The sequence below is a fragment of the Belonocnema kinseyi genome, chromosome 10 (assembly GCF_010883055.1).
Source record: "Belonocnema kinseyi isolate 2016_QV_RU_SX_M_011 chromosome 10, B_treatae_v1, whole genome shotgun sequence".
Classification (NCBI taxonomy): Eukaryota; Metazoa; Arthropoda; class Insecta; order Hymenoptera; family Cynipidae; genus Belonocnema; species Belonocnema kinseyi.
In genome coordinates this window covers 12,704,975-12,766,524 of record NC_046666.1, presented here as the reverse complement: position 1 = coordinate 12,766,524, position 61,550 = coordinate 12,704,975, and the positions used below count along the sequence as shown (strand labels likewise).

The 61,550-nt window shown below is 28.9% G+C and overlaps 1 protein-coding gene across 1 annotated transcript; it reads right to left on the bottom strand.

Moving 5' to 3' along the window:
- Positions 1-20,984: 20,984 nt before the first annotated feature.
- Positions 20,985-27,840, bottom strand: LOC117181030 (mite allergen Der p 3-like). The gene is made up of 6 exons (XM_033373598.1): positions 27,745-27,840; positions 27,570-27,658; positions 24,091-24,232; positions 23,895-24,008; positions 23,590-23,742; positions 20,985-21,128 (listed from the first exon to the last, which is right to left on the bottom strand). Exons 1-6 carry the CDS (start codon positions 27,838-27,840, stop codon positions 20,985-20,987), a joined length of 738 nt encoding a protein of 245 aa, XP_033229489.1.
- Between the last annotated feature and the right edge of the window lie 33,710 nt (positions 27,841-61,550).

Here is a 61,550-nt window from a genome sequence, read left to right as displayed (position 1 = left end):
GCCAATTAGCACAAATGGTAAGTTCCGACAGTGCCTACAAGTGTGCCTACTGGCCGCTAGATGGCAATACCGGTTTCATATGTATACACCTGGTATAACATTTTGACCTGCCTCTTCCCCGACTAACAAAGATATCGCCGATCTAAGGCTACTTAGCGAATCAAACTTTGCTCCTTTCTCAAACACGCAAGAATGTCCTTGACTGAAAAATAAAAAGGATCGATAGATTTACGGTGGCAAAACACCCACCATTTCTTCAAGGCACAATCGTATTGTTTAATCGAGGACTCGCCTAATGAAGAAATTAAAATTTCTATTGATTCCGAAGGTGCTTCCCTCCGTTCAAAACTTTTCCAGATAGCACCGCGGCAACCAGGGTAAGCTTCTTCCACAAGGGGTGAGGGTCCCTATTTGGAGAAAATAGTAAATTAATATTTGAATTCAAAATAACGGGTTGTTTCACTAACATGGAAGAAAATAGAGAGAACCAAGCTTGAGATGGCCATTGTGGAATCACTAAAATCCCCCTCGCTCCCTAGTTTTTAATCTTCTGAAGAACTCTCAATATGATGGCACCTATCGTCATACTATCTGGATCTCTAAACAATCGTTTCGAAATATTTTTAATTAAAGGAGTATTTAGTCTCTGGTTCCAATCTACGGGATTCATGGTCTGCTTTAATATTATCCGTGGATTTAATATACGATGTGAACACCCAAATATTTCGATCCTCACACCAAGACCAAAGGAAGCGTGCAAGTTCATTAAGATTTTCAAATCGTATTCCGCCCATTCTATTAATATAAGAACTTGCAACCGTATTATCAATGCGTAATAAAATATTACAGCCTTTAAGATCTGAGGCAAAGCACTTCAAACCGAAAAAGCCGCCTTTAATTCCAGAATATGACTAGGTAATTTTCGCTCCTCTTAAATCCAAAAACGATGGGATCTAACTCCATAACAGGCAATGCCCCAACCTGTTAGCGAGGATCTGAAAAAATTTCGAGAGAATATTCCGCCGAAAGTATAGAGTTTGTTGCCTCGGAAGTATTTTTAAGCCACTACAGTAAATCGTGCCTTAGGTTTCTTGATAAAAACATCTTGCTGTCATAGTTATCACCCTTTTTCTCTAAGGCCAAAAATTTTTCGTGCTCCACAACTTTCATATGAGCCCAACTGAACTTGACAGCAGGACAGCAAGGAACTAAATATCCTAAAAATTCAGCAAAAATGCGAATCTTACACTCACTGGCATTCAGAAACTTTAGCGCTACTTGTTTAACTTTTTCTTTTTTATTAATGGGTAGCTCCACAATCATTTTAGTTGAGTCGAAAATAAATCCTAAAAATTTGAACACCGTACTTGGAGAAAATTTGCTTTTTTCCTTGTTAATAACGAATCCAAACTTCTACAAAGAATCACAAGCAAATCGAACTGCTTCCTTACACTCGCCGTAAGTATCTCCAAGAATCAAGAAATCATCTAAATAAACCACACAACGAATTTCCCAATTTCTCCAAAAAATTACCAAGGGTTTCAAAATTTTGGTAAAAACGAAAGGAGCCACGGAAAGTGCAAAAGGAAGACAATTAAATTCATATAAAGTATTGTTAAACTGAAATCTAAGGTATTTCCTGTCTGACTCTTTTATCGAAATCAAGTAGTAAGCATCTTTAAGGTCGATTGTGCTCATAAAACATTCTGGAGTTAATAATTTTGAAGCCATCTTCCAATCTTCTAATTTAAAATGTTCTGTTTGAATAACATCATTAAGTTTTTTCAAGTTCAAAATTAACCGAAAACCACCAGTAGATTTTGAAGCGAGAAAAATATCAGAAATAAATTGCCTATTAGACCATGAACATACTGAAACTGCTCCTTTCTCTTTTAGTTGGTCAATTATTTCTGCAACAATTTTAAACTCGGAATTTGACCACTTTCTCTCTGAAAACAAAACCCTCTGGAAAACCTGAGATTCGAAAGGAATTTTATAACCTTCTATCCAAGATAATATTATTTTATCCAAAGTTAATTGCTTCTAACTATGAATAAAATTAGCAAGTCTACCCGCTAGTTTACCTACATTCGCTAAGGACGCCTTTTCTGTGGATATTCCTGCTTCTGATTAGTCTTGCGACTGTAGTCCGGTTTCCGATTGTACTCCTGTCTCCGACGACTGTTCCCGTGGTTGCGCGATGATGGTGTCCTGTTCGACGTCGCTGTTTTGAACCCGCTCGACGTCGATGGCATCGAAAAATGAGATTTCTGACGGAGCGGGTTCCTCGAGTTTTTTGAATTATTAATCTGCGCTTTTGTTGTGAGTTTCAAAACGTTGTATGATTCGTCCATTAAGCTGCAAACTTTAATTGTTTCTTGTAAATTCTTTCCAAACAAGAACTCGTCAAAAGTCGAATTGCGTAATGTTTCCCTATAAGAAACATTCAGATTTGGTGAGATCAAATTCTTCCTTATATTGGACTGATCTTGATGAAGATCAGCTAGCAAACTCCCCACATCGCCAAGCAACTCTTCTAAGGGCAAATTAACATCTAATGCTTTCAGGAGCTCATTGAGACCTTTCCCCACAGCTGCCAGGGACGCTTTGAATTTGAGTTGCTTCTCCGAAATTCTATCGTCCCTCTTAATTACCGACTCAAGATTTATTTTAATTAATAAATCTTGAATTGCAGGATTCAATGTTGGAGGTTCGATGACCGAGCAGTTTGATGGAGGTGGATATTTAGCTACTAATTTTTCTAAATCCTTTTTAGGGAGACCTTGCTTCAAGATGTCACTCCAACGGCTCGCAGCTTGCTCTTGAATGGACTCTGACAAGTTTTTTTCTGAAATAATACGAGGTCCGATAGCTTTCAGCACGTCCTCCTTTAAAACAATTTCGTCCTCAGTTGCAGCTGTCGCTTGAGTTGCCGCTGAAGATGTAGCTGAGACTGCGTTTTCCAAAGCATCTGTTTGCTCTTGTTGAACTGTCAACAAATCTGTTGGAGCCAAAAAATCTAAGGGGCCTACATCAAGAGAGCGATCATTCCTGCGTTTAGGATCCTTTCTCTGATTGTCGGGTCCAGAAATAACTGAAGATGAATCAGACGAGTCATCGGATTTTGAAGAACTATACTCACCTGAAACATGACCTAGACGAGGGAGGTTAGGTTATAACCTGAAAAACAGCCTTTACGCACAAAAATTTTCTTATTAAGCAGGGAGTTGCAAGCCTCATTCGTTTGGGATTTAGGCATTTCATGGTAAAAGTAATAACTTAAACCAGAAGGAACTCTCCACAACAAATTCATTATAGAAATTGCTAGAAGTCATAACTTCTTTAGGAGATAAAAAAGGCTTCCGGCCCGTAATGTTAGGTTTTATAGTCATAACTATCTCTTACAGTTTAGAGCGTGAAGAGTAACCTCTGAGAACAATATGTAAGATTGTAAAAATTCGTATAGAAGACTCCTTGGACGGAGAAAAATAAGGATCTAAGGATCGTAACTCATCTGATGTTTGAAAACAAAACAAAAAACATAGGTTATCGGCACTTACTGCGCTTGCGATATTTCCTTTTATATTTCCGCTTAAATCCTTCTTCCAGAAATCGACGAAACTATCTTTTGAAACCGAAATCGTCGGATTCCGATGAATGATCTCTTTTTCTTTTCTTATAAACCATTTTCCAATTTTGGTTTGGATAAAACGTCAAAAAGTGTGTGAACTCTGATACACAAGAAAAAGAAGTGAGAATCTAATCGCAAGGGGGCGACTCCTAGGGCGTTGGCTGTGTACATTTTTTTTTTTAGCTTCAAACGTGAAGTAATTCTGGTATGAGAAAGAGATACTACCAATTGATCTTGAGGAAGTGGCGCGAAATACAATGCCTTTTAGCTCTTTACTTTTGAGATTCGAGTCCGGCATTGTTTTTCATTACTAATAGTTTGTCCACACTTTCATACAACTTTCTAAAGGTTAATTTAAATTGCTGGCATCTAATTTCTTAGATATTCACATTTTATGTGAATCTGACATTTGTCCAAAAAATGCTAAAGTTACCACTTTGCACTTTTTCGTCTCATTGTTTTCCATACGATATACAGGGTGGACACGCTGGGGCTTACATACATGGCGAGTTGAATGCTACCCGAGTTGCACAACAGCAGGGGAGAAGCCATTATACAGGGGTATTTTCATATTTCGCGCCTTCAAAGTTGCATTCGGATCGGCCATTCGGCCAAGTCCGTGCATCTTCGCATCAAGTTTATGATAGTTTCCATGGTTGCGTTCGAAACTTCAAACGGTTATGTTCAGATTCACCTGTTTGCCCTAATCGCTGTCAGTAAATGTAGGCAATGTTAATTTAAAGTTTACGCATGTAATATTTCATTCACTTTATTTAAAACAAATCTTGTCTATTTATAACATACCTTTTTTATGTAGTAAAAATAAGTGTTAAATACCATTCACTCTTCGCCCACTGGAAGCACAGAATATTATTACTATTTTATAGTGTTTGTCACTTAGCAGCCATTCTATAATGTTATTGGCACAGACAAAAAATGACGTTTACTTCTCAGTTCACATGTCTCACTTCATAATTAATTAAACACTTTCATTATTTGTAATTACTATATAACATAACCTATATTTTTTTGACACTTGTATCCGTTTGAAGTTTCGGACGCAAACATGGAAACTATCATAAACTTGATCCTAAGATGCATGGACTTCACCGAATGGCCGATCCGAATGAAACTTTAAAGACGCGAAATATGAAAATACTCCTGTGTAATGGCTTCTCCTCTGCTGTTGTGCAATTCGGGTAGCATTCAACTCGCCATGTATGTAAGCCCCAGCGTGTCCACCCTGTCTATAATGAATTAAAAATTGATGACGGTGTTCAAATATATACCGTGTCTAAATTCACTTCAACTAGGTGAACTTATAAAATATCAATCTATTACAATTTCTTTGTTAAAATATTAAACATTATTTGATTTAATCTAAAATTATACATTCAGAATCTACAGATGGTTCGTGGATTCCCGAGCATCAAGCAATTTCGTACGACTCGAGCAAATCTTAATCCGACTGAATAAATTGGGCGGATTATTACTGAACGTCTCTTTAATTAATTTTTTAGTTAAAAAGCATCACATATATGACTTGTGGTATTAACTATATGCCAATAAAATATACTGGAATACAATGATTCAATTTTCATTATAGTATCAGAACTTTTCTTTATGAATTTAGAACAAAAATTTGGGTATTTTTTGAAATAGAAAAAATTAAAATTTACTTGATAAATATTCATTACTACATATACAGAAATATTACATCAATCTACCTTTTCAATCAGTGAACGAAGAACAAAATTATTATTAAGGGCATGTGATACTTAGAGTTTCCCCGGCTTTTTTCCACAAAAATGAACATTTTTAAAAACTGAATTTGGAGATGTTATAAAATATCATAACGGACGTCCCCAGACTCTTCTTTGAGGGATAATAACAAAAAAATTTACTGTGCTAAATAAAAATTTTATGCATTATTTTGAGGTTACGTCGTCTTTCATTTCTGCCTTTCCGATAATCTAGAAATTATTTATGAAATAAACTGTTTTGATTGGTTGCTAACAATGTTAGTTCAGGGAGATTAGTTACTATGTTTATTTGTAAGTCTAAAGTTTTCAGCCAAAAATATTGTGTAGTTTGGAAGTAACGCTCGGGTGAGTTGTAACACACATAACCTCGAAATATACACGCACGTTGTTATCAATATCAAAAAAATTTTGATAAAAAAACACAAAAAAAGTGTGTGGGGACGTCCGTTAGCATGTTGGCTATCCTTTCCCAGATTTTGAAGGCAAAATATTTCTTATCCTAGGAAAAAAGCCGAGGGAATCAAACACTGAAAAAATCGATACTGTTTCCTAAGCGCTATGCAAATTAATCACATTTTGCTAAATTACAACTTTTTTAAATTAACCCACAAAAAAAGTATGTGGGGACGTCTGTTAGCATGTTCGCTATCATTTCCCAGATTTTGAAGGCAAAATATTTATCATTCTAGAAAAAAGCTAGAGGAACCTAAAACTGGTAAAATCGACAATTTTCTAAGTACTAGATGCCCTTAAGAATTGATTGAATATAGGGAATTTATAATCTACTAAATATTTCTTTTATTTAATAAAATGTAATTCTAGTTTTATTCTGTATTCGATACAAGTAATAAGATGGACAGATATACAATTTCTGTACATTTAATAATGATTATTTGTTAAGAATATTTGAATTGAAATTTTTGCTCTTTATAACAGCTCGTTTTACAAAGCATGCACATTAGAATTAGAAGTACTGAATAGAGAATCTACGAGAATCTAATAAGTATTTAATTAAGTCCGTTTTAAGACCTCCAAACATGCAAAAATGGAAAGTTGTGCATATTTTGAGTAGTTAAATAGTACTTGTATTATATTGAATAAATCCTCATCAGATCCTCCTTAAGTCTCCGAAGCTAGAGAATTTCAGAGAATAAAAAGAGGACTTATATTTCGACTCGGGCATAGGCCCAAAAAAAAGGTATCTGGACGAGACAAGTGACTAGGCTACCCTTATGGATTTGGAGCCGATGAATCCAAACCTGGCCTCAGAATTTCTCGTGTAAGTCTCAGTTTTTCCCTAGATGCAGAAAATAAGGAAAAACCTAGGGATAATTGGCAAGGTATTTTGAAAATACCAGTGTATGCGAAAATAAACACATCGATGTTATATTATTAAGTGTAACGACTTGTAAAGACTTACTTTGTGCACAGAACTTCTCTAGTGTGCCTTTAGTTTTCCCTAGTTTGGGTAATTCTAGGGAAATTTGAAGGTCTTTCCCAGATTATATAGATTTATACGGAAAAAATAACAAATACCTAATATCCTTTATAGTTTTGTGTGCGAAATCAGTTACTTATCCCATGCTGATAAGTTTTTTTTGGTGGCCCTCTGTGAACAGAAATTCCCTAGGCTTTTCTCTAAATTTTGCATCTAAAGAGAAAATGGAACATCCATGTGTCTATTTTGGCGTATACTGTTATTATTAAAATAACTTCCATAATATCCCTAGGTTTCCCCTATTTTATGCATCTAGGGGAAAACTGAGGCGTGTACGATGAATTCTGTGGACAGATTAGGATTCAGCGGCTTAAAATCCATAGGGGTAGCCCACTCACTTTTCTCGTGCAGACAACTTTTTTTGTGTGCGCCTGTGTTACTCTTTCGATTAGTAGTTTCAGTTTTGGTCGTCTTTCCGCTGAAAGTGGATAGCGTATGGCCCCGAGCCTGGATGTGCGGTTTCCCAGAGCACACCATGCTTCACACACCAACGAGTTTAACCCTATTATGTAGGTAATGTGTGTTTTTCGGTTGAAACAGTTGATCAAGTGGTCCTGATTAAAATTCTAAGTTTTCTATAAATGACAACCGTGCTTCCCGGAGATATTTTTGAAAAAATTTCAAAAAATCGTGTTTGCACAGACTGACCAGCTCCATTGCATTTCAGAGCAAAATGTTCAACACCAAAATTAAACATGAGGAAATTCTGCAAAAGCTGAGCGCAAGAGAAACCTTCTATCTTAAATAGGTGCCGAGGGATTGACATTCAAAGAACCCGGATTTTTTGGAAAAAAGAGGCGAGAAACACAGTTCTGAAGTTTATATTTGTACCCTGGCACCTGTTATTTTTAGAAAAAAAATCAAAAGTTAAATTTAAGCAGAGGTAATTTCGAGTTATTCCAAAAAAAATACAATGATCTAGCGCCAACAGGTCATAAGTTACAGCCTCAAAAAGTTGACCGCTTTTGACCTAATTTTCAGTGCGGATTACTCGTGTTCAGTTTTTTTCAAAATACTTCACTTATCCGTGAAGCTGCATTAGGGGTGCAAAAGAAAATGTTGCAGGCCAGGAAATTCTGCGTAAATCTAAAAAAAAAAATAATCTCATTTCATAAAAAGTTTGCAGAAAAAGTTCAAAAGAACAAATTATAGAGGTCTATATTCTGCGTAAAATAAAAAAAAACATACAAAGTACAAAAATACACTAACATTATCGATAAAACATATGAATTTTCAAAAAGAATAATGAATGTTTGAAAACAACAATAAATACATTTTCTACATAAGACTTTAACCTGAAAGATAATTTTTTAACCAAGAAGATAAATGTTCTAATAGTATAAAAGTTAAATTTTCTACAAAAGAAATGAATCTTCTACAAAAAAATTAGTTTTTAACAAATAAGTCCAATTTTCAAATTGCATAACATAGTTTATGCTACCTCTTCACCACTTAAATTGGTAACGAAGTTTATGGACAATCCCTTACAACTGTTTTTTCTGGCGCGACTTCATCCCACTCTTAAACTGTTAACGTTGTTTATGGACGGCCCGTTACCGACCTTAGTTTTGTGGCGCGACCGCCTCCCCCTTTAAATTGGTAACGAAGTTTATGGACAATCCCTTGCCAACTGTTTTTTCTGGCGCCACTTCATCCCACTCTTAAATTGGTAAAGTAATTTCTGGACAATCTCTTACAACTGTTTTTTCTGGCGCGGCTTCCTTCTACTCTTAAACTGTTAACGTTGTTTATGGACGGCCCGTTACCGACCTTAGTTTTGTGGCACGACCCCCTCCTCACATAAATTGGTTAAGAAGTTTATGGACAATCCCTTACCAACTTTTTTTTCTGGTGCGACTTCCTCCCACTCTTAAATTGGTAAAGCAGTTTATGGACAATCCCTTACAACTGTTTTTTCTAGCGCGACTTCCTTCTACTCTTAACTTGGTAACGTAGTTTATGGACGGCCTGTTACCAACCTTAGTTTTATGGCGCGAATCCCTCGCCACGCAAATTGGTAGGGTATTTTATAGGCAATCCCTTACCAACTCTTTTTTGTGACGCGACTTCCTCCTACTCTTAACTTGGTAACGTAGTTTATGGACGGCCTGTTTCCAATCTTAGTTTTGCAGCCCGACCCCCTCCCCACTTAAATTGGTAACGAAGTTTATGGACAATCCCTTACCAACTGTTTTTTTCTGGCGCGACTTCCTCCCACTCTTAAACTGGTAAAGTAGTTTATGGACGGCTCGTTACCAACCTTAGTTTTGTAGCGCGACCCCCTCCCCATTTAAATTGGTTACGTAGTTTATTGACGTCCCCTCACCAAGGATAGTTTTCTGTTGCGACTCCCTCTGCCTTTCAAATTGGTATCGTATTTTATTTATGGCCCCTTACCAACCTTAGACTATGGACGGCGTCTCAACATTAGTATTTTCTGGCGAAACCCCCTAGTTTTTAGTTGCTTATGTACCTTACGGGCGGTCCATTACCAACTGCATTTTTTGGCGCTGACCCTCTCCTTCAAATTGGTTATAAACTTTATGGACAGTTCTTTACCAACCGTAGTTTAAGGACCGTTCCTTATCAACTGTAGTTGATAGGAACCGCAGATTTTGGCGCGACCTCTTCCTACTTAAATTGGTTACGTCGTTTATCAAGGCCCCTTACCATCCGTCGTTTCTGGCGCAATCCCCTCCTCGTTTCAGTTATCACGTAGTTTATGACATGCGCTCTCCTAAATTGGTAACGTAGTTTATTGAAGACCCCTTACCGATCGTAGTTTATTGATTGCTCTTTACCAATTGTAGTTTTTATCGTGACCCCCGCCTCCTTGAAATTGCTCACGTAGTTTAATGACGGCCCCATACCATCTGTAGTTTTGTGGCGCGACCCCCTCTTTCTCTTTAATTGTTAACGTAGTTTACGGACTGCCCTTAGCAATTGTAGTTTCTGGCGCGACTCCTCCTTGGACTTTCTTGCCTAGTTTATGGGCAGCCCCTAAACTTATTCAATTTAAAAAATTCAAAATTAGGAATGGTTTGTTTATTCCTTACCATCCGAGAATCCTACAAGGCCAAAACCAACAATTAAACTGTCTATCATTGCTCAATTAGACGCTAATTTATTCTTAATATAATTTAAATACAATAAAATAAAAGTAAATAGTAATTTTTGAAATTATTTTTCTTAAAAAAAAAAAATTAAAGATGTAGTTGAAGCCTCCCCTCCCATTTTTCAATTTATTTTTGAAAAACTATGTAGCGTATATTGCGCGTCCCAGTGGGCACAAAATTCTGAAAGTCCCAAGAACGTCTTTGGGACGTTCCAAGAACGTCTTATGTCAGTCCAATTGACGTCTCTAAGACGTACAACGTCCTAAAGATGACTTAAAGACGTCTTAAAGACGTCTTAAAGACATGGACGTTCTCGGGACGTCTTTCGTACTGACATTAGACGTTTTAAGAGCATCCCTAGGTCGTCCAAAATACATGTTATAAAAGACGTCTTAGGGATGTCCCAAAGATATCTCTAGGACGTCCTTAATTTTTTTGCCCACTGGGGTATTTAATAGATGTGTGTGTGAGGATAAAAAAAATTCTTCCTTAATATGGTTTTATCAACGAATTATTTTAAAATATAAGCAGAAGTATGTATTGTTCGTTTGGAAATAATATCTCTGCAATAATATCACTTGAAAATTTTATTAGGTAATGAAATTTCTTATAAACTTTAAAAACAATTTATGTGAAAAAAATGTCTAGCAAGAGCATTTATAATGTTGAACAAATTTTTCAGGCCATAAACGTTGGAACTTTAGATTTATTTATATAATTGGTTTATAAAATAACAAATAGTATAAGGACAAATATTATTTACTAAAAATTACAGGCAACATCATTTGAACTGAATTAATAGAATAAAAGGTTTTATTTTAAATACCGAAACTGTGCATTTGTTGAGATAATTTTGTATACGATAATAAAAAAATATAAAATGACAAATATCCACTAATAAACATAACAGGTGACACAACTTGATGAGAATTAGGAGAATAAAATATTTCTTTCTCTGTATGAATGCTGTTCCTGTGCATTTGTTTATATAATTTATTTATAAAATTTAAAAAGTTACATTGAATGAAAACATTTTATGGTCACCTTGTTCGTAAAAGCAAATAAATTTTATGAAGAAATGTACTTTTTAAGCAAACCGTACATAATTTAGTGTATTTGTTAATATAATTTGTTTATAACAATTGTTTCACAAATGAAAAAAGTTTTTTCCTCTTCTGCAGGTATGTGCATCGAATCGAAGCGATGCGGGGTATATTCTCAAATTTTGTAGATATATTTTCGGGTAAAGTTGACCATCGGGGTAAAGTTGTTCAAATATAAATAAATCCTCTATTTATTTTTTCTCACGGAATTTTTGTTGCTTTAAATAACTGAGTTTTATACGATGAATACAAACATTTCCTAAATGTTGACAAATATTGAAAAATAACACTTTGATCCGCGAAAATTTTTAAATAATTAGAAAATTAATAAAAATGTAAACTCAGGCGAATATTAAAAAAAGCGAAATTGCCACTATTAGATATTTATGTTCATTGGGCACCAAGGGCCATAATTATAAATTATACGATTACATTTTTAGTCTAGAGATAATGCCTCAATTGATTGATTAATTTTACTGATTGAAGTTACCATATTGTGATGACAATTAGAAATAACAGACATGATATACTGTCGTCTATCGGATTAGTTTTAAGCCAGTGAGCTTCATTGAAGGTTTATTATTGATGTTCATTTGCACGATAAAAATACGAGAAAGTGATTTTGTTTATTTTTTATGGTTTTATTCGAATTTTACTACTTTTAAAACATTAAGATTCTGAAAATTATAATATCGTTCATACATTCTAATTAATTTCAATTGGTTACTTTTTGACCAAGATTTATTGGTAACTTTAGTGGCAACGAAGTTATTTGTGCAAATAAGTGTCAAATTAGTAACTCATCACTCATCACTCATCACTCATCACTCATCACTCATCACTCATCACTCATCGAACATCACTCATAACTCATCACACATTATTTATGTCTCATAATTCATCACTCACATTCATGACTCATAACTACTAACTTCTAACTCTTGAAGAGTATACTAATAAGAAACAATTTTTAACGTGGCCGTAGGCCAGGGGAAGCCTGTAAATTAGAAAAAATTCAAGGAATTTTCTTGTTCACGAAATGTCAGTGAAAAGTCAAGGATTAAGAAAAAAATGCAAGAGTCAGGAAATTTCTGTAAGAAATTGTAACTGTCAATACTAATTAGGCTGACGGGCGGTCACCTTTATTGACTTTCAGTAACTTTTTTTCTTATTTATAAATTTTCTTGAATTTTTTAAAAATCTTTTAGATTATTTAAAAAGATTCAAACTCTTTTTAAATCAATTTTAAATGGTTTGTAAGTATTTAGGTGTATTTTTGAAGATTCCAAGGAATTTAAAAAATAATCAAGAGATTGAAAAATTCGCAAAGATATATTGTCGAGTTTGGATATTTCGTAAGATTTCGATATTTTAAAAATATTTAAAGGTATCACAGCAGATTTAAAAGAATTTTAAAGAATTTTAAAGAATTGTGAAGAATTTTAAAGAATTTGAAGGATTTAGGATATTTTAAAAGATGCGAGGTAATTTTCAATTGCTATAATTAATTTGAAGGAATTTAAAAAAAATTTAAGATTAAGGCCTTTTTTGAAATACCACAGCATTTTCAAGAGTTATTAACAATTTTTGAGAATTTAAAAAAATTTCAAACGATTAAAAATATTGTAGAGTGATTTAAAATAGCAATTTCTAAGACTTTAAATATTTCAGGGTATTTTTAAAAATTCCAAGGAATCAGAAATTTTTTTTTAATTTCTAAGGATTTTCACCAATTCTGAAAGATTGGAAATATCTTACAAGGAAGGTACTCCAGGTGTCCCTCGCTGATTTGATTCTGCCTGATATATTTGCATTCGAGACAAAAATAAATTTGACTTGTTTCACTAAATAAAATTTTTTTTTTAATTTATGGGGGTGACTACATATGAATAAAAAAATTACGCGGGGGTTAACCACCCCTAACTATCAATGAAACAAAAAAATTATTTAAACAAATTCCATTTGTTCAAACAATTTAAAATTAATGAACTAATCTACTATTCCACTGATCTAATATCCCACTAGACTAGATAATGAAAATTAATTAACCAATGATAATAAATATTTCACTAGACTAATATTAATAATTTTAAGTAAAAAGACGAAAATACAGAAAATACAGTGTTCCCGTCACATTTTTTCAAAACCTAACAAAGTATTCTAAAAACTCAAAAAAGTAATTTATCCCCATGCATTGCATTATTTTTTTAAATTTATTTTTTTTTATAAAATTGTTTTTGAATACTTTCAAAATCTTAGAATCATTCTTTCCAACTATAATCGAATTTTTTAAAAATTGTTGTCATCTAGCAAAATTGAAAAATTTACTTTTAAAACTTCTGAATTTTACAAAATTTTAGGAAAGCGTTTAAAATCTGATACAACTCGTTTTCAAGAATCTGCATTGTGTTCTAATTTTTTTCGAAGATTTAATGAAAAAATTTTTTAATCCTTCAAATATCTTTAAAAAGGTTTTAATTTTTGATAAAATTTTTAAGAAATTCTGCAAAATTAAAGAAAAAATGCCTTCAAATCTTCCACATCCTTTTTTTTTATAATTTTACAAGACTTTCGGAATATTTTGCAATCTGTTCTTAACATTTTCTCAAAATAATTCAAAACCTCTAGATTGTTCTTTGATCATTTTAAAAATATTTTGGAATGTTTTGAAAATTTCTTCTAAAAATAAAAATCATAAATTTTTTTTCGAGAAATCTTTATGAAAATTTTTGTCATTCTCTAAAAAACTTTCAAAGCAATTAAAAAGTTTCTAAATATTTTGTTTGGTATTAAAAAAAAGTTGTACGTTTTGTTTTTAAATAAAATTATTTTCGTATCTTTTCAAAAATTGTAAATATCTTTCAGACGTATTCGAACTTTTTTCTAAATCATTTGTAATTTTGTAAAATTTTATTTTTAAGTCTTTTATATTTCACGCAGTTTTTGAAAATCGTTTAAAACTGATGAAAATTCTTCTTTAATATTCTTTTTAAATTAATTTGTTAAAATTGACAATAACATTACAAAGGATAAAAATAATTACAGAATTTAATTTTTAAATCTCAAAAAATCTACATTTTTAAAAGATTTTAAAAAATGTTTGAAAACTGTTTGAAAATGTTTAGAAGCGTTTTGATTTTTTTCTATTTTTTTGAAAAAATCCGAAAAAATTTAAAAAAATTACTTTCAAATCTTTCAGATTATTTTTCGATGATTTCGAAAATCTGATGCCATTTTTTAAAATCTCTTTTAATATTACTTAAAAATAAATTTTGTCAAATGAAAAAATTATTCAAAATTTTCCGCGAAATCTTAAGGAATTTTTTTATTCTCTTTACACCTTTAAAAATCTTTAAACACTTCTAAATGACAAAAACCTTTATCAATATTGTGAAAAGTTTTTAACACTCTTTCAAAATAAAGTAAAATTACTGGGTTGCATAAATAAAAAGTAAGTTTATTAAATAAATTAATATTTATTTTCAACCAAAAATGATACAGTTAAATTTTTAGTCACAAAATTTTTGTTTTAACCAAAAAACAATCGAATTTTCAGCAAAACAGATAAATTATTAACAAATTTTCAACCATATTGTTCAATTTTCGTTTTTGAAAATGATTATTAAAACTAAAAAAATAATAATGAACTATAAATGGAATAGTCACATTTTCAGACAACACATTTAATTTTCGACAAAATATTTTAATTATCGGCAGAAGAAATGAATTTCCAACCGAAAAATATACGTTTCTAACCAACAATGAAACAGTTACATTAAAAAATTTTAAAATAAATTTTGAATAACAAAAATCATTCGAATTTACTATAGAATAGTTCAATTTAAAAAAATTAAGTAAATGCACAAACAACTTCAATAATATTATATCAAAAAGATACATTTTTAACCGTATAGTTAAATTTTTAATTAAAAAGGATAATTTTTTAAACAAAAAATGCAATTCTTAGATTTCCAGTAAAAAAAAACTAATAAAAAATAAGTTTTAACAAAATATTTTTACTTTAACCAAACCAATTGAATTTCAAACGAAACGAAGATTTTTCAAACAAATAATTTCAAGCTGAAAAGACGAAACAAATTTTCCATAAAATAGGTAAATAGGAATTTTAACTCAAGAAAATATCAAACAAAAAAAAGGTATTTCAAGAAATTAGTTGCATTTTTATCAAAAGCACCATGAATTTCAACGAAAAATACTAATTTTCAAACAAGAAGAAAAATTTTCTGCCATAAAAACAAATTTCCATATAAAAAAAAACACTTTTTAACTGAAAATTGTAATTTATAATACAATTTTCAGTTAAAAGAACTAAGTTTAAATAAAAGAAAAAACGGTTTTTCAACCTAGCAAATGAATTTCAAACTAAAAAATATAAATGATCAGATAAAAAGATTAATTTTCTATCAAAGAAAATGAGTTTTCAACTAAAAGGAAAAATTGTCAAGCAAACACGAGAGCAATTTTCAGCAGAAATGTTCAATTTTCAGTCACCATGGTGTCGATAAAAAACGATTTCACTTCAATAGTCGACAAATATTTTTTTTATTAAATTCCCGATTATCGGAAATATGGACGGTCCCTTTTAATATGTGTAAAATAAAAAAGTGTCCAATTGGCACCTTTCAAATAATAAAAAATTCAATACGTTTTTTGTGCCCATAAATTATATACTTTTTTAATTTTAGCTGAAAATTCTTTTTTTTTTGTAAAAAAATTTTCTTCTAGCTTACAAATTGATATTTTGGTTAAAATTAATTTATTTAATGAAGATTAATTTTATTTGTTAAGAAAATGACTTTACTGTTGTTTACAAGTAATTTATCCAGTTGATAGTGTAACTATGACATTTTTGGTAGAAAATAAATTCTCTTTTTCAACTAAAAGTTCGTCTTTCTTATTGAAAATTTACATTTGTGGCAGAAATATAATTTTTCAGGTTAAAAATTTGAAAATTTGGTTTAAACTTCGTTTTTTTAATTATTACCTTTATCGCAAATGTTACTATAGCAATCTTGGTTCATTGTTTTTCGTTTAAAATACAATTTTTCAAGTTGTAAAGTTGTAAAGTCTTTTTGGTAGAAAATTATTTGTTTGAAAATTCGCTTTTTTGTTTAAAAATCAATTTTTTCGGCTTGAATGTAAATATTTGGTTAAAACTTCTTTTTTCATTATTTTTTTTTTTACTGAAAATGTAACAATTCCCTTTTTTGTTAAAAATTTGTGTTTTTTAATTGGAAATGTAACTATACGGTTAAACAATTATCTTTTTGATAGAATATTATTGTGTTTGTTTGTGCATTCACTTCTTTGTGAAAAATTCAAATGTTCTATTCTAAATTCTATTTTGGTTTAATACTCTTTTTGAATTCTAATATTAGTATATAAGGTTGAAAATTTAACAGTTTTGTTGAATTTTCATTATTTTTAAAAATCCATCTTTTTCAGTTGAAAATCCATCTTTTTTAGTAAAAATTATTATTCTCGTTTGAAAATAATCTACTTACGTTAAAAATTGTTTTTTATTTAAAAAATAAAAAATATTGTTGAAAATTTGTTGTTTTTTTGGTTGAAAAAAATTTGGTTTAAAATTATTTTTTGAAATAGATTCTTTAAAATTTTTGATTTTTGTTGTAGGTGGGCAATTAGTGATTTGAACATTAAATTATTTTTGTTCAAATTCTATGTTTTGCTTGAAAATGTAAATATTTTGTTTTCTTTTTCGGGGCAATATTGCTTTTTTTTTACTGAAAATGTAAATATTTAATTTTTTGTTAAAATTAATCATCTTTATTTAAAAATTCAACAATGTGGTTAAAAAATCATGTATTTTGTTGAAAATTAGTTTTTTTTCTACAGAACATTAGTATTTTTGTTCGTAAATTAATTTCTTTGTTGAAAATTCCACTATTTTGTTGTTGATTCGATTGTTTAAAAAAATTAAAGTTAATTGTTTTAACTAAAAATTTTAACTGTTCCATTTTTAGTTGAGAATAATTTCTTATTGCAAACTAATTTCTTTCTTTAAAAATCGAACAATTTCGTTGAAAATTCAATTTTTATTTAAAATTGTTAAAATTCCATTTTTTTTAACATTCATTTCTTTAGTTGAAAATTCATCGTCTTTGGTAGCAAATTATTCTTCTTGTTTAAAAATTCATTTCTTTGGCTGAAAATTCGTGCTTTTTTATCGGGTTGAAAATTAGTTTTTTTAACTGCAAATGAAAGTACAATTTAAAAATTTTCGTTAAAAATGTATTTATATTTGGCCCTGAAATCTTGTCTCCTATATATATTTACATGCAGTGAGATATTTTCTTTTTCGCGATAAGCCCAATGATTCTAAGGTAATTCGGGATTTCAAAACCGGAATAAATTTGAGGAGTAGCTAGATCGTCATTGGTGAAGTCGGGCCAGTTCGGGTTCGCGCTCGTGCATTTTCGGCTTTACACGGATCTGGTCTTCGATGCATGTACCGGAGCCGACTGACTCACCGACACGCTACGTTAGCATATGTTTCTCCCAGATGGGAAAGTGGTGGGGGCCGAAAAATCCCAATTTTGGAGACACTGCACCAGAGCACTAGTTTCTAGAAGAAGGAGACGTCCAATTAAGTGAGTCTAAGTTGAAAAATTTTGTAGAGCACCAGGAAAGAGAGGATTTGGTGAGTGTTAAAATTCACAATAAAATTATTTCAATGTGAAACCAAATTGTACAAAAGGGTTCTTCTAAAGAAGATATTGTCTCTATTTAAAAAAAGTATCCATAGCCTGAAAATTTTGAGGCAATTCATGTGCCAAAGCTAAACCCGGAAATTAAATTGCTAATATCAGATTTGAGTTTGTAAAAAAAAGTTCTCAAACAACAGCACAGGAAATATTGGAATGGCAATTTTCGGAGTTGACGCTGCTTTGACGACTATCTTTAATTTAAAGGGGAAGAAGGACGGTAATGTAGAGTCCTATTTTTGCGACGCAGGTAGAATTTTATCGGACTTGCATTACAGTATCTCTATTACCAGACGTTTCTTTATCACTCTGTTAGATAATAAACTGGTGAAGGATCTTGCTGAGGATCATCTTCCCACATCGTCGAAACTTTTGTTTGGAGAGGATTTTACTGCTAGAATAAAAGCTGCTAAGGAGGTAGAAGAATTGATTTAGAAGCTAGAGAAACCTTTTACATCAAACCAGGACAATAAATGTACTAAAGCGACTCAGAAGTTTCGACGAAGAAAGGCTCAACCGGTGCATCCAAATCGTGTCATGAAGCCTTCGTTAAACTTCGGGGGCCCGCCCAAGAGATTCGATAGGAATCTGACGGGACACCAGAAAGAGTAGAAATATAATCGACCTGAACAATTCCAGCAGCGACGCTAAGTATAAACATTTCGGTAGGCTTAGGTTTTTCGAAAGCTCTTGGAGAAAAGTAACGAATGATGAAATCGTTCTACAGTTTGTGAGGGGTTATCAATCCCCTTTTCATTTGAAGTAGTTCAAGATAAAAAACCTAATATTTCTAATTTTACAGGTACTGAATTTTGAGATTGCTTTGCTGCTGTTAAAGATCTTATAGACAAGGGTAGAGAATGCCAGAGAGAATGCCAACCATCCAAGCGACAGATTTGTTCCTACAATTTTCTAACTGATAAGGCAAATGGCAAAAAGCGATTTATTATGAATTTGTAGAAATTAAATAACTTTATTGATCCACCTCATTTTAAATTAGAGGATCATAAAATAGTTTAGCGCTCCTTGAGGCGAAACTGTTATATGGCCTCCATTAATTTAAAGGATGCTTATTTCTTAGTTCCTGTGGCAAAGAAATATAGGAAGTATTTACGGTTTCAATTTAACATGAAGCTGTATGAGTTTAATTGTTTACCTTTTGGTCGCTGAACTGCTCCATATGTTTTTACTAAACTAATCAAGCCCATTTTCCTATGTGTTTTGTATGTTACAGCATAAAAAGTTATGTAAATATTTCAATTAATGTTTTTTTCTAAATTGAAAAGTTATTATCAATTATTATCAGCGAGTCATCCTTTTATCATTTTCCACACTTTTCTTATTCCAAGACCAAGTGAGACATGTCAATGAACAATTGCAGAAATAAATAACACAAGTCACATTTTTATTCTAATTTAAAACTCCCGCCAAGAAGAGTACAACTTTACCGACAGTGCGCACGCTTCGTAGTACGATCAAGTACGGCTGAGCGATCAGCGCCAAACAGCTGTGAGTCCCACAACCGTGAAACTCCTTTCGGTGCCGGGAAAATCTTCAGAGTGCATTTTTAAAACCTCAAAATCGAATTATCATCGACCGCTAGTAAATTTTGCGTGTCTCATAGATTTCGCCATTTTTGTGCGCCCTGTTCTAACAGCCTTAAGGATGTACACTGCGTACAATTAATCTCAAAAGTTGCCTATCTTCAAAATGATTTCTAACCTTAACGAAAAATATCGATTATTAATTTCTGTAAATCTTGATAGAGGCTTCTGAGCACACGTCAGAAAAAAATAATTAAGGTTAAAATGGTTTATTTAACAGTAGTTATTCAAAGGCTTAGGTTTTCCTTTCTCTTGAGGGAAAAGTTACAATTTTTATTTAATCCTAGTGACCAAGGGCTCATTTTATTCTTCAAAGGATTTTCTAAATTTCTATTTGGGTTGCTTTTATTAAATAAAAAGTTATTAAGAAATCAAGCAGTTATTATTCTTTTAAACAATCATTATTTAAATTATAATTAACACCACCTAAATATAATTGTATATAATCCTTTTAAGAGTAAAATGAGGCCTTGATCATTAGGATTAGATAAAAATTGAAACTTTTCCCTTAGAAGAATGGAAAAACTAAACCTTGAAATAACTATTGTTAAATAAACAATTTTAACCCGTATTACTTTTTCTGAAGTGTACTTAGAATCATCCATAAAGATTTACTGAAATTAATAATAGATGATTTTTTTATCGATTTTATAAATCTTTTTAAAGGTAGGCAGCATTTGATATTGAATATACAGAGTGTACATCCTTGAGTGAAGTTCAACCGGGGTTATATGAGTCGTTTCGTTTAAATAAATCATTCCATCCCTCCCCGTATATTATTCTATAAAATTAACCTTAAAATTGCGAATTGACGCTTTAGAATTAATTACATAGGAAGCAGGTGGCGCCACCTCAATGGCTAAGCGCGCGAAAAGTCTTCTCTTTTAAAATTTAGCTTTAAAAACTGTGCTCAGAATGAACAGATGGATCTGACTACATTATAATCTATTCGAACAAAATGTCTCACATAATCCCGATTCAACTTCACTTAAGATGAGCTCGTTTAATAGGTTAATTTTCTACCAAAAAAGACGAATTTTTCTCAAATAATTGAATTTTTAACCAAAAACATGAATTTAATACCAAAAATTGAAGTTAAATTTTTCGGTTCAAGAATTAACTTTTTACTAAAAAAATTTAATTTCCAACCAAAGAGTTGAATTTTTAATTGAAGGAAATGCTTTCCAACTTAAATCAAGAAACTTTAACAAACAAAATTTTGCTTAACCAAAAACTTTAATTTTCAATCAAAAAAGATTAATTTCAAATTAATAAAAAAAATTTACTTTAGATTAAAAGTTAAATTAATTTTCACCCAAAAAATATCAATTTAAAACTGAATAGTTGAATTTTTAATTTTTGGTAGAAAGGTTAATGTTTAACTAAAATTATAGATCTTCTAGGAAAAAATTAATTTTTAACCAAATAGTTTCATTCACAATATAGGCTGGAATATAAATATTAAATAACGGATATTTTTATTTGTAAATAAATAAGAAACGCACATACAATGAATTTATAATTCAGATCGCATTTTCGTCGATCCAGTCCAAAAATTTAGATACTCTAGTATAGACAGTCGGATGATCAATTTCTGCACAACCTTTGGACCAGGAAACAAGACCAACAAGTTTTCCTTCCACAGTCAAAGGACCACCAGAGTCACCCTATGATTAAAGAAAATTAATTAATATTGTATGTTAATTGTATTGATAAATAAAATGGGAAAATTATATTTCAATAAGCTAAACGAGGAAAAGGAGAATAAGGTAAAAGAGGAAACGGAAGAGGAATAGAAGATGCACGAGTGGGAAGAGGAAGAGGTATAGTAAAAGGAAGAGAAAGAGGAAGAGGAAGAAGAGGAGGAGGAAGAGGAAGAAGAGGAGGAGGAGGGGTGGAGGAGGAAGGGGGCGAGAAAGGGGAAAGGAGAAGAAGAAAAAGGGGGAAATGAGGTAAAAGAAGAGAAGGAAGAGGCGGAGGAAGATGAAGAAAACTTGAACATATTTTCTGTGCATCAAAATTAATTTTAATTACCCAAAAAGAACATAAATAATTAGTTTAGGATTGATGCCAGTTGTTATAAAAATTATAAACAAATTATATTAACGAATGGAGGTGGAGGTCCAAAACATAAAAAAATGGTTTGTTAATTAAAAGGGAATTACAAATTTAGGTTTCTTTTTCGTTGGTATATATTGTTTTTCTCATAAAATAAGTTTCAAAGATATTTTAAATTGACTATAAATCGCACACACATTTATAATTACTGAATATTTCTTATTGTAAATAATAAAAATTATCAAAAATTTTTAAAATATGTGACAAACATACCATTTTTTTTACTGAAAAGTATTTCAGACAATCGAATAGTTATACCACATTTATCAAATGTTTCGCTAAATTTTCAATTCTCTTGTTACTAACAAATTATTGAAGAAATATATATCAACGTTGTTTTTCTTTTAAAACCAATTAGGAATATTTAATTAAGTGGTTGATAATTACAGAACATTTTTAACATTAAATACTTTTTATTTTTAACAACATATATAAATTGTAAACAAATAAAACTTATTTGTTTTATTACGTATTTATTAAGTATATCTTATTTGATTCTATGAGAAAAACAATTTTTAAATATTCAAAAAATGTGAAAATCAAAACGTATTTAATAATTTGTTAATGATAATAACACTTAAGAATCATTCATACATTTTCTTCATAAAAGATTAATAATAATCATAATAAATTAATAATAATAAATATTTAATAATTCTAAATTAATTTTTAATCGAGAGGTTTCTTTCTTCTAAGGAAGATGATTAATCTTTTACCAAGAAGTAATTATTTTTTCAACAAAATTACATTAATTTCCTAAAAACTATATGAATTTTAAAAACCAAAAAGTAAATATTATAAAAAAAATTGGAATAGTTGAATTTCCATAAAAAAAATTAAATTTGAATGAGAAAACGAATGTTTGACAAAACATTTGAGTTTTTTTACCAGACTATTTAATTTTTAAGAGAAAAAGATTAATTTTCAATAAAAATTTAAATATTTATTTAAATAGTTGAATTTGCAAACAAATAGTTAAATTTTCCATTAAACGAATTTATTTTTAACAAAGAATGATTCCTATTAAATTAGTTCAATTTTCAAGAAAAGTGATTAATTTTTCACTGAAATTATGAATTTTCAACCAAAAAATAAATTTTTAATGTAGAAGTTTAACGTTTAACTGAAAAGTTTAATTTTCTACCTGAGAAAAAGAATTCTCAACAAAAAATGTAAGAGTACTATTTCAACGAAAAAAATATTTTCATCTAAAATGAAAAAAAATGTTGCACCAAAAGCTAAAGCTTCTGCCAATAAAGATAAATTTTCTAACAAAATGGTTTTTTCAAACCAAAAAGTTGATATTTATACAAAACAATTGAAATTTTAAAAAAATTAATTTTTCAACCAAGAATATTAAATTTCTTCTAAAAAAGGCATCCTCGACAACAAAAATAACATTTTTAACCAAATAGTGGAAGTTTGAAAAAAAAGATCAAATTGTTAATAAAAAATGAAGTAGTTTAATTTTGGTTTAAAAAAGTTAATTTTCAATCAAAAAACCTAATTTAAAAAAAACGGTTTATTTTTTATCAAATACTTCAAATGTAAAAAAGTTCATTAAAAAAAAATAATGATAAAAAAAACAGTTAAAATAAAGAGCTAAATTTGCAATCTCAAGAGATTGATTGTCAACGAAAAATGTAACAGCTCATATTTGCATAAACAAATTTTGATTTCATATTAAAAACCAGTTGTATTTATTAAAAAAGTTGAATTTTCAACAAAATATTTGAATTCTCAACTCAAACAGATTAAATTTTAACGAAACTGTGGCACTTTTATTTAAAAAATTGATATTATACCAAAAAGGACAAATTTGTAACATAATACATACATTTTTTTAAATAATAATTGAATTTTCAACCAAAAGGATTCTTTTTTTTTAAAAAGACAACATATAAAAAAATTGGTTAATAATAATGTTGACTATGTAACCCCTCCCCCCTTTTTAGTCCCAATAGAAGAATTTGTTAATTAAACATTTAATAATAAATTAAAAAAACATACGTGACATGCTCCCTTCTTAACATCTGGATCGAATGCACAGATTTGAGAATCGTGAATCGAAAGATTTTCTTCTTTATATGCTTCTCTGCAAAATTCTTGACCGGAAATTACAAGATCCGCTCGTTGCAAATGATCAGGAGCATAACCGCCGAACTGTAAAAAAGGGTAATGAAAAAAATAATTTTGTAAATTTTTCTAAAACAATTTTGTCATTTGTATTGTTTTTAAAATTTCCTTTTCAGTTAAAAAGGTTGACAATATTATACTAAGTTTAGTGGAAAAAAAATTAAAATAAGTAAACTCACTTTAAGACTTCCCCAGCCAGAGACAACAGCTTTCTGATTTTCACTGATGATAAGATTAGATTTTGGAAGAAGAACGGTCTTGAGTTCATCACTGATCTTAAATGGGATTTTGACCTAAAAATAAAATTGTTAATAATTAACTAATCACAAAAATTGATTATCAAATACGAAATTTATTTTTATGAACCAATCTTACTTTTAAAAGAGCAATATCATTCTTCCAAGAATTCTTTGAATCGTATCCTTTGTGAACAATTATTCTTTCGATCTCCCGCTTTACTTTTGGCTCACTCAATTTTAATGTAGCAGCTACTACTTTTATATAATAAGGCTCTTGTCTGAAAGCAAAAAATTATAACATTTGAAATATAATTTTTTAAATTAATTTAAACTAACTGGTGTAACAGATTATTATAAATAATTATATTTGATATAATTAAATAATTTCTTAGTTATTAAAATGGCCCTTTAAATACTTCTATGAGTTAGTAAACAGAACTGCTTTACTTATTTAGTTAGATATAAATATAAACAATAATATAACAAGTAGTTAAATTTGTAACCAAAAAGTTGAATTTTCTACTAGAAAGAGAAATTTTTATTAAAAATAGTTTCATTTTTAACCAAATAGTTGAGTTTTACCCAAAAATTTGTTATTTAAACCAAGAATTAAAATTTTCTACAAAAAGATAAATTATCAAGAAATACATGAATGTTTATCCAGTACTTGAATTTTTAATTAAAAATACGAATTTTTAACCAAAAAAGAAATAGTAAGCTTTTCGATTAAAAAATTAATTTTTAACAAAATAGTTTAAATTTCTTATAATTACCCTAATTTTCAATGAAATGGTTTAATTTTTAATTAAATATTTAAATTTTAACAAAAAGTTAATTTGCAATCAAATAGCTAAAGTTTTAATCAAATTGTGGAATTTAAACAAAATGGCTAGATTTAAACCAAAATTTCAGTTTTTTAACCAAAAACATTAACTTTCTATAAAAAATATTAATTATGAACAAAATACATTAATTATTACCCAGTAACTTGAATTTTGAACTAAAAATGGAATATTTAAATTTTCATTTTTAAAAATTAGTAAAAAAAAATAATTTTACACAAAATAGGTGAATTTTTATATCATTAACCCAATTTTTAATGAAATAGTTTAATTTCTTACTAAATAGTTATATTTTAACAAAAATATACACTTTTAATAAAAAAAATTTGCAATTCAATATTTTAATTTTCTACCAAATTATTAAATCCTTAATCAATCCAAAATAATTAAAAATTAACAGTTGCGTTTTTCACTACAAAGATGAATTTTCTACCAAAAAGTTAAGTTTTCATCAAAATAGTTTCATTTTTACCTCAATTGTTAAACTGAAACTAAACAGTTTAATTTGAAAAAATGGTGTGTTTTAACCGAGTACTTGAAATTTCAAACAAAAAAATGAATTTTGAACCAAATAGTTGAATCTCTAACCAAAAAGATGAATTTTCTATTAGAAAGTTAATTTTTTATGAAAATAGTTTAAGTTTTAACTTAATAGACAAAAAGATTAATTTTCTACAGAAATTTGAATATTTATTTAAATAGTTGACTTTGTAAACAAATATTTAAGTTTTCCGTTGAAAGAGTTCATTTCTAACAAAGATAGATTCCTTTTAAATTAGTTCAATTTTCAAGGAAAGTGATTAATTTTTCACTAAAATAATGAATTTTCAACCAAAAAATAAATTTTCAAGGTAAAAGTTTAAGTTTTAACAGAAAAGTTGAATTTTCAACCCGAGAAAAAGAATTCTCAACAAAAATCAAAGAGTATTATTTCAACGAAGAAAATATTTTCATCTAACAGGAAAACATTTTTGAACCAGAAGCTAAAATTTCTGCCAATAGAGATACATTTTCAAAATAAAAAGCGAATTTTCAACAAGAGTTAAATTTTCAACCAAGTCAAATTTTTAAGTCAAGAAAGTTAATAAATTTCAAACAAAATGGTGATTTTTTAAACCAAAAAGTCGATATTTATACAAAAAAGATGAACTTAAAATAGTTTAAGTTTTAACTCTCTATAAAACAGTTTCTAATTTCCAACCGAAAAGCCTAATTTTTAACCGAAAAGTTGAATATAATCCAAACAGTTCAGTTAAAACAAAAAATTGAATCTTTTACCAAGAAGAATAATTTTCAATTTAAAAAAGACGAATTATGAACAAAATAAATAAATAATTATTTTTCATTATTCATTTATTATTTATTATTTATCATTAATATGTATTGACTTTATATTTATTATTATTATTAACTTAAAAACATGATTTTTTTCACCAAAAATGGAATATCTCAATTTCCATTTAAAAACAATTATTTTCAATGAAATGGTTTAATTTCTAACAAAATAGTTCGATTTTAACAAAAATATGTAGTTTTAATGAAAAAAGTTTATTTAAAGCCAAATAGCTTATTTTTCAATCAAATAGTTGTACGCGTAATAATGCGCAATAATGCGTAATAATGCGTAATAACGCATAATAACTCACAATGTTTCGTAATACTGCGTAATAACGCGTAATTTTCGGATAATGTGGAGTAGAATTTCACAAATTAAAAATATATAAAAATAAAACAAGAAATAAAAAAATAAAAATTCCACAAATGCTTGAAGAAATTATAAAATCACAAATGAAGAAAATAATTCTATTAGATACTAAACTTTAGTTTGCGATATCTCAGATCCATGTTAGTGCAAAGGTGGAATCACATCCAGAAATAAAATTAGGTCCAGAAATGGAATCCCATGCAGAATTGGGATCCTATCCGCAAACAGAATCACATGCAGAAATGGAATCGCATCCAGAAATGGAATCACATGCAGAAATGGAATCATATGCAGAAATGGACTTACATCCAGAAATGGAATCACATGCAGAAATGGAATCATATGCAGAAATGGAATCACATCCAGAAATGGAATCACATGCAGAAATGGAATCATGTGCAGAAATGGAATCACATCCAGAAATGGAATCACATCCAGAAATGGAATCACATCCAGAAATGGAATCACATGCAGAATTGGGATTCTATCCACAAATAGAATCACACGCTGAAATGGAATCAGGTCCAGAAATGGAATCAGGTCCAGAAATGGAATCACATTCAGAAATGGAATCACATGCAGAATTGGGATCCTATCCACAAACAGAATCACATGCAGAAATGGAATCGCATCCAGAAATGGAATCACATGCAGAAATGGAATAATATGCAGAAATGTAGTCACATCCAGAAATGGAATCACATGCAGAAATGCAATCATATGCAGAAATGGAATCACATGCAGAATTGGGATTCTATCCACAAATAGAATCACACGCAGAAATGGAATCAGGTCCAGAAATGGAATCACATTCGGAAATAGAATCACATGCAGAATTGGGATCCTATCCACAAACAGAATCACATGCAGAAATGGAATCGCATCCAGAAATGGAATCACATGCAGAAATGGAATCATATGCAGAAATGTAATCACATGCAGAAATGGAATCATATGCAGAAATGGAATCACATGCAGAAATGGAATCACATGCAGAAATGGAATCACATCCAGAAATGGAATCAGATCCATACTTAAAGGTTAAAAAATGTAATACAAATATCTTACCCTACAACACAATGGGCCGCAGTAATGACATAGTTTTCATTTAAAACTGAACCTCCACAGAAGTGGTAGCCGTATGTTTGAAGTGACACCTATTTGAAATAAATTTAATTTTCAGGATTTAATTTTCGAAAAATTAGATAATATTTTCGCATACAATGTAAAAGATTAAAAATACCTGATAGGGAATTTCTCCAGCTTTAGCATCTTCTCCATTAACGATTCGGGGTGATAGTGCATTCCATTGAAGAACTCGGGCTAGGAGTTCATTCATAAATAGAAATTTATTTAACTACATCAATTTTTAAAAAATTTGGTATTTGAAAGAAAAAATGGAAGTCATAATTTTCATAAAAAAATTAATTTAGAAAAAAATTCATTTTTTACGTTTTGAATTAAACCAAAAAAGACTAATTTTTAACTGAATACTTAAATTTACAACATAAAATGAAGAATGTCAACAAAAATTTTATTATTAACTCATATAGTTTAATTTTCTACCAAATTGTTGAATGTTAAAATCAAAAAGACCAATTTTCTACAAAACAGATTAATTTTCATACGGATAAAAAAAGGAATTTTCCACAAAACAATTACATTTTCAACCAAAAAGATGAATTTTAAAATAAAATAATTAATCTTTGACAACAACAATAAATATATTTTCAACACAAGAGTGAAACCTAAGAGATTATTTTTTACCAAAAATATGAATGTTCTTAAAATAGAAAAGTTAAATTTTCCCCAAAAGAAATGTATCTTCTACCAAAAAAATGGGGTTTTTAACAAATTAGTCCAACTTTCAACTTTCATAACGTTATTTCCAGAGGCTCCCTTCCCCGTCCCCCTGTTAACAATAAACATAGTTTATCAACGGCCCCTTACGAATCGTAGTTTCTAGAGTGACTTCCTCCCCCTCTTCAATGGGTAAAGTAGTTTCTGGGCGGCCCCTTACCAAACTTATTTTTTAGCGCGACTTACTTCACATCTTAACATTGTAATGTAGTTTATGGACAATCCCTCACCAAACGTAGTTCCTATCGCGACTCCCTCCCACTCATAAATTTGGTAACGTAGTTTATTGACGTTCCCTCACCAAGAGTAGTTTTGTGGCGCGACTCACTCCCTCTCTTGAATTGGAAACGCAATTAATGGACGGCCCCTCACCAACCGTAGTTTCTGGCGCGACTTTCTCCCCCTCTTAAATTTGTAACGTAGTTTATTGACGACTCCTTACCAAGCTTATTTTTTAGCGCGACTTAATTCCCATCTTAACATTGTAATGTAGTTTATGGACAATTCCTAACCTTCTTGTAGATGGAAGTCAATATTTCAGTCAATTCAGTAATTGACTGAAATTTTGACTTCCATCCACAAGAATATTATTACACCCTGGTCAACAACTTAACATCTAATGTAACAATCCCTTACTAAACGTAGTTTCTATCGCGACTCCCTCCCACTCATAAATTTGGTCACGTATTTTATTAACGTTCCCTCACAAAGAGTAGTTTTGTGGCGCGACTCACTCTCCCTCTTAAGTTGGAAACGTATTTAATGGACAACCCCTCACCAACCGTAGTTTCTGGCGCGACTTCCTCCCCCTCTTAAATTTGTAACGTAGTTTATTTACAAATCCTTATCAAGCTTATTTTTTAGCGCGACTTAATTCCCATCTTAACATTGTAATGTAGTTTATGGACAATTCCTCACCTTCTTGTAGATGGAAGTCAAAATTTCAGTCAATTCAGTAATTGACTGAAATTTTGATTTCCATCTACAAGAATATTATTACACCCTGGTCAATAACTTAACGTCTTATACAAAAATCCCTCACTAAACGTAGTTTCTATCGCGACTCTCTCCCACTATAAATTTGGTAACGTAGTTTATTGACGTTCCCTCACCAAGAGTAGTTTTGTGGCGCGACTCACTCCCCCTCTTGAATTGGAAACGCATTTAATGGACGGCCCCTCACCAAACGTAGTTTCTGGGGCGACTTCCTCCCCCTCTTAAATTTGTAACGTAGTTTATTAACGGCCCCTTACCAACCGCAGTTTATGGACCGCCCCTCACTAATCGTAGTTTCTGGCGAGATCCCTTCCTCCTTCAAATCTCTTGCGTAGTTCATGGATGGCCCCTTACCAACCGAATTTTTTTCGCGACCTCTTCCCCTCACAAATTGGTAACGTAGTTTCTAGACGGCCCCTAAACTTATTCAATTGAAAAAGTTTTTAATTGAGGAAAGTTTTGTTTATTACTTACCATTGGAGAAAGTCAGAAGGCCAAAACCAACAAATAAACTGACTATCATTGTGAAGAATTTTCTGGAGACTAGGTCGAATGCTAATCATGAAGACTAATTTATGATAAATGGATTGTGAAATATAGTATAAAGATTTAAATCAAGATTTGAAGTAGAGAAAAAGACAAATGTGTACTTTAATCGCACTTGATAGATCCGTTTTAAACTTTTTGATTCTAATCATGTTATTGGTAAGCGTAAGTAATATTTATCACTGACATTCTTAAATTCTAAGGTCTATCTATATCAGGTAATTATTACTACAAGAAAATCAAGATTTTTACCAAATTTAAAGTAAACTGTTGTGGTATTTTTTTTAAATTTTAAGTACTTCAAGTGTTTACAATGCAATTAATAAAAATATTTTTAACCAGGGCACAGTGCTCCAAAATAAATAAATGTAAAAAAGGGGTTCATAGCCTGATTAGAGGCTTATTTAGTCTTAACCCTTTCCGCCATACATTTTTCAGGGAAACGAGTTTTCATGAAAATTGGTACATAGTGGTTTTTGGGGTCGCTGATTACGAATCTGAACTCAGATTTTGAAAATTCAAAATGGAGGGTCCAATATGGCGGCTAACGTTTGGCATATTTTTTTATTTTTTCTGAAAATTGGTATACGGGGGTTTTTGGGAGCACTTATCACGAATCTGAACTTATATTTAGAAAATTCAGAATTGTGGATCCAATATGGCGACTTAAATTTAGAATATTTTTGGATTTTTTTTTATTTGTATGCTAATCACGCTAATCACGGATTCGAACTCAGATTTTTAAAATTAAAAATGGTGTATCCATCATAGCGGCCAAAATTTGGATTTTTTTTTGAAAATTGGTGTACAGGGGTTTTTGGATTATTACCAATTTTCTGAATTTCGAAAGTCTGATTTTAGATTCGTGATCAGCGACCCCGAAAACCTCTGTATACCAATTTTCAGAAAAAAATCCAAAAATATTCCAAGTTTCGAGCGCCATCTTGGATCCACTATTTTAAATTTCCAAAATCCGAGTTCATATTCGTCATCACTGATCCCAAAAATTCCTGTATACCAATTTTCAGATAAAATCCAAAAATATTCCCAATTTCAAGAGCCAAATTGGGTCCGCCATTTTGAATTTTCAAAATCTGTTATTTTTCAAAATCTGTTATTTTTCAAAATAATTAATTAAGTAGTTCAAGCCCCCCTCCCATTTTTCAAATTATTTAAATAAATATATGTAGCTTATATTGCGCGTGTGTAATAGATGTGGGTATGTGGATGAAAAAACTTTTTTTATCTGTAAATATTATTTTTTAAACGAATTGTTAAAAAAATAGGTAGAATTATTTATTGTGCATTTGGAAAGAATATTGCTGCAATGATATTACTTTCCAATGTTATTAAGTAATGAAATTCTTAATAAATTGCATAAAACAATTATGCAAACAAATGCCCAGTACGGGCATTTATAGTGATGAAAAAAATGTTTTTTATGCTATAAATACGGAAACTTTTGATTTGTTTATATAATTTGCTTATTAAATAACAAATGGTATATTGCCAATTTTTAATTACTACAAGTTCCAGGCAACATAATTTAAGAGGAGTTAAGAGGATAAACGATTTTTTTTCCTTAAAAATTCCGAAACTGTGCATTTGTTTATATAAATTTTTATACGATTATAAAAAAATATAAAATGAAAAATATCCACTAATAAACATAAAATGTGACAAAACTTGATGAGAATTAAGAGAATAAAATATTTCTTTCACTGTGTAAATGCTGTCTCTATGCATTTTTTTATAAAATTTATTTATAAAATTAAAAAATTAAATCGAATGACAAAATGTTATGATCAAGTATCACCTTGTGCGTAAAAGCAAGTAGTTTTAATGCAGAAATGTACCTTTAAAGCGAACAATCAATAATTTAATGTATTTGTTAATATAATTTGTTTATAACAATTGGTTGACAAATAACAAAGTTTTTCTCTTCCGCAGGCATGTAAATCAAATCGAAGCAAGAAATGTAAACTATCAAATTTGTAAGAAAATTAAAAAAGAAATTTGAAAAAATCGACATTTTCATAGCTACCTGCATTCAAATAAAAGTTTAATTAAATAGAAATTCAATAAGCTTCTCTTAAAAATCTATTTAAAATGTAAAACTTAATTATTCTCAAAAACAATATCGAAAATCAGTCAAGAATTGCGGTCCAAAAGTTATTTTAAACCTCGCTTTTTTATTTCAATAAAAAGCAATATTCGGGTGAAAGAAAATCAAAGTTGCCACTTTTAAAAATGTATGCACACTGGGAAGCAAGTTCAATAATTACGAATTATATAATTGCGTTTGTAGTCCAGATATAATCCCTCAATTTACTGATTAATTTTATTGATTGAAGTTATCATATTATGATAAGAATTTAAATTAATAGATATGATATACGGCCGTCTACCGGATTAGTTTAAAGCCAGTGAGGTACATTGTAGGTTTATTATTGATGTTTATCATTCACACGATAAAAATCCCTCAAAATTGATTTTGTTTATTTTGCACGATTTTAGTCGAACTGTACTACTTTGAAAGCATTAATATTGTGAAAATTATAATCTAGTTGATATATTCTAATTCATTTCAATTAGACACTTTTTGGCAAAGATTTTTTTGGTAAATTCGGTAGCAACGAATTTATTTTTGTGAGTAAGTGCCGAATTAGGAACTCATCACTCATCACTCATCACTCATCACTAATCACTAATCACTCATCACTCATCACTCATCACTCATCACTCATCACTCATCACTCATCACTCATCACTCATCACTCATCACTCATCACTCATCACTCATCACTCATCACTCATCACTCATCACTCATCACTCATCACTCATCACTCATCACTCACCACTCATCATTCATCAATTATCATTCATCGCTCATAACTACAAACTCCTAACTCTTAAAAGCTTTGCTAGACTCCACAATACCTTAATTAATGTTGTCAAGAATATCTATATATTCCAAATTAAAAGGATACTTTGACACCAACAAGAAACATCTTCTAACGTGGCCGCTGGCCAGGGAAAGTCTGTGAATTAGGGAAAATTCAGGGAATTTTATTGACTTTTGTAACTTTTTTCTTAATTCTGAATTTTTTTAAATACTTTTAAAATTTGAAGATTACAGCGTATTTTCAAAGCTTTCAAGGAATTTTAAAGCGCTTTTAAAGTTTCACGGGATTTGAAAGGGTTTCAAATATTTTAGTGAGCTTTAAAAGATTTTGAGGCATTTCAAGAGATTGAAAAATTCACAAAGATTTATTGTCGAATTTGGGTATTTCGCAGGATTTCTATTTCTATAATTTTTAAAAGAGCAATTTCGAAGAGTTTAAATATTTCAGGGGATTTTTAAAAATTCCAGGGAAGAAATTTTTTTTTTAACAATTTCCGACGATTTAAAATTTTTTTAAAGATTTGTAATATTTTATAGTATTATCAATGGATTCCAATAATTTGAAATATTATTTGAAAATTAAATTAAAAGAAATTTCGAAGGTCTTTGAAAAGTTGAAAAAAATTCCAAATAATTTACAAGTATCTTAAATATTTTAGGGTTTTTTTGAAAATTACAAGAAATCTTTCCAATCCTTAAACAATTTCTGGAGATTTTAAACGATTTTAGAGGATTTGAAAGAATCAGAAATTTTTCTCAGAATTTTAAAAGATTCAAAGAATTTCTCATTAAATTAAATAATTGAAAGGGATTTCAAAATATTTTAAGGTATTTGAAAAGATTCTGAAGTATTTTAAAGAAATTTAACAAAATTCAAGGGATTTCTAAAGATTTTAAGTATTTTAAGGGATTTACATATTTTAAAGAATTAATTCTAAATTCAAAGTTATTTTTTCTGATTTTTTTCTTGATTGGTTTTTCCCATTCAATTCTACTTAATTGAATGAATTATTTATTTTTGTTTCATTAAGTTTGAAGCTTTTTAAAAGTGCCTAAAATTCTAATGAATTTTTCCTGATTAAAAAAAAAAATTCTTTTGAATTCTCTGTTTTTTTCACTTAATTCTACTTAATTTACTGGATTTCTTCTTATTATTTGTTTTGTTTAGTTTTTATTGAATTAATTTTAAAGTCTCTGAATATTAGTTAAAAATTCTATTAATTTAGCCTCATATTTTAAAAATTCTTTTGAATTCTCTTGATTGTTCTTATTATACTCAATTATACTTAATTCGACGGACTTTTTATTTATTTTTCAAATAATTTTCGAGTCTTTTAGCGATACCTAGAATTCTTATTAATTTATCCTGATTTTGGAGAATAACAATTATTTTCCATTCTCTTGATTTTTTTTATTTCACTCAATTCTGATCAACTCAATGGATTTCTTCTTACTTTTTTGTTCAATTAATTTGGAAATCTTTAAAAAATATCTAAAATTCCTATTAATTTATCCTCATTTTTAAAATACTTTTGAATTCTCTTCATTTTTTTATTTCCCTTAATCCTACATAATTAAATTAATTTTTTAATTGTTGTCGAATTAATTTTAAGTTCTTTTAAAATTACCTTAAATTCCTATTAATTTATCCTGATTTTGAAAAAAAAATGTTATGAATCCTTTTGATTCTTTTTATTTCAATTAATTCTACTCAATTCAATGGAATTATTATTAATTTTATGTTTGTTTTCGTTTTTATGAAATTAATTTGGAAGTATTTTAAAATTACCTAAAATTTCTATTAATTTACCCTCAAATTTTGTAATTTTCTTGAATTCTCTTGATTCTTTTTATTTCAATGAATTTTATTTTTTTATTTTATTTCATTTTTACTTAATCTTTTTTAATACAATGGCTTCTTACTTTTTTTTTACTTTTTGTTTAATTAATTTGGAAGTCTTTTTAAATTAATTCATCCTCATTTTCAAAAATTATTTTAAATTATCTTGATTGTCTTTATTTCACTCAATTCTACTTAATTGAATGGATTTTTTAATTATTTGTTTATTTAATTTTAAAGTCTTTTGAAAGTACCTAAGATTCCTATTAATTTATCATTATTTCGAAAAAAAATATTCCGAATTCCCTTGATTCCTTTTATTTCAATTAATTATACTTAACTCAATGGATTTCTTCCTATTTTTTTTTGCTTTTTTTTCGTTTTTGTAAAATTAATTTCGAATTCTTTTAAAATTACCTAAAATTTTTATTAGTTTATCCACAATTTTTTAAAATTCTTTTGAATTCTCTTGGTTCTTTTAAATTTAATTAATTCTATTTAATTTTGTAATTTTGTCTCATTTTTTTGTTTAATTAATTTTGAAGTCTTTTAAATTTACCAAAAATTCTTATTAATTTATCCTGATTTGAACAAAAATTCTGTTGAATTCTCTTGATTTTCTTTAGTTCACTTAATTTGAATTAATTCAATGGTTTCTTTCTTAGTTTTTAAAGTTTTTTTCAATTGATTTTGAAATATTTCAAATTAATTTATTCTAGTTTTTTTTTATTCTTTTGCACTCTCCTGATCGTTTTTCTTTCACTCAATTGTACTTAACTGAATAAATTTTTTGTTAGATTGATTTTGAATTCTTTTAAAAGTACCTAACATTCCTATTAATTTATCCTGATTTTGAAAAAAAAAATTGATTCTCTTAATTCTTTTTATTTCAATTAATTCTACTTAATTCAATGGATTTCTGCTTAGTTTTTTGTTTCTTTTCGTTTTCGTAAAATTTATTTGGAAGTCTTTCAAAATTACCTAAAATTTCTTTTAATTTATCTTCAATTTTCTAAAATTCTTTTCAATTCCCTTGGTTTTTTTATGTTACTCAATTTCGCTTAATTCAATAGTTTCTTCATTAGTTTTTTAAAATTTTTGCTCAATTAATTTTCGAATATTTCAAATTAATTTATCCTCATTTTTAAAAATTCTTTTGAACTCAATTTTTCCTTTTTACTTCACTCAATTCTACTTAATTGACTGCATTTTTTGTTAAAGATTCCTATTAATTTATTCTGATTTTGAAAAAAAAAATTTTTCTTAATTCTGTTTATTCTAATTAATTCTTCTTAATTCAACGTTTTTTTGTTTTGTTTTCGTTTGATAAAATTTCGAAGGCTTTTAAATTCACCTAAAATTCCTATTCATTTATCCTGATTTGAAAAAAATTCTTTTGAATTCTCTTGATTTTTTATTTCACTCAATTTCACTTAATTCAATTGATTTCTTTCTTAATTTTTTTAAATTTTTGCTCAATTAATTTTCCAACCTTTCAAATTAATTTATTCTCATTTTTAAAAAATCTTTTGAACTCACTTGATCATTTTTATTTCACTCAATTCTACTTAATTGAATTGCATTTTTTGTTAAATTGATTTGGAATTCTTTTAAAAGTACCTAAGATTCCTATTAATTTATCCTGATTTTGAAAAAAAATTTAATTCTTTTTGTTTCAATTCATTCTACTTAATTCAATGGACTTCTTCTTACTTTTTGTTTGTGTAAAATTAAATTAAATTAATTTTTTTAATTATTTTGAATTCTCTTGCTTCTTTTTATTTCAATTTTTTCTACTTAATTGAATGGTTTTTCTATTTTTTTTGGTTTTTGTTTTAACTAATTTCGAAGTCTTTTAAATTTTCCTAAAATTCCTATTAATTTATCCTGATTTGAGCAAAAATTCTGTTGAATTCCCTTGATTTTTTTTTATTTCACTTAGTTTGAATTAATTCAATAGTTTCTTTCTTAGTTTTTAAAGTTTTTTTTCAATTGATTTTGAAATCTATCAAATAAATTTATCCTAATTTTTTAAAAATTCTTTTCAACTCTATTGATTGTTTTTATTTCACTTATTTCTACTTAATTAAATGAATTTTTTGTTAAATTAATTTTGAAGTATTTTAAAAGTACCTAAGATTGCTATTAATTTATCCTGATTTTGAAGAAAAAAATTATTTTGAATTCTCTTCATTATTTTTATTTCAATTAATTCTACTCAATTCAAAGGATTTCTTCTTATTTTTTGGTTTCTTTTTGTTTTTGTAAAATTAATTTGGAAGTTTATCAAAATTACCTCAAATTTCTATTAGTTTATCTTCAAATTTTTTTTATTCTTTTGAATTATCTTGATTCTTTTTATTTCAATTAATTTACTTAATGCAGTGGTTTCTTTCTTATTTTTTAAAAGTTTTTGTTTAGTTAATTTTGAAGTCTTTCAAATTAATTTATCCTCATATTTTTTTAATTCTTGCGAATTCTCTTGATTTTTTTTATTTCACTCAATTCTATTTAATTCAATGAATTTCTCCTCATTTTTGAAATAGTTTTTGTAAGAATAATTTTAAAGTCTTAAGATTATCTGAAATTCCTACTATTTCATCCTGATTTTCTAAGAAATTAATTTGACTTTTATTGGTTTTTTTTATTTCATTCAATTCTACTTAATTCAGTGCATTTTTTATTTTTGATTTTCTTTAGTTTTTATTCAGTTTACTTTAAAGTATTTTAAAATGACTAAAATTGTTTTCAACTTACTAAATTCAATGAATTTTTATCATTGTTTAAATTTGTTTTGAATTCTCTTGAATTTTTTAATTATTTGATTGGAATTTAAATGAATGTAATTGAATTCTTCTTGCTTCCCTTTAATTATTACAAATTCACAACGTTAACAAAATCATTTACATTCTTTGTATTTTTTTCTCAAATCCAATTCGTTTTTTGTATTGAACTTGAATTGTTTTGAAATCTTATGGATAATTATAAAATTATGGGTTGAAATAGGTCACTTTTTTACCTTTTTCAATAAAATTAGATTTTGACAGTCCTGAGATTATATAGTTTTAAATTTATAAATTTAAAATCGTTTTATTCTATTTACAAAATTTTCTTTATTAAAAATGTTACTAGATTAGAATTTTATTCTTTAAGTAATAGTCGTCAGGGAAAATGAAAAATTATAAAGTTTTGCAACTAAAATGATCAATTTTTAGCCAAACATGGAATAGATGATTCCTTGCTTAAAAAAATTAATTTACAAAAAAAAAGAATTTTTCTAAAGATAGTTAAATTATTAACCAAATAAATGCATTTTCAACAAACAAAAAGAACTTTTAACCAAGTAGGTATATTTTTAATAAAGAATAATATTGTTATATAAGAAAGATAATTTTTTAAAAATAAAAGAATTTTCAATTAAAATGAAGAATCTTCAACCAAAAATGGCAAAATTAAATTTTCAGTTAAATACCTAAGTTACAAAAAAAGAAGTTTCGTTGAATTAGATAAACTTTCAACAACTTTTTGCAAGTAAATTGGACAGTAGCAGCTCTGAGGAAAATAAGTAAGTAAAAAGATTAGAATTTTGTTCTTGAAACATTAATGGTCAGGGAAAATAAACAATTAGCTAGGGAAAAGTTGGGACATTTTAAAATGAAGTTCTTCGGCCTTTGTGGATTCAATAAAGTAAATTTATTGCTAATGAAAAATGAAAAATGTAATATGATACCAAGGATTGTGTCATATTTCGTTTATACTCCACTTTGTAATTAAACCAATTGAAACTTTTCGGATAGGTCGGAATTGTTTTCACCGGAACAGCAGTGCAACTTTCTGAACAAAAGGGTTTAAAAATATCACCGAAAATTAAAGTAGTTAATTCTACTTTAACACATTTGAAACTCTCATTGTTTAATCAAGATTTATGAAAACTGTGTAAGACAGAAATACACTTTAGAACAAATATATTCTGAGATATTGATATTTGACAAACTGGGTTCCTTTGTAGAGTCGCTGGGTTGAGATTCGAGAATCGGGACGAGAAGTCAGTGCGCGCTGATCGATCCGTCTCTAAAATGAATACACCCTTGCACTGAGAACACCTGCGTTCCAATGCAAACCTGCAATTGGCATCTCATTCAGGAAGCACTGGAATATCTTCAGTTTCCAATGCAGGAATAATTTTCAGAAGACTTTTAGAGTTATTCAAAGTTTTAAATTCAAACTTACTTACCCCGTCTGAGAAAATTTTCAGAGAAATCTTTCGATAAGTTTACTTAGAGTTCTTCAACTCGATAAGATAGACTTGTCGAGTTGGATACTTGAGAATTTTGTTCTGAGAATGAAGCTTCGAATGCATAATTTATTTCAAAAGATATGACTTTTCTTCGAAGAAGCTTAATTTTCTACCAAGAAGAATCATTTTCGCTGAGAAACACCTGCACTTTCATACTCATCTGTAATTGGCAGCTCTATCTACAAACCAGTGTAATATCCTTAATTTCCGTTTTAGGAATTATTGTAAGTACCCTTTTAGTCAGTTAATGTTTCAGCTTCGAAGTTCAACAATTCAGAATTTTGGTCTAAGAATAAAGCTTTGAATATATAATTATTTTCAAAAGAGATCATTTTTCTACCAAGAAGCTTAATCTTCTGGATTAAAGATAATTTTTACTTAAAGACACCTGCACTAACATACTCATCTGTAAATTGACGTCTCTATTCAGAAAGCACTAGAATATCTTCAATTTCCAATTTTAGAAGAATTTCTAGTAGACTTTCAGAGTTTGTCAAAGATTTACCTTTAAACTTACTTACTAGATCTGTAAAAATTAAAAAAAAAACATTCGAGAAAGTTTACTTAAAATTCTTCAACTGGATAAGGAAAACTTATCGACTTAAACAGTTGAGAATTTTCTTTTCAGAACTAAATTCAAACGCACAATTTACAACCGAAAAGAGATTTTTTCAATTAAAAAGCTTAGTTTTCTACCAAGAAGAATAATATTAGCTGAGAGACACCTGCACTCGCATACTTATCTGTAAATTAACATCTTTATTCAGAAATCACTGGAATATCTTCAATTTCAAAATCTGAAATAATCTTGAGTAGACTTCTAAAGTTTTTTTAAAGTTTCACATTTAAAGTTACTTACTAGATCTGTAAAAATTAAAAAAAAGACATTCGAGAAAGTTTACTTAAAATTCTTCAACTCGATAAGGAAAACTTATCGAGTTAAACAGCTAAGAATTTTCTTTTCAGAACAAAATTCAAAAGTATAATTCACAGCCGAGAAGAGATGTTTTCAATTGAAAAGCTTAGTTTTCTACCAAGGAGAATAATGTTCGCTGAGAGACACCTGCACTCGCATACTTATCTGTAAATTGACATCTCTATTCTGAAATCACTGGAAAATCTTCAATTTCAAAATCTGGAATAATTTTGAGTAGACTTCAAAAGTTTTTTTAAAGTTTCGTATTTGAACTTACTTATTAGATCTTCGAAAATTAAAAACAAATCATTCGAGAAAGTTTACTTAAAATTCTTCAAATCGATAAGAAAAACTTATATAGTTAAACAGTTGAGAATTTTCTTTTTAGAACACAATTCAAACGCATAATTCACAGCCGAGACAAGATGTTTTCACACAAGAAGCTTTGTTTTTTACCAAGAAGAATAATTTTCACTGAGAGACACCTGCACTCGCATACTCATCTGTAAATTGACATCTTCATTCAGAAAGCACTGAAGTATCTTTAATTTCTAATTTTGGAATAATTTTTAGTAGACTTTCAGAGTATGTCAAAGTTTTACCTTCAAACTTACTTATTTGATCTGTGCAAATTTGAAAAAAAATCATTAAAACAAGTTTACTTAAAATTTTTCAACTTGGTAAAAAAACTTATCGAGTTAAACAGTTGAGAATTTTCTCTTCTGAACAAAATTAAAACGCATAATGTACAGCCGAGAAGAGATGTTTTCAATTGAAAAGCTTAGTTTTCTACCAAAAAGAATGATTTTCACTGAGAGACACCTGCACTCGCATACTCATCTGTAAATTGACATCTCTATTAATAAATCGCTGGAATATCTTCAATTTCCAATTCTGGAATAATTTTGAGTAGATTGTTAGAGTTTGCCAAAGTTTTACCTAGAAACTTCTGTGAAAATTTTGAAAAAAATCATTCGAGAAAGTTTACTTAAAATTCTTCAACTCGATAAGGAAAACTTGTCGACTTAAACAGTTCAGAATTTTCTTTTCAGCATTAAATTCAGACGCATAATTTGCAGCCGAAAAAAAATGTTTTCAATCAAGAAGCTTAGTTTTCTACCAAGAAGAATAATATTAGCTGAGAGACACCTGCACTCGCATACTCATCTGTAAATTGACATCTCTATTAATAAATCACTGAAATATCTTCAATTTCAAAATCTGGAATAATTTTGAGCAGACTTCTAAAGTTTTTCTAAAGTTTCCCATTTAAACTTACTTATTAGATTTTCGAAAATTAAAAAAAAAAGATAATTCGAGAAAGTTTACTTAAAATTCTTCAACTCGATAAGGAAAACTTATCGACTTAAACAGTTGAGAATTTTCTTTTCAGAACTAAATTCAAACGCATAATTTACAGCCGAGAAAAAATGTTTTTAATGAAAAAGCTTACTTTTCTACCAAGAAGAATAATATTAGCTGAGAGACACCTGCACTCGCATACTCATCTCTAAATTCAAATCTCAATTCAGAAATCACAGGAATATCTTCAATTTCAAAATCTGGAATAATTTTGAGTAGACTTCTAAAGTTTTTTTAAAGTTTCACATTTAAACTTACTTATTAGATGTTCGAAAATTAAAAAAAAAAGATAATTCGAGAAAGTTTACTTAAAATTCTTCAACTCGATAAGGAAAACTTATCGACTTAAACAGTTGAGAATTTTCTTTTCAGAACTAAATTCAAACGCATAATTTACAGCCGAGAAAAGATGTTTTTAATTAAAAAGCTTACTTTTCTACCAAGAAAAATAATATTAGCTGAGAGACACCTGCACTCGCATACTCATCTGTAAATTGACATCTCAATTCAGAAATCACAGGAATATCTTCATTTTCAAAATCTGGAATAATTTTGAGTAGACTTCTAAAGTTTTTTTAAAGTTTCACATTTAAACTTACTTATTAGATGTTCGAAAATTAAAAAAAAAAGATAATTCGAGAAAGCTTACTTAAAATTCTTCAACTCGATAAGAAAAACTTATCGACTTAAACAGTTGTGAATTTTCTTTTCAGAACTAAATTCAAACGCATAATTTACAGCCGAGAAAAGATGTTTTTAATTAAAAAGCTTACTTTTCTACCAAGAAAAATAATATTAGCTGAGAGACACCTGCACTCGCATACTCATCTCTAAATTCACATCTCTATTCAGAAATCACTGGAATATCTTCAATTTCCAATTCTGGAACAATTTTGAGTAGACTTCTAGAATTTTTTTAAGGTTTTACCTTCAAACTTACTTTTCAGATCTGTGAAAATTTTAAAAAAATCTTTCGAGAAAGTTTACTTGAAATTTTTCAACTCGATAAGAAAAACTTCTCGAGTTAAACACTTGAGAATTTTCTTTGTAGAATAAAATTTAAACGCATAATTGACAGCCGAGAAAAAATTTTTTCAATCAAGAAGCTTAGTTTTCTACCTAGAAGAATAATATTCGCTGAGAAACATCTGCGCTTTCATAATCATCTGTAATTGGCAACTCAAAGTTTGACCTTCGAAATTACTTTCTACATTTCTAATAAAATAAATCTTCCGAGAAAGTTTGCTTAGATTTCTTTAACTCGATAAGAGGGGCTGATAGAGATATTTCAGAATTTTAGTCTCAGAATGAAGCTTTGAATGTAAAATTCACAAAGAAAAGCGTTTTCCAACAAGAAGATTAATCAAAATTTAAGAAATTTAAATTAGATTGAAATCTGAATTAAAAATCCTATTTAACGTCCAATAATCAAATTGATGCAAAATCTTGTTTAAAAAACAAGAATCCAATCAGTAATCTGAAAAAAAATTCTTACAAAAATAAAAAAGAGCTTAATCTTCTGCCTAAAAGATAATTTTTACACAAAGACACCTGCGCAAATTCAAAATTGACTCTTTATTTAAAATTTGGATTTTTGTGTTGAAAAGTCAACTGAAATCTTTTTGGATGAAAATTTTAACTCTCTTTTTGAAAATTTATCTTTTTCATTTGGAAATTCACCTATTTTAGTAAAAATTTTATTTTACTTGTACAAAGATGCAACTGTTTGGTTGAAAATATAACAATCTTGTTAAAACGTTATACTTTTTGGTTAAAAATTCTATTACTATATATACCAGAAAATTCACTTATTGTTTACAATTCTTATTTGAATGTTGAAAAGTGAACTGGATTTTGTTTGGATAAAAATTCAACCATTTTTTGTAAGGTTTTTTTTCTTCAAATCATCTGTTTCAAAAGAATTTTCACCTTTCTTGAATAAAAATGCAACTGCTCGTTTGAAAATTCAACTCTTTTTGAAAGATTGTCTTTTCGATTTTAAAATTCAAATTAAACTATGTCGTAGAAAAATTAATTGTTTAAATTTAATAATTTAGTATTTTAATAGAACTAAAATCCTTTCTGGATGAGAATTCTACTGCATGAAAATTGAAAATTGAACTATTTAATAAAAAAATGACTTGTTTATAAATAATATTTTGGTATTGAAAAGAGAATTAAGAGCCTTTCTGGCTGGAATTCCACTATTTTAAAAGCAAGTATTTTTTAAATTAAAAATTTATCTCTTAAGAGTAATTTCATCTTCCTTGGATAAAAATTCAGCCGTTTTGCTGAAAAATTAACTATTTCATAGAAAATTTACTTTCTATTCACAATTTATATTTTTATTCAAAAATGAACTCAAATATTTTCTGGAAAGTTCAGCTTAAAAAAGACTCTTGCCTCTGATTTAGTGTTTTTTGAAAATATGTTTTTTTTTGTTTTAAATAAAGATTCATCTGCTTCGAGAGAAATTGATTTTTTTTTATAAAAAGGTAACTATTTGATAGCGAATTGAACAATTTGTTTAAAAATTCATTCTTTTCAGGTAAAAATAAGACTTTCTGGATTAAAAATTAAATCTTTTTGTAGAAACTTATTTCTTGTTCAAAAAATGATATTTTAATCGTGAAAAGTAAAGTGAAATCTTTCTTAACAGAAAATTCAACTAATTTTCATTGAAAGTTTATCTTTTTTATTTGAAAATTCATCTTCTTTCGTCAAATTTGATCAATGAAAATCGCAACTTTATGTTTAAAAATTATTCTTCCTTGCTTGAGTCTTCAACTATTTTAATTTAAAGATCAGGTTGAGTAGTTTGTTAAGAAATCATCTTAAAAGTTAAATTATTTCGTTGAAAATTAATTTTTTTTGAATTTGAAATTTAACTGATTGGGTAAAAGTTAAATTACTAAATTTAAGTGAAAATGTAACTTTTTCCATTTTTATTTCTTTCTTGAGGGAAAAATCTTTATTGATTGAAAATTCTTCTTTTGGGTTTTTTAAATTCCGTTTGTTTTATTTAATATTTTCAATCCTGAAATTACTTTCAGTAGATTTTTAAAGTTATTTAAGGTTTTGCATTCAAACTTACTTACCACATCTGTGAAAATTTAAAAAGAAATCTTTCACAAAAGATATGAGTTTTCTACCAAGAAGCTTAATTTTCGACCAACAATAATCATTTTCACTCAGAAACGTCTGCGCTCTCACACTCATCTGTAACAAAGAAATCTTTAATAAAAAATTATTTAGAATTCTTCAACTCGATGAGAAAAACTTATTGAGTTCATTGATTCAGATTTTTTGTCTCAAAATGAAGCTTGTAATCCATTATTAAAAAAAAGAGATTTCTACGAACAAGCTAAATCTTCTATTAAGGAAAGAAATGATGTTATTTCCTTTACACACACCCCTCACACTGAATTAGTGGTGGAAGGGGGACCTACAGTTTAAGGTGGGTTCCGAACCACCAAGAGCAACAGCCTTAAGTACTTAGAAGAAAAAACCTTTTTCTCTTAGAGGTACCGGTCCCACGACGACTCTCCGGAGATGAACAACACTCTTGCTAGGCTAAGTGTGTTCACCGCATGGGCCGCCGAGACTCTTCTAGAGTGCGAGGCGGGAATCGAACCCGCAAGCCGACTGAGTGGGCCCAAAGCCTACGCCTTAGCCCCCACGACCATCGTCCCACTTAATTCTGGAATAACTTTCAGTGTACTTTTAAATTTAAAGTTTTACCTTTGAACTGTCTTACTACACCTCTAACAGAATTTATCCCCCGAGAGAGTTTATTGAGATATTTTCAACTCGATTAGAAAAGCTGCTAGAGTTCTATAATTTCGAATTTTGGTTTCAGAATGAAGCTTTAAGTTCATAATTTATTGAAAAAGATGAATTTTTTACTAAAAGAACTTAATCCTCTACCAAGAAGATTAATTTTCAATGAGACACCTGCGCTCCCATACTCATCTGCAATTGGTAACTCCATCCAAAAACCACTTAAGAAAACCTGACCTCGTTAAATAATTTAAAGTTTTGGTCTTAGAATGAGGCTTTAAAGGCAAAATTTATTTAAAAAGAGATGAGTTTTATACCAAAAAGCTAAATATTCATCATTGAAGATTAATTTTACTGAAAGACACATGCGCTCCCATACTCTTCTGTAATTATTATCTCAATGCAGAAACCACTAGATATCTTCAATTTTCTGTTCTGGTATAAGTTGCAAAAAAAAACTGATCAAGTTCAATAATTCGAAATTTTAGGCTAAAAAAAATAAAGCTTCGAATGCTTAATTTGTTGACAAAATATGAATTTTTTATTATTAAGAATTATAATATTTTACTAAGAAACTTCTTTCTTTTAAAGGAGAATTTTTAACAAAATGTATGAATTTTTAACAATGTAGTTAAATTTTCAAAAAAAAAATGATGAATCTTTAAAAATGCTTTTTAAACAAATATTTCGACTTATAACTAAAAAAACTATTTTTTAACTAGATTATTAAATTTTTTGCCAAAGAAATAAATTTGCAACTGAAATTGTAAATCCTCAAATAAAAAAATGAATTTATAATCAAAAAGATGAATTTTATTTCAAAAAAGATTAATTTCATTCCAAAAAAGCTTGATTTTCAAACAAGATAATTAATTTTCTAACACAAAAGACGAATTTTCAACCAAATGATTGAAATTTTGAAAGAAAAAATATGAATATTTAGCCCAAAATGGGATAGTTAAATTGTCATTGAAAAAAAAATATTTTTGTGCAAGCAGAATTATTTGCTACAAAAAAAGACGGCTCTTCAATAAAATACATGAATTTTAAGAAAACGTTTAAAGTTTCTACTAAAAGAAAAAATTCCAAACTTAAATGATACATTTTCAAATAAGAAAATAATTTTCCGCGAAAAATGAGGAATTTCGAACCAAATAGTTTAATCTTAAAATAAAAATATAAGTTTTCACTCAAAAATGGAATAGTTAATCTTTTATTTCAGAAAATAAAAAAAAAGAATTTGATACAAGATAGTCGAATTTTCAACCAAGAAGACTGTTTTTTTTAAATAAAATATATGACCTTTCAATTAAAATTATGAATTTTCGACGCAAAATAAATGTTTAATTAAATAGCCTACCTTTATTCAAAGGATATTATTTTCATCCACAAGGATTAATTTTCTACTAAAAAAGGCGAATTTTCTAATAAAAAGTTAAATTTTCAATACATTTTTTTAAAACAAAATAGTTAACATTTCTAAAAATGAAATAAAGTATCATCTCAAATAATAAATCTTTAAGCAAAAAGCTGAATTTTTTGCCAAAATTGATGAATCTTGAATAAAATAGTTGAAATCTCGAACCGAAAATAATAATTTTCTATAAAAAAAATCATTGTTTATAAAGTACATAAATTTTAAATTAAAATCATGAATCTTCAACAAAAAATTAATATTTAATTAAATATTTTACTTTTAAACAAAGATAATGATTTTCATCCATAAACTTGAAATTAAATATAATTTTCTACCGAATGAAGCGAATTTTCAAATAGTAGAATTTTCTAATAAAAAGGTCAATTTTCGAAACAAAAATTCTTCTAAACAAAATAGTTAACATTTCTAACTATAAAATAAATTATCTGGTTAAATAATATATCTTCAAGGAAAAATATGAATTTTCAACTAAGGAAATTACTTTTCTGCTAAAAATAAAAAATTACAAATTTTCAACCAAACCTTGAATAGTTAATTTCGTATTCAAAAAAAATTCATTTACAAAAAAAGAAATGAATCTGCAACAATGAAATTAATGTTTTAATCAAAGGAATGGATTTTCAATTAAAATCATAAAATTCCAATCAAAAAAATAATTGCTTTATCAAAAAGTTGATTTTTAAATCAAGAAAGATAGCTTCTAAAATAATAACAATAATTTTTCATTTAAAATGATTAACTTTGGGAAAATACATGAATTTTTAATTAAAATTATTAATTCCAACCAATAAAATTAATGTTTAGTCGAAAAAGTAAATTTTCAGTTGAAAATGGAATAGTTACGGTTTCAGTCGGTAAATTAAATGACAACAAAAGAAAATCAAATTATCACGAATTACTTCAACTTTTTATGAAATGAATAAATAATCAAATCAAATGATGAGATATCTGAAAAATTATTTTTTAACAAGTATTTGAATTTTTACCAAAAGAGTGAAATTTTCAGGGCAGGCAGTCAAAAAGGAAATAGTTACGTTTTTAATTTAAAAAAAAAATCAACCCAAGAAATCTAATATTTAACCTGATAGTTTAATTTTTAAATACTGCAGCTAAGTTGTCAACCGAAAATAAATTAAATCATAAGTTGAAAAATACTACTTTAATAAAAAAAAATTTCATCGCAATAAATCAATTTTCATCTAAAATGATGAATCTTCAATCAAAAAACTGAATTTTTAAATAAATAACTGAATTTTTAGTCAAAATGATTATTTTTTAATCAACCAACATTAATTAAAAAATCAAGTACGATAGTTGATATACGATATGTATGAGGTATTGCGGATATTAGTCAATTTGTCAGCTCGACAGTTATTTTAATAGACTTCTTTGAATATTCGACAGGTAATTCCGTTATTTTGTAAAGTGAAACCTGTGTCCGTATTCATGTCAATATTCAATTTTCCAACCGCAATAACTACACATCCCTGATAGTCCTTCAATATGAATGACAAAATGTTTTTTATTTACTTATAATTCCTAAAAATTAGCAGGTTATCTAATTATATCTGTGAAAAAATTCCTCTTCTTCGCTCCGCTGGGAATCGAACGCAGGTCTACTAATTGCCGGTCGGGTGCTCTTACCACTAAGCTACTAGTGAGATCGAAATAAGAATTTCTTTTCACAGATATGACAAATCTCTATGATCATCCAGGATCATAATGGCCGATGAAATGAAGATACTTATCAAATTACGTGAAAATATAAATCTACCTTTTCGATCTAAGATAGCCCTCAAATTCAAAATTTTACGGTTTTATAAAATTTGTTTAATGTAATTTTATCTCTGAAAAACGATCCCTCTCCTTCACTCTGCTGGGAATCGAACCCAGGTCTACCGATTGCTGGTTGTGTGCTCTTACCAATAAGCTACTAGAGATGATTGGAAGAAGAATCTTTTTTCACAGATATCAGTTGAAGATGCAAATCACATTACGTGATAAAATAAATCTACACTATCGATATAAGATGCGTCTCAAATTTAGTCTTTTACATTTTTCTATCATTTTTATAATATACAATTTAACAGAAAGTCATATATTTACAGTATTTTTTTATTGTAGTTAGAGAATTCCCGTAAATTTAATATGAACGACACCATTTTTTTGTCTACTTACAATTCTTAAAAATTAAGAAATTATGTTATTTTTATTTGTCAAAAAATTCCTCTCCTTCGCTCTGCTAGGAATTGAACCCAGGTCTACTGATTGTCGGCCGGCTGCTCTTACCACTAAGCTACTGGAGAGATCGAAAGTAGAATTTTTTCACAGATATGCCCAAATCTGTATTGTCATCGGGGATGGTAATGACCAATTAAATAAAGATACTAATCACATTATGGGAAAATAGAAATCTACCCTATCGATCTAAGATACCTTTTAAATTAAGAATTTTACGTGTTTCTGCAATTTTCAAAATATAATTTTATCCGTGAAAAAAGATCCATCTCCTTCTTTCCACTGGGAATTGAATCCAGGTCTACCAATTGTCAGTCGGGTGCTCTTACCACTAAGCTACTGGAGAGATCAAATAATAAACCTTTTTTCACAGATATGCCAAAATCTGTATTGCTATCCGGGATAGCGAGGACCAAAAAGTTTGAGATACTATTCTTATTGAGTGTAAATATAAATCTACCCTGTCGATCTAAGATAACCCTCAAATTCAAAAATGTACGATAATCTAAAATTATAAATCTACCTTTTGATCTCAGATAGCCCTCAAATTCAAAATTTTACGGTTTTCTGAAATTTGTTTATTTAATTTAATCTGTGAAAAAAGATCCATCTCCTTCGTTCCGCTGGGAATCGAACTCAGGTTTACCAATTGTCGGTCGGGTGCTTTTACCACTAAGCTACTGCAGAGATCGAATAAAGAACCTTTTTCATAGATATGCCAAAATCTGTATTACCATCGGGGATGCAAATTACCGATCTATTGAAGATACTTATCCCATTAAGTAACATAGAAATCTACCCTATCGATCCATCCCAGATGATAATACAGATTTTCCAAACCTTAGTAGATTGTATTTCAGAAAAATATTTTAATTTCAAAAGTTTAAAAATCCTTTTCATTTGCTCAGAATTTAAATATTATCTTAAAAATTTTGTCGTCGTAAATTAATTTGGTTATCTTAAAGTTTAACGATTTGTTGTTTGGTTCAAAATTCATCTTCCTCAGTTTAAGAGTCCGTCGTTTAAATGAAAATTTCTGTAGTTTTTTTTAACATTGTCTTTTGTGGTAAAATATTGATCTTCTTGGCGACTAATTCACCTTCTTGGTTGAGAATTCATTTCTTCGGTTAAAAAATAGTTTTTTTAAATTAAAAATTTTTTTTTTATTGAAAATTTTAACTATTTTATTTTTGGTCAAAACTGTATCTTTTATAGACAGTTAATCTTCTTGGTAAAAAATTCATCTATTTTGTTGAAAATGTATGTATTTTGTTAAAAATTAATCTTTTTAGGTTGAAAATGACTATTTTTGGTAGGAAATTAATTTCTGTGATTGAAAATAATTATTTTTTAAATTAACAATCAATCTTTCTGGCTAAAAATGTAACTGTTTGAGTTTTTATCGAAAATTGATTTTTTTTGTACAAATTTAATCTTTTTTTTTAACTTATCTAATTTGTTGCAAAATAGTATTTTTTGGCAAAAAATTTAACGAATAGGTTAAAAATTAATTTTTTGGGTTGAAGAATAAATATTTTAGTTAAAAATCCATCTCTCTGATGTAAAATTAATTTTATTTATTGAAAGTTAATTTTTTTACTTTAAAATAGAACTATTCCATATATTGTAAAAATTTATCTTTTTTGTTAGACGTTTAAGTTTCGTAGTCAAAAATTCATCTGCTTGTTTAATAAGTAAACTATGTTTTCAAAAATTCATCTATTCCATTTTTATTGCTAATCTATCTTTTTTATGGATGTTTAATATTTTTAGTTGAAAATTTGACTATGCCGGTTGAAGATTCATGAGTTAAAATTTTATATGTTTGTTAACAATCCAACTATTCAAGTTCAAAATTTATCATTTTAGTTGAAAATTTATTAAATTGCTTTAAAATTAATTTTTGGCACTGAAAATTTATCTATTTCATTTTTTTAATAAAATTTTTTAATGTAAGATTTAATTACTTGAAGAAAAATTGTAATTTTTTTAAAGGACTCCAGTTAAATATTTATCATTTTCGTGGAAAACTCATCTTTCCAGTTGAAAATAAATATACTTTTTTGGTTTTCCAAATTTCTTAAAAGTAAATTTTTTCATAATTAATCTGGAAAGATATGAAATGAAAAGAAAACTTGGTTAAAAAAGAGAATAAAGAAGATATCTTCAAAAATTAATTTTTCAAGTTTTAAATTTGGTTTAAAAAAATAAACTAAATAATTTTAGAAAATTTAGTCATTTACAAATTTAAGAAGTTAAAGAATCTAAAATGCAAAATCTTTGCTAAGGAATAAAAAAAACTAAAATAAAATTAGAAAGGTAAATACGGACTAACTAATTTAAGAAATTTTTCGTAAGATTGACCCCTTTCCCAGATTTTTCTTAAATAGATATTTTTAAGATTATTTATCTGAAAAGATAAGAAAAAAATTTTTTTTTTAAGGAATTAAAAAAAATCTTCAAAAACTGCGGAAGTTAAAAAAAATCTGAAAATTAAAATTTTACCAAAAATTAAAAAAAAATAGAAAAAAGATTAAAAGAAGAAAATAAATACGGACTGAATACTCTAAATAAATTTTCAATAAGATTGAACCCATTTTCATCTTTTTTAAAAAGGAAAATCAAAAAGCGCCATGTGTTTTTTAATAATTAAATTAATAATAACACTCATTCAGAGTGGTTGTTATCTTTCAATTACCGTCACATTCTATTCATTATCATTCGCTTATGTATGACTTGGCACGGAGCCCGGGGTATCTTATCTTGAATTTATGGACATTCTGCATCAAGGGTTTTCTTAAGAATTACATAAAAATTCGTTTAAAACTCCGAACTGGTCCTTCTCTTAAAATCCGATAGTTGATGTCTCAAGTAATGAATCTGGAAGTTATCTAGAAGATTTATGTAATTCTACAAAAGGAGGGATTTCCAAGGCAAAATTGGTTTTTAGAACCATTCTTCTTTTTAGATAGCGAATTTCCTAGACAGTTTTGGATATTCTTCAAATTGTCAGAGAAGAAAATTAAGACCACTGTCCAATTTCCAATTATTCATTGTTTGAAGATTCAATAGAATTTATCGTTTATTATAGATTGAAGTTTGGGAATAGTGGTCCTATGTCGGCACTGTGGGTTAAGCCAGCATCCTCGCCCTAGAGATGGCGCTCGTTTCGCTTTAATTTTACTTGACAGCGTAAGCGCGGTATAAATTCATTGTAGAATCGGAATTCCGTTTTCTTCCAATCTTGTGAAGCAGTTACGGATGTGTAAATATTTTGAACAGTTTAATTGATTTAGTACATTGGTTTCTGTATTTTGTGTGTTTTCACCTGATAAAGTCGACTTTTCATTCGGATTTGTTTCATGTGCGTGATAGTATTAAATGTGTAAGAATTCGTAGTGGTCCTGAATCGGCACCAACCAAGTGGTCCTGAGTCGGCACCAAACAAGTGGTCCTGAGTCAGCAGTACACAGGTGGTCCTGAGTCAGCACCAAACAGGTGGTCCTGAGTCGGCAGCAAATAGGTGGTTCTGAGTCGGCACCAAACAGGTGGTCCTGAGTCGGCACCAAACATGTGGTCCTGAGTTTTCTTATTGACTTTTTGCTGATTCTATTTTCTTGTAGTCATGGGATCAGGGAGTGTCAGCTTAGGACTACCATTTTGAGATATAGCAAAAATCAACTTCTTCACTTCGCGCTGCATTGCTACACCGAAAATCACCCCACACTGCTCTAAAGGACATATTATTGTTCACCAAGGTTCATGGTACCTGACCAAAGATATTAAAGTATAAAAAAAACCCTGTTTAACCTGTTTTCGACAAAAACTCTCACTGTGCCGACTTAGGACCACTCTCCCCTATCAGTCCCAGAGGAACCAATGGGATGACTCCAGATGTCAGACCACTTCAAGCATGGATAGCACTCGGATGGGTGACCAGGAAGGTTGTCTGCATTGGATTAGAGGGGGGGATTGCAGTTTTCCTCTCCCTGGGCTAAATTTCCAGGCAAATGCTAAATGGACCAGTCTGACAAGACAATAATAGCCCCAGTGGGAAATCATCGTTTTAATCAATTTTGTTTGATAAGGTCAGTCATTTCAGAGATCACAAATAGTGCTTTGGATAAGATAAATAAAAAAATAGCAAAATAGTGAAATTATTTTTCTGAATAAATTTTAACTCAATTCCTAGAAACCAATAAAAAAATCCAACTATTCTTTGTTAAAAAATAATTTTTTTGTTGAAAATGTCTACTAGTTTAGTTTTTTCAGAATTCATCTCACTTATAGTTAAAAATTGAACTATTTGTTTACAAATGCAACTACTTTGTTAAAAAGTCATTTTTTTTTTGCAAATCCATCTCTTTGGTTTCATTTCCTTTTTTTATTGATAATTTAACTACTCCATTTTTGGTATAAAATGGATCTTTTTGAGTTTAAAATTAAAGTATTTTTTGAAAATGAATGTAATTTGTTAAAAGGTTACCTTTTTAGTAAACAATTCTTTTTCTTTGTTAAAAATTGAGTTTTTCCCTTAAGATTTTATCTCTAGTTAAAAATTTGAGTAATGCATTTTTGGTTACAAATTCACACATTTTAGTTGAAATTTTGTTGATGTGGATAGAAAATTAACCGTTTAGTTCAAAATTCATCTTTCTGGTTAGAAAACAATTTGTTTGATTAAAAATCTCAATATTTGTTGAAAAAATTCGTTTTTTGTTGTTAAAAATGGATTTTAACTGAAAATTTAACCATTCCATATCTAAGTGAAAATTTATCTTATTTTAGTTAAAAATTGCACTATTTGGATTAAATTTTATATATTTTCTTGAAAAGTCTTTTTTTTGGTAGATAATAATTAATCTTTTGGGTTGAAAATTCATTTCTTTGGTGGAAAAATAAACTATTTCACTTTTTCAATAAAAAATGCATATTTTTTAGCTAAAAACTTGTTGGTAAAAAATTGATCTTTTTGGTTAAAAACGAAATAAATTTTCTTGAAAATCCAACTATTTGGTTAAAAAGTACTTTTTTATTGAAAATTAATTTTTTAACTAAAAATTTAACAATTCTATTTTTTGTTTAAATTCTTGTTTATAAATTTATCTTCTGAGTTAAAAATCCAATGGTCTGTTAAAAAATTAATCTTTTTTTGTAAAGAATGTAACTATTATGTTAAAAATTCTTTTTTTGTCTGAATAATAATGAAAATAAATACATTTTTTTTAAATTTAAAATTGAACGTTTTTTTTTATTGAAATAGTAACTATAATATTTGTCGTTTGATATTTCTAGAAAATTCAACTGCTTGTTTGAAAGTTAAACTACTTTTTTTGTTTTTTATTGAAAATGTAACTATTCTATTTTTGATTTGAAATTGTTTTTTAGTAAAAAATTTAAATGCGTGGCTTGAATTGCCCGTATTTTGTTCAAAATTTATCTTTTTAGTGACTGATCAATTAATTCACTTTTTTGTTGATAATTTATATATTTTTAGATTGAAAATTCGACTAATTTGTAGAAAATTCTTCTTTTTACCTACAAAATTATACTTTTTGGTTGAGAATAAACTTTGTTGCAGAAAATTCATATTTTTAGTTGAAAATTCTATTCCTGTCGTATAATATGAAATTAGTTTTGTTACAAATGTAACTATTGATTAAAAAATTTCGTTTTTTATATAAAATAAATTTTTTTATTTAAGAATTTGTTAGAATATTTAGGTATAATGTTGAAAATTTTGTTAAAAATTCATATTAATTATTTGAATTCAGCTGGTTCAATTTTTTAAATTTAAAATAAGTTTCTTGCTGTTAAAATTGAAAGATTCTACTTTTTGTTAGGAATTTATCTTTTTAGTTGGCATAAAAATATTTCTGTGCAAAATTATCTTTCTTAATGGGATATTTACTTTTTTGTTGAAAATATTTTTACTGGTTTAAAAGTCAACTGTTTTATAATCAATTCGACTATTTAGTTTGAAAACCTAACTCCTTTTTTAAAAATTCATTTATTTGTGATTAGAATTAATTTTCTTCGTTAAAAATTCATCTATTTAGTTGCGGGTTTAAACATTTAATAAAAATTCATCTTTTTTCGTTGAATTCAGTAGGTTGATAGTTCGTTTTTTTTTTGTTTAAAGAAATTACTTTCTCAACTAAAAATTTAAATAATCCAATTTTGGTTGTAAAACTTTTTTTAGTATAAAATCTAAGTATTTTGTTGAAAATTAAAGTATTTTATTAAAATATTATTTTTTGGTAGAAAATTAATCTTCGTTGTTGAAAATTCAGCTACTTTGTAAAATTTCTTTTCCTACTTCCCCTCCTCTAATTTCCCTTCACACCTCTACTGCCCTCTCTTCATTTCTCCTCTCATCCCCTATTTTCCCTTCCCTCATTTCCCTCACTTTCCATACTTTCCTTCCCCTGAAATCCCCTCATATATACAACTTTTTCTTCCTACACTTCCGCGATCCCCCTCCCCCACTTCTTTTGCTTCCCTTTCCCTAGTTTTCTATAATTTTCCTCTCACTTCCTCAACTTTCTCTTCCATCATTCATTCTCAATTCTCCTACCCTCAGTTTCCCTGTTTCCTCACTACTGATTTCCCCTAATTGCCCTCCAAAAATTTCCCCTAATTCACCTCACATCTTCTCCTAGAAAAAAAGTACAAAGGATAACCGGTCGATATTAGAAAAATTTCTTTCTGATACTACAAACCCTAAAAAACTGCACAATAGTCAAAGTCAGTAAATATGAAGGAAGAGGCGAGCTAATTTGGTGTGGCTTGGTAGGATAAAGGAAGAATTGTTTTTACCCAGACAAACTTTTCTAAGTGATAATTTTTAGCTTTAAAATTTTCTTCTATGAAAGACATCTATGAGACTCATATTGAGTGACTGATAACGTCTGCCCTGCGGAATTCTGGAACTTGAAACTGCTTAAAACAAAATTCGAAAAATTTTTTAATTTCCACTAATTCAAAAATTAACTTCTGATTTCTCAAGGGTGGAGACCTGGAAACTATCAGTCGATAGAATAGTTGGAGTTGCTGATAACATTGATTGCTACCGGCTCTATTGTCTGTACTTACTATGGCCTCGTGATGACCCTAAACCGCCATAAAATTATAATTTCTTCAACAAAATATTTATTAAAAGAATAAAAACTGAAAAGTAAAAAAGTATACAAAAATAGCGAAGAGCTTGAATTACATGCGTAACATGTCAACTCCAGACGTACGTACACATTCACTAATCTCATGCTTCGTTGAAAGCATCCTCGTGTTCGAAATTCTTTCCAAGGGGATTTCAACCCCTCGACTACCAAAATTTCTGAAAGTTCTGTAATACGCAAAGATTTGCGGAAAAGGGTTCGCCGCACCCGGAAATTTTATTGGCTACTGATGCAATAAACTTTGATGTGGTTTCCATTTTAATCTTACGGGCAACTTGAAACGATGATAAAAATAAGATCAAGATCAGACTTTAATAAAAAAAATTTCTCTTCAGAAATAATGGATTAGATGCTGTTTAATTTGAGGGATGAGAAAAGTAGTTTGGTTGATAAATAATGACGATAAGAAGTATTCGGGAAATTTAATAGAGCCGATTGTATATGCGATTGAACGTTTATACTGAAACTCTCTGTACTTTGCTAATGACTTCTGACATTAGATATTATGTGTAGTATATTATTTTGCCATTACCGCAATAGCCTGCCTGGAATTGTGCAAATTGTTTCTAATTTAAAAATTAAGTTAGTTCATACATTCAAGTTGCGTTAAATTGATGATGAAGATTGATAAAAACAGCATCTTTCACAGAAAAAATCGAAAACTCGTTTGGAATATACTTTACATACTTTCTCTTCCATAATTTTCCATGTTTTCTCTCCCGTTATTATCCCTTGTTTCACTTACTTTGCCTTCCCTCACTTCCCCTAATTCCCCTTACCTTATTTCCCCTCCATTTCGCTACTTCCCTCCTCATCATCTCTCGCTTTTCCTTCTTTCTCTCCACTCATTTCTACTCACTTTCTCTAATTTTCCTTCTCTCGGATCCCCTCATTTCTCCTACTTTCTCACTCCTTATTTCCCCTCTCCTTTTAACTCATTTTTCCTCTCCTCGCTTCCCCCAACCTTTTTTCTTTTCCTCCCTGCTTTTCCCCTTTTTGTCTTCTCTTACTTCCCCTACTTTCTTCTTCCCTCATTAACAAGACGATTGGCACATACAAACTGGATAACTAACTCTCAATACTTCTCTGCCACGGTTTCCTTATTCTTGATAGGGTTTTGTAGCTCTGGGCGAAAACCCTCATAATCTCATGTGTGTGTGGCAGTAGGAAAAGTTGAGGAAACGATGAGGGGGAAGTAGGGTAGTAGGCGGAAATCAGGAGAGAGTAAGGAGAGTAAAAGAAAATTAAGGTAAAGGTATTATGGGTTGCGAGAGAAAAGATGGGAGATGAAGTGTTTCAAGTGAGAGGAAATGAGGTGAGATAGTATGGAATATGAGGAGCAATAAGAAGGGGGAAGTAAAACAAGTAATGGAAAATGAGGGGAGGTAAAGCAAGGGAAGTGAGAGGAAAAGAATGGAGCCAAAGAAGATGACGCGAGGGGTAATAAGGGGGTGGTGGTAGCAAAAGTGAGGAACAATAAGGGACGGGAATGTAGACGAAGTAGGCGGAGGGAAAGTTGGGAAATGAGATAAAATGTTGAAAGGGAAAGCAGGGTTAGGGAGTCCATAGAAAGTATGAAAAGTAAGGGAAGGGAATGTGAGGGAAGGAGAAAGTAAGGAAAATTAGGAAAAGAGAAAGTATGGGAAGTAATGAAGACAGAAAGGGGGAATGAGGAGTGGGGAAGAAGTAAAAGTGAGTGAAACGAGAGTGGAGGCAAGTGGAGTAAGAAAGGTAAATTTTAAAAAGAAAATTAGCAGAATTTATGGAAAATTAGGGGCTGGGGAAGTAGGAGACGTAAGCAGGAACAAAGAAAAAGGAAATAGATAATTTAATGGGGAAAATGAAAAGTAAGTGGTCGAAGTTAGGAAAAATGAGGCCAAAAGTGAGGGAAAGTAAGAATTCTAATAGTAGAAGAAGTGAAGGGAATTGAAGAGAGCCAAAGTAGAGGAAGTAAAAGGAAGAGAGTTAAGGGAAAGAAGGTACAGCAAGAAGTAATGAGAAAGATAGTAACGAATTGAGGAGAAATGAGGTAAGAAAAATAAGGGGAAATAATGGAAGGTAAAGTAGGGGAAATACGGGCTAATGAGGGGAGAGAAAGCATAGAAAGTGAGGGTAGGAAAAGTATGGGAAGTGAGAGGAGGGAAATGAGAGGAAGCTAGAGAACACAAAAAAAGGGTAAAGAAGTGGAAAAAATGAGAAATTCGGTGTTTGGCTTCAAAATTGATCCCTTTTTGGTAGAAATTTTATATTTTTGTCTCTAATATTAACTATTTGATTGAAAAGACAAATATTTTGCTGAAATTGAAAAATTTTATTGTGAATTAAACTCTTTGGATAAAAGTGCGGTTTTTCATTCAAAAATTAATTTTTGAAACTAAAAATTTGACAATTCCATTTTAAAATTAAAAAAATTTTTTTATTAAAAGCCTTCCTGATCGAAAATTTATCTTTTATGACTTTTATTTTTAGAACTGATAATTTAACTATTACATTTTTGTTTTAAGATGTATGTTTTAATTGGAAATTGATCTTATTCAGTAAAAAATTAATTAATTTGGTGGAAAATGCATCTATTCTGTTGAAAATTAGCCTTTTTGGCTTAAGGATTGAAAAATTTGTTTGAGTTTTGTCGGGAACCTCGCAAATGGAGGGGGGGGGGGCATCAATTCAATTAAAAAAATGTATAATTCCTAACTTCTAACTCATAACCAATAGACCCCTAATTTCTAACTCATAAATACTAACTTCTAACTCTTAATTCCTAACCCCTAACTCCTGAATTTCAAATCCTAACCCCTAAGTCCTTACTTAAAACTTGTAACTTATAACTCACCAGGAGAGGGGAAGTAGGGAAAATGAAAAGTCGTAAGTTTTGAGAAATGAGGAGAGATAAAGTAAAGGGAAATTAAGTGAGAGGAAGTAGGCAAAGTCAGAAGAAATTATGATAAGCAAAGTAGAAGTGGTGGTAAATGAGGGGTGGGTATGTAGGGGAAATAAGGGGATCGGAATTCTAAGAAGTGAGGGGAAATAAGTGGGTAGAGAAATCGTGGTTAAATTTTGGGTAAGTGAAGACAGGGGGAAATACATGAGAGCGAATTAAGTAAGAAGTAATGAGGAGAGATAAAGTGAATTAAAATAAAGGGAGAGGTAGTCGGGAAAATCAGGAGAAATGATGATGAGGAAAGTAGAGCTGGTGGTAAATAAGGAGTGGGTATGTAGGGAAAATGAGGGGATTGGAATTTCAAGGACTGAGGGGAAATGAGTGGGTAGAAAAATTGAGGTTAAATTTCGGGTAAGTGAAAACAGGGGGAAGTAGATAACATAGAATTAAGTAAGAAGTAATAAAGAGATATAAAGTAACGGGAAATGAAAGGAGAGGTAGTAAGGAAAATCAGAAGAAATGATAATAGAGAAAGTAGAATTGGTGGTAAATAAGGGGTGGCTATGTAGGGGAAATGAGGGGATCATTATTCCAAAGAGAGAGGGGAAATGAGTAGGTAGAGAAGTTGAGGTTAAATTTGGGGTAACTAAGGACAGGGAGAAGTAGATGAGAGCGAATTAAGTAAGAAGTAATGAGGAGAGATAAAGTAAAAGAAAATAAAGGGAGAGGTAGTAGGAAAAATCAGTAGAAATGATGGTAAATAAGGGGTGGGTATGTAGGGGAAATGAGGGTATTGGAATTCCAAGTAAATAAAAGAGAATTAAGTCAGCAGTAAGGAAGAAAAGAGGAGTTGAAACAAAATATTTTGCAACTATTTTTCAAAATTCCTGCCACTCCTGACAACATTTTTATCTTCGAAGTGAGTCTAAGCTCCGATATTTTCATAGATTAAGAATTCCCTGTTAACAAAAAGAATAATTTTGATTAATTATCCCTACCCAATTAAGTTTCCATCTGAATGGGGCGGAATTTAACTTAAAATTCAATCTCATAAAAGAACTCGAATCTAGCTTAGATTCAGGAAATGAAATCTGGAATTACCGAAAAGAGAATTTGCGCCTGGAAATTGAGAGGAGTGTTATAAAAGTCATTCACTGAAGCACTCTTGAACTCGCGAACTTTGGTCTTTGAACTTTGACCTTGAAACGATTAAGCGATCGCTTTATGCTTCTTTTCTTTTGGGTTTTAAAGCAGAACCACTTCTATCGAGGTAGCAACGCGAGCTCTGAATTTTTCATCTCGATGCTTCTTTTGTTCATTCAGCTGCAAATAAAAGACCAAGGTAAACCAATAAAAGCTTGTGTTGTGGTAAAAGAGCATCCTCAATTTTCGAGAGCTCGCAACCCGAAACTACTTTACCGACTGTAGCCTTGAGCTTTCAGCTACAGGGAATTTTTGATAAAGCACTACAGGGTAAAGCTTCAGTTACCGACTGATAGTGAGCTTCTGTTGGAAATGTCAAATTTAATAATTGGATTGTTATTTAAAGATAATTTGAGAATTTGATAAGGTGAATTAAAAATAAATCCAAAGAGGGGGTAAAGGAAAATTATTGATAAAAAATTGGTAATTTATAGTCTTTTTATTTTACCGACTGTTGCTCCGGAAATTGATTTTAGAGAGCTTTCGAAAGCTCAGTTATCAGCAGATACTTAAGGGCTAGGGGCTTAGATATTTAATCAAGTTGTATAATTTTAAAAATTGATACAATATTCTAATCTCTGTTTTAAATATTGATTAACAATATCTTTTAGCAATAACTTTTCTACCAAAAAATATGAATTTTCAATCCAGAAAGACGAAATTCTATCCAAAAGAGGAATTTTCAACAAAGCTGATTTTAGTATTTGAAAAAATTATCAAACAAACAGTTAAATTTACTGACATGATGAATTTGCAACCAAATGGTCGAATTCTTAAACAAAAAACGTTAATTTAAAAAAATAAAAAAGAATTTTTAAATTTGGCTAAAAAAATGATCTACTCAGAAATAGCAATATTTAAACAAAAAAATAACATTCAACCAAACAGTTCAATTCGATTTCATTTTCAATGCGAAAAGATGAATCTTTGATGAAACAGTTGAAAGATATAAGACAAAAAGAAAATTTCTACAAAGCAATTTAATTATGAACCAAAAACTATCAATATTTAACAAAAAATGAATCAATTAAATTTCCAGATAAAAAATTTATTTTAACAAGAAAAAAGAATTTTCAGCGAAATAGTTATATTTTAAATCAAAGAAATGGCTCTTCACTCAATAACATGAATTTTTAACAAAGTACATTTTTAACAAAGTGCCCTAAATTTAAAAAAATTGGTTGAATTATAAACTAAAAACTATTCCTTTTTAAACAAACAATGCAATAATTGAATTTTCAATTGAAGACATGGATTTGAAAGAAAATAGGATTTTCAGCAAAATTGTACAATTTTCAAATAAAAAATGAATCTTTAAATAATAAAATGCGTTTCCTAAAAAGTATTCAACTTTTAATCAAGTAGTTGAATTTCAACAATAAGAAGAATTAATTTTCAAAATAAAATGAAACAGTTAAATTTGCAGTTAAAAAATTCATGTTTAAGAAAAAAAGAATTTTTAACGATATTATTTAATTTTCAAACGAAGAAATAAATTCTTAACTAATAAAATGCTTTTTTAACGAATTCTTCAACCTTTAACCAACGACTTGAATTTTAAACTAAGAACGATTAATTTTTAACAAAAAATGGAAAGTTGAATTTACA

Excerpts from the sequence above, each read along its gene's own strand:
- LOC117181030 (XM_033373598.1), bottom strand. The coding sequence starts at position 27,840 with ATGAATGAACTCCTAGCCCGAGTTCTTCAATGGAATGCACTATCACCC. Across the intron at positions 27,659-27,744 it reads CTGGAGAAATTCCCTATCAG|GTGTCACTTCAAACATACGG; the intron begins GTATTTTTAATC and ends TATTTCAAATAG. Across the intron at positions 24,233-27,569 it reads GCGGCCCATTGTGTTGTAGG|ACAAGAGCCTTATTATATAA; the intron begins GTAAGATATTTG and ends TTTTGCTTTCAG.